The 60,948-nt window shown below is 45.7% G+C and overlaps 1 protein-coding gene and 1 pseudogene across 4 annotated transcripts; both read right to left on the bottom strand.

Annotated features, from left to right (window-relative positions):
- Nucleotides 1-575: 575 nt before the first annotated feature.
- Nucleotides 576-35,270, bottom strand: PRPSAP2 (phosphoribosyl pyrophosphate synthetase associated protein 2; the record flags this gene model as incomplete). Of its 3 annotated transcripts, XM_079725838.1 has the most annotated exons (10): nt 576-734; nt 4,776-4,922; nt 6,087-6,157; nt 8,007-8,155; nt 17,562-17,617; nt 25,631-25,746; nt 27,956-28,128; nt 31,583-31,649; nt 34,160-34,212; nt 35,122-35,270. In XM_079725838.1, 10 exons carry the CDS (start codon nt 35,238-35,240, stop codon nt 576-578), a joined length of 1,110 nt encoding a protein of 369 aa, XP_079581964.1. The 3 variants fall into 3 exon arrangements, with proteins under 3 accessions (XP_079581964.1, XP_079581963.1, XP_079581962.1); XM_079725837.1 differs by lacking the exon at nt 4,776-4,922 and having other exon boundaries at nt 35,122-35,240; XM_079725836.1 differs by lacking the exons at nt 31,583-31,649; nt 34,160-34,212 and having other exon boundaries at nt 35,122-35,240.
- Nucleotides 35,271-47,394: 12,124 nt separating this feature from the next.
- Nucleotides 47,395-48,259, bottom strand: LOC307067517 (nucleophosmin-like; annotated as a pseudogene). The gene is made up of 3 exons: nt 48,202-48,259; nt 47,691-47,908; nt 47,395-47,606 (listed from the first exon to the last, which is right to left on the bottom strand). The product of its transcript is annotated as a nucleophosmin-like (transcript).
- Nucleotides 48,260-60,948: the final 12,689 nt, after the last annotated feature.

Here is a 60,948-nt window from a genome sequence, read left to right as displayed (position 1 = left end):
GTATATCATTTTATTTTATTAACTTTTTAAAGCACCTGGGCTCCAGCAACTTTGGGAAAAGGTTGTTTGTGAGCTTAAAATCTTTTTTCCAAGTTATTTTTTCAACAGGTAAACTGAACACAACCAGGTCTTATTTTATTCAAGAGGAGAATATAGTTTTTCTTTTATAAAAATTGCCCCCATAGGGCTTCCCTGGTGGCGCAGTGGTTGAGAGTCCGCCTGCCGATGCAGGGGACATGGGTTTGTGCCCCGGTCCAGGAAGATCCCACATGTCGCAGAGTGGCTGGGCCCGTGGGCCATAGCCGCTGAGCCTGCGCGTCCGGAGCCTGTGCTCTGCAACGGGAGAGGCCACAGCAGTGAGAGGCCCGCCTACCGCAAAAAAAAAAAATTGCCCCCATAAACTCACAAACACCCAAATGGACTTAAAAAGTTGGTCTCTCTTGATAGGAATTAACAAAAGGAAGGAACAAGACACAGACGGTCCCTGTGAAATACATCAGTCAGGCATGCGCCTCACAGTGCTTATTCTTACTATTCCAGTTTGGCCCTCGAGAGTTTTAAGAGAGGAAAGCTGTTCAGTCATCTAAACCTATGTTTCTGAAAAGGTAGGACATGGACTCCCCATTGTGAATCCGACGGATGGCTTCTGAAAGGATCATGCTTATATCCACAGTTTTAATTTTGGGGCACTGGAGCTTCTGGATTTCATGTGGAATTGTATTGGTAACCACCACCTGCAAATCAAGAGAAAAACAAGAGATCATAAAACCAAGTAGCTTCCTGGCTTGACCTGAAAATCTGATATATTCTCACATCTCTGAAATGGGTCTACTGTGCCTTCAGCAATGTTTTCAGTCAGTGTGAATTCTACCTGTATCTTAGGTTAAGGTTTGAAAACCTTACACCCACTATGACAACTACAGGCAAAAAGACAGATAACAGCAAGTGCTGCCAAGGACATGGAGAAACTGGTCCCCTCATTCACTGCTGGTGGGAATGCAAACTGGTTCGGCTGCGCTGGAAAACAGTCTGGAGGTTCCTCAAAAGGTTAAACATAGAGTTACCGTGTGACCCAGCAATTCTCCTCCTAGGTAGACACCCAAGAGAAACGAAAACATCTCCATTTGAAAACATGTACATGAGTGCTCATGACAGCATTATTCATAACAGTCAGAGTGGAAACAACCCAAATTATGAACAGAGAGCAAAAAAATTACAGGCATGCAGCGAAATACTACATGGCAATAAAAAGGAATGAAGTACTGACACCTACAGCTACAACATGGATGAACTTTCAAAAAACATTATGCTAAGTGAAAGAAGCCAGAGATCAAAGGCCACATATTATATGATTCCATTTATATAACATGGCCAGATTAGATAAACCTATTGCAGAGATAGAAAACAGATTAGTGGTTGCCTATAGCTGAGTGGATTGAGAAGAAATGGGGAGTGACTGATAATGGGTATGGAGTTTCTTTGTGGGGGGATGAAAATGTTCTAAAGTGATTGTGGTAACGGTTGCACAATTCTGTGAATATACTAAAAACTACTGAAGTATACACTTTATTTTTTTATTATTTATTTATTTATTTATTTATTTATTTACTTACTTACTTATTTATTTTGTGGTGTGCGGGCCTCTAACTGTTGTGGCCTCTCCCATTGCGGAGCACAGGCTCCGGACGCGCAGGCTCAGCGGCCATGACTCACGGGCCTAGCCGCTCCGCGGCATGTGGGATCTTCCCAGCCCGGGGCACGAACCCGTGTCCCCTCCATCAGCAGGCGGACTCTCACCCACTGTGCCACCAGGGAAGCCCTGAAGTATACACTTTAAATGGGTGAATCATATGGCATGTGAATTACAGACATCCCCCACAGCCCCCATCCGAGGTTTCACTTTCCACAGTTTCAGTTACCCACGGTCAACCTCACTCTGAAAATACTAAATGGAAAATTGCAGAAATAAATAATTTATACGTTTAAAATTATGCGCTGTTCTGAGTAATGTGACGAACTCTCGGGCCGTCTCACTCTGTCTGGGATGTGAAGCGTCCCTCTGTCCAGCAGATCCTGCCCGTCAGTCACTCAGCAGCCATCTCGGGTATCAGGCCACAGTGCTTGTGTCCAAGTGATCCTTCTTTTACTTAATTTTACAAAAGTAGTGAGGCTGACAATTCAGATATACTAAAGAGAAGCTGTGAAGTGCTTCCTTTAAGTGAAAAGGCAAAAGTTCTCAACTTAAGGAAGGAAAACTGGGTGCTGAGATTGCTAATATCTATGGTAAGAATGAATCGTCCATCCATAAACTTGTGAAGAAGGAAACAGAAATTCATGCTAGTTTTGCTGTCACATATCAAATTGCAAAAGTTGTAGACACAGTGTATGCAAGTGCTTAGTTAAGATGAAAAAGGCATTAAATTTGCACAAGAAGGTATATTGCCATAATTGTTCTGTTTTATTATTAGGTATTACTGTTAATTTCTTATTGTGCTTAATTAATAAGTTAAACTTTATCATAGATATGTATGTACAGGAAAAAACAGACTACACATAGGGTTTAGTACTATGCATGCACGGTTTCAGGCATCCACTGGGGGGTCTTGGAAGGCATCCCCTGTGGATAAGGGGGGACTACTGTATATGTCAATAAAGCTGTTATTTTAAAAAGATTTGATGAAAATCAAAAAAGGGGAAACAAGCATTTTTCAACAGCTACAAATGGAAAAAATAAATACTCAGCCTTCTTAAAAAAACAGATGGGAATATTTTTAAGTTATTATTTATAATACATACTCCCTACTTCCAAAATAAGCCTCAAGACAGCTTATAATAAAAAATGTACATACACCATGAGATTGTTGAAACAGACGGACGATCGGGAATCATTCAGAACCAGCAGCAGGGCCATGAAAACCTAGCCCATCATAATTACTGTGTGACTCCTTTTCTGTTTGACCTTCCTGGTAACTAAGGCAAACATGGGAACATGAAGGGTCATGTAAGTCTCATGACCTGTAAAAGAACAGTTCCCAAAGGAAAAACACCTGGACCCACTGGTATCAAACACAGAATTTTCTGCCCCATCCACACGGCATCAGTGTGAAGGGCGACCCCAGGCAGGGCTGCACCGGCTCTGAGCACAATGCCTTGGGGCCGGTGCCCCCAGAAGGGACTGTACCACCTGGTCACCCTGGAGGGTCAGTTTTCTCACTAGATAACCACCCTCAGTTGGGAATGAATTTTCCAAATGTATTCTAACCACTTTTAAAAATAACAGCTTTTTGGTGATGTAATTCATACCATACAATTTGCCCATTTAAAGCATACAATTCAATGACTTTCAGGATACTCAGAGCTGTGATTAGTATCTCCCCCAAAAGAAACACTGTACCCCCTTCGGCCACTCCTCATTTCACCCTTCCTCAAACCTCCCTGGCAACCACCAATCTACTGACTTTATAGAGGCCTATTCTGGACGTTTCATTTAACTACTTTTAATTAAAAAAACAAAAAGAAAAACACTTCAAATCTTGATTTATCAAGCCCTCCTTACTGGCTCCTCTTCTGAAACACAGGGAAATCAGCCTCTCTCCACTTCTCCCACCTCCTACCCTGTTGATCCTGCTGTTACTTTCACATTGTTCATAGCTTTATCATCTACTGGGCAACTGTGCTTTGTCTACAGGTTTATATGGAACCCAGCTTATCCATCAGTTACCGACCCGACTCCCCGGTATGGGTATCAGTGACTGAGCCCCCGTGGCCCCTGCAGAGCCCCCCTGCTGGCCTAGGATGTGCGACCTCTGCGTCCGGGGCTTCATGCGTCCTCTCCAAAGTCCACTCTGTTCCGAGGGCCTGGCTGCAGCAGCCGCCCACACGCTCTTGCTAACCTGCCCACACACAGCACCCACGAGAACCCCGCCTAGTGCCATGCAGACAGACCAGTGAGCACTGCCGTGGGCCTGAAGTCTTCCCGCTTTATGTGTGTTTCGTGCAGCGGAGAAAGGAGGCCAGATCGAGCTAAGCCATGCAAGCCTGGCTTTCTCTCTGTGCTAAAGCATCCTGAACCCATCACAGATGAGTATCGGGCCAGGCTCAGGGAGACTGACTGCTGAAGAGGAAAAGTGTGGGCCTCAGAAAAGTAAAAGGAGTCCAACTAGTTTAAGATTCAATTCCCAGGAATATACAGGAGACAGCATTTTTGCTTCTTAAAAGATAATAAAAACGTGATTCACACAATCAACCCCCGCAGCTAGCTGGCCCCTGGAATGAGGGGTGGACAAAGGAGGGCGAGGAAACCTGGCTGGCCTCACTTCAGCCACTCTGGGAGCTGCAGGCAGTTTAGGAAGGTGGCCCCGTGTGCCTCCCTCTCCCGACGTCATGCACGGGCCTCTGTACCAGGAAGAGAGCTGGGCTTTAGCATCGGGTAAACTAGGGTCTGAACCCTACGAGCTTGGGCTTGTAGCTGCCTGACCTTAAGAAGTCACTGAACTTCTCTGGTGCACAATTTCTCACTCTCCCTGCAGGGCTGTGCCCGAGCTCAGGGACGGCATGTGCCCAGCATTAGGCAGTGCCGTCAGGGCCAGGGGCTCCACTTACAAGTCACTAAAACTATCACCCACTGCCACGGGCAGAACACAAAGGCTGCGGGCAGTGACACGCAAACAGAACCCACTCTGAACTACAGAGCTTTCCACCTGCTCCCGTGACCACAGGTTGGGATGGGCACGGGCACCAGGCAGCTGTGGCCACACTCAGCCCGGCTCTGTTACCTCATCGATGGCAGATTCCTCGATCAGTCGAGGGGCGTCGGAGGATAACAAGCCGTGAGTCGCCATCACGAAGATCTTATACGCACCCCTTTCCTTCAGGGTCTCTGCTGCAGCGAGGAAGCTGTCCACATCATCAATGATGTCGTCCTGGCATTACAGATTCAGCAAAAGACATGAACACTTTTGTAAAGGTGGGTCTAGACCACGGGGAAAAAGGCTGGACTAATTCTACTGTGACACACCTGCTGTCCACGTTGACGTGTCCAGACAGCGAGGTCACTGGGCTCCCACTGCATTCCCTCCAGGCCTCCCACAGTGCAGCACAGGCGCCCTGGGCCTATAGTTCTCTATCCCTACCATCTAGAGCTACACCCCACCAGGCAGGTGCTCCAGAAATACTCACCCTAGATTTTTTTAATGCATAGTAAAGCACCTGTTAGAAGATGCTTTTGACTCTAGGTGGTTCTTTCCTCTTTTCTTGCTACTTTTCCTTATTTTCTAAATTTTCTGCACTGGGTGGATGGGAAATGTGTTTTTTCCATATATTTTTATAATGGGAAAAATAATAATAATTATTATTTTAACAAAATACTCAGTCCAGTGGTTTCTAATCTCACAGACTCCCAGTATGAGTTAATAGAAAATATATACATTGGTCTCTTCTAAAGCCCTTTTACATGTTTTAGCGGTAAGAGCACTAGAGGAACCTCTTGATGAGATGACTCCGGGTGGGCTCTTGGATGGGGACTGGTCACCAGAAAGACCAGGGAAGCTTGGAATTTGCAGCACCCGCACAGCCAGCCCCAACTCCTCCACAGAGGGGAGGGGGCTGGAAATGGGGTTGATGATCCATCAGGCCTCCAGGAAGAAGCCCCCATAACATCCCAGTAGCAGGGGGTTCGGGGAGCGAACCAGGTGGGTGAACATTCCACACCGAGTGGGTAATGCACCCCAACTCCACGGGGACCCTCCCCGGCCTTGCCCCGTGCCTCTCTCTCTCCATCTGGCTGCTCATCTGTGTCCTCTGTCACATCCTTTAACGACCTGGTGAACCTAAGTGTCTCTATGAGTTCTGTGAGCTGCTCTAGCAAATGCTCCAGTCCAGGGGGGTCCTGGGAGCCTCGGATTTGTAGGCAAGCTGGACAGAAGCTGTGGGTCACCTGGCGAGTCTCAGGTTTTGGACCAAAGTAGACATTCAGCACCAGGCGCCCGTGAGACCTACCTGGCACCGTCCCCAGCATGACCGGCAAGCCAGTCAGCAAAGCACCAGCGGCAAGCGCGACAGAGGGACAGGAAGAGAGGCCTGCGTACCACAATGACGGCGGTCCTTCCTCCCACGTCACCGACCACTGTGATCGGGGGCTTCTCCTTGGGGATCAGCACTGCCCAGGACAAAACACGTACACACGTTTCTCGGTTAAGAGCCAAGCCGAGGCCTCAGCAAGTTACTGTCTCATGACAGAGGCCCAAGAGACCAGCAACAGAAGGGAGCTTCCCCCACCCGATAAAGGGCAACTATGGAAAAAGCACTGTTAACGTCATATGTGATGAAAGACCTTTCCCCTAAGATCAGGGACAAGACAAGGATGCCCACTTTCACCACTGCTATTCAACAGAGCACCGGATGTGCTAGCCGGGGCAGTCAGGCAAGAAAAAGAAATAAAAGGCATCCAGATCGGACAGGAAGACTTAGTACTGTTAAGATGGCAATGCTCCCCGAGTGATCTAGAGACTCAATGCACCCCGTCAAAACCCCAACCTCTTTTTTTGCAGAAATAAAGTGACCCTAAAGTGCAAAGAACCCCAAAGAGCAAAAGCAACGCGAGGGACTCACTGCCCTCAGGAGCGTTCTGCTGCCACCTTATCCCCATGTCTTCCCTCCAGGGAGCTTCGGTGGTCAGGGTGGCATCCTTCCTGGCCACCCACGGCCACACACAAAGCCCAGCCTTTGCCTCTGCCATCCTGTCCCCAGTTGAACCCATGCCTGAATGCCTTCAACGTCCACCTCAGCTAACCGGGATCCACAAGGCCCAGCTGCAATCTTGCTCCTTCATGGCCATCCCAGGACCGTATTTCCTTCTCTGAGGTTTTTTGCTTATAAATGAGCAAACTCCTAGGCAAGGTGAGAACCCGAAGGGGTCCAGAATACACCACAGTGGCATGAAAATTATTTTAAGCTGAAGGCATTTGAATTCCTGAAGTCCCTTATCTGCCTAAAAGCAGAGCTCCCCAAAAGAACTCAAAAGAATTCAGTTGTCCTAAACCACTCCCCCAGCAACAACAGCAGGAAGGCTGGCTCTCATCACCCAGACCAGAAGTCAGCACCACTCCTACACAGACACTGTCTCGCACCGTCCTTTCTCCCATCCATCCTCCCTGCGAGCCACTGGCCCTCCCAGCAGCACCCTTCCTCCACTCCCCTTCCCCTATGAAGACCATATACAAGCCCTGAACTCCAACCTCCTCTTAAAATCTATCTTTTCTCTTCTTGATCTGTCTTTTGTCAGTTTTACTTGCAGCCTCCTGAGCACTGAAGCTACAGAGGGTAGAGGAAAAGTCTTTTCTCCCCAGCAGACTCAAACAAAAGCAGTATTTTTTTTTAACTGAAAAGATGTTATTAAAGCTTGAGGGAAGTTTCTTAAAAACAAAAACAAATTCATGCATAACTCTACCACCCAGTCACAACCACGTTCATCCTTCATATTCCCTCCTGGCCCGGGCAAAAGACAGGCCTACACTCTTGTATGCTGCCTTATTCACATACATTCCATAAATTTTTCTCTTGTTTACAGAGTCTTAATTATTTCAAAGGGCCGCATAGTGAGTTGTGCTGATACGACATTCTTCACCAAGCCCAGCCCTCCGGTGAACCATTTAGACTTTTCCAATATTTTGCATTAGAAATAACACTACAGTGAATAACTTGTGCACCAAAAGCTTTCTGCTTGTGTTAAACTTTACTCTACTCTAGGACATGTTACTGAATGAACAAGTGAAATCCCTGATGTCCCACAGATGCGTCTAAACTGAGCATGTGCATAGGTCTTGGTATGACCAGACAGACGGCTTCTAAGAGGCCACCAGAAGTGCACTTGTCACAGCCAGGCCATGAAAGGTATCAGTTTTTGCCAATTTAAAAAACAAAAAGAGAAGTAACACTTCACATTCGAAAAAAAAATTAAGTCAGACTTAAAATCAAAGAGGAAAGCGACCTGGGGGCAGCTCACTTACTGGGGATCTCCAGGCTGGGGTGGATGGCGGCAGCGCTCCTGACCATGGGCGGGGAATGCCGCCCGTCCACCAGGTCGGACTCGGCGTCCTGCGCTTCTCCGTGAATCACTGCGATGCCCAGTCGCAGGCGCTCAGCAAAAGACTGTGCCCTGGAGGAGAGCAGGAGACCCGTTCACAATCACGCAAAGCTGGTTTCTGATAACATCTACGGAGAAACATCACAGGAACTTTAAAAAGGTAATTTCCAAAAGGGTTAATGAAAAAGGAGAATGAATAATCTTAGACTCTCAGAATCCAAGACAAAGTGTGGAGACCCCACATGACCACACATCCCCCTGGCAGCTGGGCCTGGTGTGCACTTGGCCAGCGAGTGAGCCCGTGTAAGTAATAAGTTAGTTCACCTCCTCTAAGCCTCCGTTTCCTCACTTGGAATTGTTAATTAATTCTACCTATCTACCTAGTTAACAGTGAGAACCAACCACATGATACAAAGTGCACTAACTACTCATCAGAGTATGAAGCATCAAGGTTTTGTTGTGTAACTGAGATACGAGACACTGTACACACTTTAAACCATATGATTTCATAAGCTCAGATGTATTTCTATATCCGTACAACTGTCAGCACAACCAAGTCACTGAAAGTATCTACCCCTGCCAAACATCACCTGTGCCCCTCTGCAATTTCTCCTTCCAGCATCAGCTACCAGTGAGTTGCTTTCTATCACCATAGTTTTACCTTTTCTAGAATGTCATAAGTGGAATCGGAGTCTGTAGTCCTTTTTTGTCTTACTTTGTTCACTCGGCATAACAGTTTGGAGATTCACCCACATCACACATTCATCAAGAGAGCATCCCTTACATTGCTGAGTAACAGTCCATGGTGTGGGTCTATCACTATTTGTCCATTTACTTGTGGGTGGACTTTTTTTTTTTTTAAGATTTATTGTTTACTTATTTATTTCATTTATTTTTTGGCTGCATCAGGTCTTAGTTGCAGAATGCGGGATCTTCACTGAGGCACGTGGGATCTTTCTTTGCAGGGCATGGGCTTCTCTCTAGTAGTGGCATGTGGGTTTTCTTTCTCTAGTTGTGGTGCGCGGGCTCCAGTAGTTCGCGGGACGTGGGCTCGCTCTCTCATTGAGCTCAGCAGTTGTAGTACATGGGCTTAGTTGCCCCACGGCATGTGGGATCTTAGTTCCCTGACCAGGGCTCGAATCTGTGTCCCCTGCACTGGCAGGCAGATTCTTAACCACTGCGTCACCAGGGAAGTCCCTGGATAGACTTTTGAGTTGTGTCCAGTCATGAGTTGTTACAAAACCGTGTGAACACTCATGTACAAATCCGTCTGGACTCATGTTTCCTTTTCCCTTGGTGTGACTGGATCACACGTTACCGTTTCCCAAAGTGGCTGTCACACGCCCACAAGCCATGTGTGAGCACTTGGCTCTTCCACGCCCTCTCCAGCACGGGCCGCTGTCAGACGTTTCAATGTACCCATCCCAGCGGTATGCAGTGGGTCGCTGTGGTTTCAGTTTGCATTGAACCCTCATGAAAAATGGCATTTATCTGCCACCTATATATATGCTTTGGTATAGGGTCTGTTTCTCTTTTGCCAATTTTTTAGTTGGGTTGTTAGTTCTCTTAGTAAGTCTGGAGAATTCTTTATATATTCTGAATTTAAGTCCTTCATCAGACATATGCTTCACAAATATTCTCTCCCAATCTGCGCTTTCTCCTGATATTCTCTTAATGATGTCTTCTGAAGAGCAGTTTTAATTTTCATGACATCCAATTTAACCATTTTTTCCTATCAGTTGGGCTTTTAGTGTCATATTTAAGAAATCTTTACCTAAACCAAGGTCACAAAGATTTTTTTTTCCTCTGTTTTCCTCTAGAAGTTTTATACTTTCAGGTTTTACATTTAGGTATATGATTCATTTGAAGTTGATTTTTAAAAATGATGTGAGATATGGCTCAAAATTCATTGTTTTGCACACAAACATCCGATTATTCCAACACTTTTCATTTGTTAAAAAGACTAGCCTTGGGCTTCCCTGGTGGCGCGGTGGTTGAGAGTCCGTCTGCCAATGCAGGGGACACGGGTTCGTGCCCCGGTCTGGGAAGATCCCACATGCCGCGGAGCGGCTGGGCCCGTGAGCCATGGCCGCTGAGCCTGTGCGTCCGGAGCCTGTGCTCCGCAACAGGAGAGGCCACAACAGCGAGAGGTCCGCGTACCGCGCAAAAAAAAAAAAAAAAAACATTAAAAAGACTAGCCTTTCCCCATTAAATTGCCTTTGCACATCTGCTGAAAATCAGTCTTCCAGATACCTGTGGGTCTATTTTTGGACTCTATTCTGTTCCACTGACCTATTTTTCTATTTTTATTCCAATACCACACAATCACGATTGCTTTAGCTTTATAACAGGTCTTGAATTCAGGTAGTGTTAGATCTCCAAACTTTGTTCTTTTTCAAAGTTTTTTTTTTCCCCCCAAGGGGGCATTATTCTAGTTTCGTTGCATGTCCATATGAATTTTGGAATCAGCTTGTCAAATTCTATAAAAAAATGCCTGCTGACATTTTGATTGGGATGGTGTCAATTCTACAGACCAATGTAGGGAGGAGATACGCTATCTTAACAATATTCAGTCCTTCAATCCACAAACACAGTATATTTCTCCATTCATTTAGGTCTTTAATTTCTCTCGGCAATGTTTTATATTTTTCAGTGTGCAAGTCTTGAACACCTCAGGTTTATCCCCAAGTGTTTCACTTAGTTTGATGCTATTTGGTTTTATTTTTCATTTCAGTTTCCAGTTGTTCATTGCTAGTATACAGAAAGACAACTGACTTTTGGACCGTGTCCTTATATCCTGCAACTCTGCTAAACTGACTTATTAGTACTAACAGCATCTTTACAGATTTCATCAGATTTTGCTACATAAATAATCATGCCACTTGCAAATTAGGATTGTTTTGCTTCTTCTTTTTCACACTGGATTCCTTTTCTTTTCTTTCTTTCTTTTTTTTAATTGCACTAGCCGGAAGCTCCAGTATACAATGTTGAGCAGAAGCAGGGAAAGCAGACATCCTCTTCTTGCTCCTGATCTTAGGGGAAAGCAATCAGTCTTTCACAGTAATTGTGCTGTTAGCTGTAGGTGTTTCATAGATACCATTTACCAGATGAGGAAGTTCCCTTCTATTCCTAGTTTGCTTCAAGTTATTATCAGGAAGAGAAACTGAATTTTATCAAATGCTTTTTGCACCTACGGAGATAATCATATGGTTTTTCTTTTTTAGTTTATTCCTAAATGGTCATGATGTATTATCCTTTTTATATATTGTTAGATAAAATTTGCTAAAATTTTGCTTAGAATTTTTTTTTCTTTTTTGTGGTACACGGGCCTCTCACTGCTGTGGCCTCTCCCGTTGCGGAGCACAGGCTCCGGACGCGCAGGCTCAGCAGCCATGGCTCACGGGCCCAGCTGCTACGCGGCATGTGGGATCCTCCCGGACCGGGGCACGAACCCGTGTCCCCTGCATCGGCAGGCGGACTCTCAACCACTGCGCCACCAGGGAAGCCCAGGAATTTTTATACCTAGGTTCATGAGGAATATTGATCTGTTTTTCTTTTCTTGTAATGTCTGTGTCTGGCTTTGCTATCAGGGTAATGAATGCCTCATAAAGTGAGCTGGGAAGTACTAGCTCTTCAACTTTCTGGAAGAGTTTATGTACAGTTAGCATTATTTCCCCCTTAAATGTTTGGTAGAATTCACCATTGAGGTCTTACTCCTTTTTCCGTCTTCAGCACCTAGTGCACAAAAAAATGTTTAAGTGCTTAAAGATCCAACAAGTTCTCCCAACCTTGGTTTTCAAACATCAAAAAATCAAAACAAGTTCCTTACAGCCCACAAGAGCAGCTAAAAAGAAACAAAAACAAGGGCTGTGGTCATAAATTAGGGATTTAACAGAACCCCATCATCAGGACTACCTGCACTAGACACAGCCAAGGCACTGCAATGCCACAGGGAGGCGCTTAAAGGCACGACTGTGCTCCCTGGCGGAACAGAATCTCCCCTGTGCCAGGTTTCCCGTCTGCACTCCACGACCAAGGAGAGTTTTGTCACAGTGTTTGCAATCAGTTCAAGAAATTTAAATGGATGCTACATCCATTGCAAATTACTTTCTTACAAAGTTACACTTTCCTCCCTCAGTAGAAGATGTCATTACGCAGCACATGCAGTTAAGTCTTCTGTGGTTTTGAAAAAATCTCAAATGCACATAAAGAAACGTCTACTGGTCTGGCCCTTCCTACAATCAATCTAATTTATATTTCCAAGGAAAAGACAACAGACTTCACAGGAGCAGAGCTGTACTGCATAACCTGATCCAGAAAAGTGTATCTTTGTGTGTGTGTGTGTGAATATTTTTACTTAAGGAAAAGAGGGAGAGTCTCAGGGGGAGAATTTTTTTTTTTTTTTTGGCAGTACGCGGGCCTCTCACCGCCGTGGCCTCTCCCGTTGCAGAGCACAGGCTCCGGACGCGCAGGCCCAGCGGCCATGGCTCACGGGCCCATCCGCTCCGCGGCATGTGGGATCCTCCTGGACCGGGGCACGAACCCGCGTCCCCCGCATCGGCAGGCGGACTCTCAACCACTGCGCCACCAGGGAAGCCCCAGGGGGAGAATATTTTTAATAAAAATTGTTAAAGATCCTAACAGTTAAGATGTAGTATTTGCATAACTTTAAATTCACCCTTAAAAAAATTCAAAACAGTTTTTAAAGATGTCCTCAGAAAAAGATATGTTCAGACAAAGACCATGGCAGAGCCTTCACTGGCTTCGGCCCCACGCTAACCTCACAGCACCACAGAGATTAAGTGCTCCTTCAAATCCAAGATTGGCTTCACAAACAAGATTACTGTCAAAAGTCCTGAGCTCTCAGTTATCCTCTAAGGAAGTCTTTTTCCATCGGGAATTCGTAGCGGTTTGCCAATTCCTAGAATAATGCTGTTTCAACACTACTAACCTACTATAACACTACTAACTATAAACCACAATACTTTCAAGATAAATAAAAGCATTACCTGCACAATGATGTTAGTTTCTGATACTTCATATAACAGTAACGTAACTTGGGTTCCCACCTGATTCCAAAAAAGGAATCAGGATGGTTCCGGTAGGTCATACTGCTTTAGACACTGACGGTCACAGAGGAATTCCAAAGCAACTCAGTCTCGCTTCTGGTTGTACAATGATGAGGGTAAATGTACATCATGGGTCAGAACAAAACACAGGATCTCAGACTTTTTTTTTTCTATTCACTCAATTATTCTAGGAAAACAATTCCAAACACTTGCTCATTAAAGCAAGTTCTGTTTCTTGTTAAAGCAACATTATGTTCTCAGATGACCTCTTTTATTCAAGACAACAGCTCACTGCCAAAGGGCTGCACAACCACAGGTCTGCCCTCAACTCCACCGACAACTGCAGAACTGCAGGGCACACAGTGCTGCTCAATCTGTGAAGTCTCTCCCACCTTCTTCGGCGCGCACAGCTCTGTAAGATAAGCAGTGCAGGCGTCACCCCCCCGCTCCGCCGACGAGGAAATGGAGGCCTGCAGGGAGCCTGGACCGTGGTTCTCAGCTCTCTCACAAAGACTGGGTAGGCACCAGCTGGAAGCCAGCGTCTCTTGACTCCTAGTTTAACTATCTTCCTGCTGCCTTAGGGTGTCTCTTAAATGAACTGTAACAGTTTTCTAAGGTGAGGCGCCAAATAAAAAACTTGCAGGAGGGGCTTCCATGGTGGCGCAGTGGTTGAGAGTCCGCCTGCCGATGCAGGGGATGCGGGTTCGTGCCCCGGTCTGGGAAGATCCCACATGCCGCGGAGCGGCTGGGTCCGTGCGCCATGGCCGCTGAGCCTGCGCATCCAGGAGCCTGTGCTCCGCAATGGGAGAGGCCACAGCAGTGAGAAGCCCGCGTAACGCAAAAAAAAAAAAAAAAAAAAAAATTGCAGGAGGAAGCCGGAAACAATCAGACCAAAACCGGCATGTTGCTGAGCTGGAAATGCCATCTCAAGCCCTAACTCTGGATGAGTATGCAAATCAGGACGTCAAAATGAGGGGAAATCACAGCACAGTGCTGTGGGAGATGCCATGGCAGGTGCTACCAACCAAGAGCGCTCAGCACACCTTCGATGTGGAGTGCAAAAGCCATAACTACACTATTTTATACCCTCATCCCCTTTGAGGCAACCATCTCCGTCCTAAAACATTTATTGAATGCAGTGTAACCTATGTGGACTCCATTACAGAAGGCGGGAAAAAGAGGCTGGATCCTTCATCCCAACCTACCTAACAACCTACTGGCCAAACAGCACACGGGGTGATCTGCGAGCCCCAGAGGGGAGGAGCGGGCTCTACTGCTCACCCCTTGGAAAACGGCTGGCACAGCACACACGTACCGAGCGAAGACGGACTGAATGGGCAAGCCAACCTCAAGCCTATTCAGCCCACGCCCAAATCCCAGAATCACTGGTGGGGAAGACATTCTAAGAAGTCATTAGCTGGGGCTTCCCTGGTGGCACAGTGGTTAAGAATCTGCCTGCCAATGCAGGGGACATGGGTTCGAGCCGTGGTCTGGGAAGATCCCGCATTCCACGGAGCGACTAAGCCTGTACACCACAACTACTGAGCCTGCACTCTAGAGCCTGCGAGCCACAACTACTGAGCCCGCGCGCCTAGAGACCACGCTCCGCCACAAGAAAAGCCACTGCAATGAGAAGCCCACGCACCGTAACAAAGAGTAGCCCCTGCTCGCCGCAACCAGAGAAAGTCCATGCACAGCAACAAAGACCCAACGCAGCCAAAAATAAAAATAAAAAATAAATTAAAAAAAAAAGAAGTCATTAGTTGTGCTGCTACCTTCCTGTAAACAACACAGCAGAATCACCTTGGATCCGTTTCCTCACCTCCCTGATGTGTCTCCTCACCTGTGAGAGGGAACACACAGTGGTGGGTCCTCCCGTCTGTCTTTCTGCCTCATTACCCCAGGCTCACAGCTGTGCCCAAACAAAAGCCAGACCAAGAGAGGGGCAGCCTCACAAGCCAGGAAACTTTAAGACAAAAACTGTGCTACTCCAGCCAAAACCCACAGGCTTTTGGGGGCAAAGAGCAGTTCAGTTTGGGGTATGTTAAGTTTAGTGGTCCCTCAAAAATGGAAACATAGAATTACTATATGACCCAGCAATTTCAATCCTAGATATATATCCACGAGAAATGAAAACATGCCAACACAGACACTTGTACACAAATGTTCACAGCACTGCTATTCCTAACAGCCAAAAGGTGGGAATAACCCAAATGCCCATCAACAGATGAACAGATAAACAAAGTGTAGTACATCCCTACAATGGAATAGTATTCAGCCATAAAAAGGAATGAATTACTGATATATGCTACAATATAGATGAACCTGAAAACATTATGCTCAGTGAAAGAAATCAGACACAAAAGGCCACATATTATATGATTCCATTTATATGAAATATCTAGAATAGGTAAATCTACAGAGACAGTAAGCAGATTAGCAGCCGCAGGGGATGGGGGAGAAGGGACCTGAGAGTGATCACTCAGTGAGTACGGGGTGGTCTTCTGGCATAAGAGCAAGTTCTGAAACTAGAGAGAAGTGGTGGTTGTACAGCACTGTGAATGCACTACATGCCAGTGAATTACACACTTTAAAAAAGTTAAATGTATGTTATGTGATTTTCAACTTAATTTAAAAAAGCATGTAAGGGAAAAAGAAATTACTAAATTAGCATTAATCCAGCCTTTGCACAAATCTCTGGAAAGGCTGTTTGAAATGTGCATGTTCCACATGAGTCCCGGTTTACCTGACTTAATCAAATGGATACTATGAGGCTCCATGACAGAGCTTCTTGAAGGAAGCCTGTGCGGGCACAGCCCTGGCTGACTGCGAGGTTGGTCCCACGAACATGGCAACTCCATGGCTTCATCACAAATGCCAACTTTATTTAATATACTAACTGCTAGTCCTACTTTGTAATGGAAAACCACTTATCTGTAACACCTGTGAAGTCAACAGCTTACAATGTGCAAGCTGTCCTTCATTCTTCCACATTAACAACAGTGGGTACAGGATGGAGGCACCTCTGCTCTCTCACGCCATGGGCTCAACAGTGATCCAGGGAGCAAAGGTATTCAATTGTGGGATTCAATTTTTTTTTAAGAAAAAGCCTTCAGGGCTTCCCTGGTGGCGCAGTGGTTGAGAGTCCGCCTGCCGATGCAGGGGACACGGGTTCGTGCTCCGGTCCGGGAAGATCCCACATGCCGCGGAGCGGCTGGGCCCGTGAGCCATGGCCGTTGAGCCTGCGCGTCCGGAGCCTGTGCTCCGCAATGGGAGAGGCCACAACAGTGAGAGGCCCGCATACCGCAAAAAAAAAAAAAGAAAAAGAAGAAAAAGCCTTCATTCCTACGTTTGATTTTGTTCTTTCCCTCCCCAGTGGAGCGGCTTCTCCAGGGAACATTAGTACAGGCAGACCTCGATTTACTGCACTTCGCAGACATTGCACTTGTTACAAGTTGAGGGTCTGGGGCAGCCCTCCGTCCAGCAAGTCTATCGGCGCCATTTTTTCCAACAGCATCTGCTCACTTCATGTCTCTGTGTCACGTTTTGGTAATTCTCAAAGTATTTCAAACTTTTTCATTATTAGTAAATTTTTTATGGTGATCTGTGATCACTGATCTTTGATGAAAAAAGACTGCAACTTGCTGAAGGCTCAGATGATGGTTAGCATTTTTTAGCAATAAAGTATTTTTAAATTAACGTATGTACAATGTTTTTAATACATAATGTTATTGCACACTTAGACTACAGTATAGTGTAAACATAACTTTTATATGCAGTGGGAAACCAAAAATCCATGTGACTCACTTTACTGTGATATTGGCTTTGGCAGAGGTGTGGAACCCAACACACTATCTCCAAGGCATGTCTGTGTGTGAAACCCTTTCAATTCAAACACAACTTTAGGTTCTGTACCCCTGACTCATCAGTTACTCCAGGTTACATGTAACTCTCAGCACTGCCCCATTTGCACACCTTGTAGTGTTTGTAAATTTTGTAAAATGTCACCTTTTAACACATACCAATCCAGCCTCTTGGCTGGATACAATAATAAATTACTGAGTTCTCTGAATAAAAGGCAGTAAACAACCTCAAAATACATTCACTGGTAATTTAAATGGCAGATATGAAGATGAACAACAAGCAGCCGCCTAAGCACTGGGCTCGGATTCCCCAGCCCTGGACAGCTTCTGTTAAGAAATATGATGGTAGTCACAGACTGGGACTGGAAAAAAGGGAGGAAAATAAATCATCACTTAATACATGAAGCCAGCAGACAATCTTTTAAACTATCAGTTCACAGGATAAAAAATAAGAGACACAGTGGGAACCGCTGAGATAGAATCCAGAGCACCTGGGATTTGACGGGGCTGGGACCCCGGGTGTGGCTCGGAGGAGCTCCCACCTACCTCTTAGCTGAGGCTGGAGACTTGGCCACGATCACTGCATTTCTGTAATCTGGGATCTGTGACAGAGGAGAGGCTGGGGATTATTGCCATGTCTCCACAGGGCTATTCACACCAATACCCGGTAACTGATAAAAATGAACATTACAACAGACTCAAAAATGTCATCCGGTCACTTCAAAGTTTTCCAAAAAGACAACAAGTTCAAAGTAAATTTCCTCTTTAGAAGATGAAGAAACGCCTACCTAGGAATAAAAAAAATTATTATCAAGGCATGACTCTCATAGACTTATTTTAAGAAAAAAGTAGGGTCAATCAGTAATTAGCTCATATCTATGTGACAGCAAAGATGTTTTTATGAAGTCAGCAGGAAGTACTCTCATGAATCCCAGTTACATGTAATTTCACAGGGCAAGGATGATATTCATCGAACCTGAATTCAAGGCACCTGTTGAATTCCAAATAAGTGCGGTCCAAACAAATAACCACTTAATGTGTCTCTGTCACAGCATAATGAAGAAACCAATTTGTTCAAGGAATCGCCCGCCTAGCACTGTTTCATAAAGATATTAAGAGCCCTTAAGAAAATAAGCAAAATATCAGTCTACTTTGTAGTTCTTTAAACATTTGAAGTGATCTGTACTAGGATAATTACAGTTGAAGATACACCCATTACCAACTTCTGAGAGTTTAGAAGATAGAACTACTTTTTTTTTTTTTTTTGCGGTACGCAGGCCTCTCACTGTTGTGGCCTCTCCCGTTGCGGAGCACAGGCTCCGGACGCGCAGGCTCAGTGGCCATGGCTCACGGGCCCAGCCGCTCCGCGGCATGTGGGATCTTCCCAGACCAGGGCACGAACCCGTGTCCCCTGCATCGGCAGGCGGACTCTCAACCACTGCGCCACCAGGGAAGCCTGACAGAACTACTTTTAAGCTGAGCAGTAGTTTGTTGTTTCTGATTTCATCTTGGCAATATTTTCAAATCATGTTCTTAAAATCTAATCATTTCATTAAATTATACTATTTCATTCAAATATATCCCCACTGATTTCTCACAATTACGCTAGATCAATGAATTTTAATATAAGCACTTAATAACATCTAGCACCTTGTACAATACCTAGCACATGGGAAGCACTAAATAATCAATATTTAGTAAATAAAAAAACTGATTAGTTTGAACAAGGCTCTATTATAGATATATCCACATGGATAAGAAATCTCTACATCTGATCCATCTATACACATAAAAAGCCTAACTTATCCAACATTATCAGGGAGTAAGGTAGCAAAAAATATTTTCATTTAGGCGTTTTCCTTATTTTTGCTGGAAGTCTTTCTAAACTGCTTTATGCACTTCTTTGCCTCATCAAACATCACCAAATAGCACCAAACCCAGCCAAGAGAAAAAATAACAAATGAAGAAACAGTTAAAAGAGCAAAGAAAAGGAAACTTTAAAAGAAAGGACTCTTTAATAAAAGCAGGTCTATTTTCTCCTCAGGAGTCAAAACAGGAAATCATACGCATAAAGAAAGAACAAGTTGTTATGAAAATGAACCAAAAAGAAATCTAGACAGTGGAAGTTATTATGGTCCAAATAAGAAACTCAGCTGGCTGAAGGGCAGGAGGGACGCAGCTGAAAAAAACAACGTGGGTGAGATTAAGCCATGGAATTTTCCCACCAGGCAGCATGTAAGAATGTAAAACTTGAAAAAAGAAAAAAAAAGTTAAACAATATACAGACTAGATCCAAGATTTTCAACTTCTAACAGTTCCCAAAGAAAGGAATGAAAAAATAGAAGGGATGAGATACTCAAACTATAGCAAACAAAATTCATAGAGAATGAAAGGGACCCACTGAACATCTAGTGAGGTGAATGGAAAAAAGATGCACCTGGACACATTGTGCTGAAATTTCAAAACCACAGCAAAAAGATAAAACACTGTTTTACATGGGGAATTCTGTCCAAGTGTAAATGAATACAGCCCCTTCAGACAATTGCAATTTTTGTAACATCTATTAAAATACGAAAAATGTAGATACTTTTCAATTAAGCAATTCCACTTCCTAATATAGCTCAGAAAAAGACTTGCGTAAGTACTCAGAAGGGCAGGTACAAGAATTTTCAATGCAACATGACTTAAATATATTTTGAAAATAAAATATTTCACTTAAAAGAGTGAAAAATTGGGCTTCCCTGGTGGCACAGTGGTTGAGAGTCCGCCTGCCGATGCAGGGGACACGGGTTCGTGCCCCGGTCCGGGAGGATCCCACATGCCGCGGAGCGGCTGGGCCCGTGAGCCATGGCTGCTGAGCCTGCGCGTCCGGAGCTTGTGCTCCGCAACGGGAGAGGCCACAACAGTGAGAGGCCCACGTACTGGGAAAAAAAAAAAAAAAAAAGAGTGAAAAATTAAAACAACCTAATATCCAAGCAAGAGGGAAATGGCTGAAAAAACTGTGGCTCATTTAAACTTGTGCTTTAAACATCTAAACAGGTAGCTATTTTAATTTAAATTAATTAAACTTAAATAAAATGAAGGATTCCATTCTCCAGTCACAGCAGGCACATTTCAAGGACTCAACAGGTACGTGTGGCTGCCATTCTGACAGCAGATAGAACATTTACACCACCAGAGAATGATGATCATGTACTATGTAGCAATCATGAAGAAAGAAGTAATCCTATATAGCTGAACATGGAAAGACCTCCAGACACCAGCACAGGAAAGGAAACAAAGTTACAGAACAACACAAACAATATATCAATGTGTTTTTTTGTGTTTTTTGTTTTTTTTCCAAAAAGCCCCCACAAATCAATTTCTGTAACTAGGTGTACAGAAATGGGAGGTAAATCAGAGGCAAAGGTCTGAGAGGATTCAGGACACTACGCAAGCTGGTAACCAGGGTGAGCCCTTCAGAGGGCCTGGGCCCAGGCTGGCGGTCCAGGGAAGCTGATTGTTTCATCACTTCTGTCAGAATTTCCCTAACTGCCACTGTAAACATAAGTTTTCATTTTTCACATTTTAGAAGATTATTCTTATTAAATCTTATCAAGTGGAGGGGAAAACACACCACATGTCATGCGAGTCTGACTTCCAAACCCTGCAGTAATTTCCCCAGAACCATTTAGGGAAAACATCACCAGGGCCACTGTGGGACCACAGAGAATCAAATTGCCTGACACCCACACTCCTTTGCTACACCCCTGCCTGTGCCCCTGGTTTTCCATTTCTTGCCAGATCTCATTTCTCTAACAGTGAGAGTGAACTGGTATAAAGACACTAAGAAGAACAAAGCGGGGAATAAAGCAACTCAAGAATCAGAAACAGGCCCACTTTATAAGTTCCTATTTTAAAAACTGATGGGATGGGATCTCTCAAAACACCACAAAAGTACACTTGGTAGCCTCCCCTCTTCATAATTTCCTTAAAAAACCCTGGTGCAGACCAATGATTACTAGTACTATCACTATAATACTTAGTCATTATTTTAAAAGCAAGCACTATACTTAATCAATACCCAAACCTCTTTTGGGTTATATTTTATTATGTCTACAACTTGGCTGTCTTATACTCAGTGCTGCCTTACAGCCGCTGCACCGTGTGCTTTCACCCCTTTGCGTGCATGAAGGTGGCCACGGTGTTCCTATGTCCTCCATTCACATGAATCACAGGCACTGTTGGTTCTCTCCGGGCTGGGCTTAACTGCCATTTAAAATGTCGCCAGAAAAAAAAAAACTAATAAAATAAAATAAAATGTCGCCAGAAAGAGCTCACTATCATTCAGTATTAAAATGACAAGTTACCACACACGCAGAAAGACACAGGAAGATGGCAGCACGATGTACATTTCATATTCATGAATCAAAGGGTCATCACTGGAGGAATGACCACAAGTCCATATTTTCTTGCAAGGCAACAATCAAATGCTCTCTGGGACCTACGAAAGGAAAACTCTCTGCCAGGAGGTGAAGCTGTGGAAGGACTAAATCTGAAAAGGATGCTTGACGCATGCACAGCAACACGGCCAAGGCTGGAGAACAGTTTCCAGGCAATGAGCATCCATTAGCTGAACGCCCACTTTTGGCAGAAAGTACTCAAATTCCCTTGACAACCCAAGAAAAACAGAGGGTGAGCTGTCAGATAGGATGACATCAGTGTCAAAGCTTGCAGATAGAGCCACTAGGTGACACGAAGGCAACGCATCACAGCAGGACTGGCAGTGATTCCTTCTTTCTTGATGACATGAATAACATAAACCTTAACTGACGGCAACTTAGATTCAGTAAAATGTGGTGAATCTACCACCTGCCTGAGAAACTCCAGCACATGAAAACAAAAGGCATAAAGCAAGTACATATACCATAAAAAAGTAAACAGTGAGCTCCCATATAGTATTTCATTCTCTATAGGCTGTTTTAATTTATCTCTATGAATGAAGAACAGAGAATTTAAAACTAAAACATTTGAGGTTACCACTGTTAGCTTACCATCAGAAACAAGGACCCCACTTCCCTAATCTGCTGAACCATGAGCAGTTTAAGAGGGTTCAGGTCCGACTTCTTTTCAACAATGAAACCTAAGACGGGATTCTTCAAGTGGCAGGCAGCCTTGCACTGAGGCAGACACCTACATGAAGGGCAATGACCTTGGCCTGACCTCTGGATCAGCGCCAAGGGTGCTGTGGCCTTGACTCACCAGGCCCACAGGGGCCTCTCAAGAGGCGCTCTTGCCATGTACGCATCTAGATGTCAGCACACAGCACTGCTGGTGTCTTGAGAGGAAACATCCCCCAGACCAAAAGATGACTAACCTATAAAAGTGCATACCGAGGGCTTCCCTGGTGGTACAGTGGTTAAGAATCTGCCTGCCAATGCAGGGGACACGGGTTCGAACCCTGGTCTGGGAAGATCCCACATGCTGCGGAGCAACTAAGCCCGTGTGCCACAACTACTGAGCCCATGCTCGAGAGCCGGCGAGCCGCAACTACTGAGCCTGTGTGCTGCAGCTACTGAAGCCCACGTGCCTAGAGCCCGTACTCTGCAACAAGGGAAGCCACCGCAATGAGAAGCCCACGCACCACAATGAAGAGTAGCCCCTGCTCGCCGCAACTAGAGAAAGCCCGTGCGCAGCAACGAAGACCCAATGCAGCCAAAAAAATAAATTGATAACATAAAAAAAAAAAAAGTGTACACTGACTGCTCTATTTCTTCCAAAACTAGAGGCATCATTGAGATGGCTCTTCCCGGGACCATGTTCTGTGAACCCCAGCCTTGCCCTCACGCTCCTTCCTCTGCCTGGACCCTCTTCCTCCTGTGAGGACAGGAGCTGCGCTCTCGCACCTTTTCTCTCTCAACTGAGAATCATATTCAGGTAAATTACATTAATATTGTTTTTTTTTTTTTTTTTTTTTTTTTTTTTGCGGTACGCGGGCCTCTCACTGTTGTGGCCTCTCCCGTTGCAGAGCACAGGCTCCGGACGCGCAAGCTCAGCGGCCGTGGCTCACGGGCCCAGCCGCTCCGCAGCATGTGGGATCTTCCCGAACCGGGGCAGGAACCCGTGTCCCCTGCATCGGCAGGCGGACTCTCAACCACTGCGCCACCAGGGAAGCCCCATATTGTTTTTTGAATGTATTAGAGTTTGTATGTTTCTTGTGCATAACTTTAAAAAAACAAGTAGAATATTTTCTAGTGTTCCCTTTCAAAAATACTTCAATCCATTTTCACTACTGAGGGCCTATGTTAGTTTCTGGAGGATGAGGAAGGCCTGTACTCTTTTTTTTTTTTTTTTTTTGTGGTACGTGGGCCTCTCAGTGTTGTGGCCTCTCCTGTTGTGGAGCACAGGCTCTGGACGCACGGGCTCAGCGGCCATGGCTCACGGGCCCAGCCGCTCCATGGCACGTGGGATCTTCCCGGACCAGGGCACGAACCTGTGTCCCCTGCATCGGCAGGAGGACTCTCAACCACTGCGCCACCAGGGAAGCCCCAGCCTGTACTCTTGACAGAAAGAAACTGCTCAGAAATCTACAAACTGCTTTCTTTTAAATACTGTTAAAAGAGTTCTCTGTAAAAGTTATTAAAGAGACAAATAATTCACGTGAGGAAAAGAATTCCTAAAAAAGCAAAATAGCTAAGTGCATTATAAGTTAACATTTAAAAAGGCTTCTTAAATAATGACTCACAAAAATGCTATTATATCCAAGAATAACAAATGTAACTATATTAAAATTACATATGTCCGATTTGTCCCAGGAACACGAGTGATTCAAAATGAGAAAAATCAATCACTGTAATACATCACATTAATAAAATGAAGGAAAAGAATCCACATGATCATCTCAAATGATGCAGAAGAAGCATCTGACAATCCAACACCTTTTCATGATAAAAACAAAAAACTAGGAATAGAATACAAGGGAACTTCCTCAACATAATAAAAGGCATTAATGAAGAACCTACAGCTCACATCAGACTTGACAGTGAAAAGCTGAAAGCTTTCCACCTAGGAGCAGGAACAAGACACAGATGCCCACATCCAACACTGCTACTCAACACTGTACTGGAAGCTCTAGCCACAGCTGTCAGACAAGAAAAATAGGTACCCAAGTTAGAACGGAAGAGGTCAAACTGTGTCCATTCACAGATGATACGATCTTACATGTAGAAAACCCTAGAGAATCCACATACAACACAAAACACTATTTGAGCTAATAAATGAGTTCAGCAAAGGTGCAGGATCAACACACAAAAGTCAGTTTCATTTCTATTCACCAGCAGTGAACAGTCCAAAAGGAACAACTCCATTTACAACAGAGCCAAAAAATAAAATACCTGGGAATAAATTTAACCAAGGAAATTGAGAGAAAGATGAAACAAGATTCAGGATAGTGGTTCCCTTGGGCGGAAGGAGGCAGGGGGATGGGACACAAAAGGACCACACGTGTGGACGTAAGTTATTATGATGATGCTAGTTTTCTTGCTGGGTGGTAGGATCACAGATGCTGATGACTACAGATGGATGATTGACAAAGATAGGCAGGTAGAGGACCAGGACCACCCATGGACCAATGATGACAGTGAGATATTTGTCACAATCACGACTAGGTGATTCTAGGTACCTGAGATCCAAAAAAAAGAAAAGCAATTTTAACAGCTTAGCAAAAGAAATAAATAGCAGATTAAGAATTTAAGAATTATGTATGACTGATTCACTTTGTTATAAAGCAGAAACTTATAAAATTAATTAATTAATTAATTAATTAATTTAAAAATAAAATAAAATAAAAAAAGAATTTAAGAATACACCGAATTCAGTGCTTTGTGACCACCTAGAGGGGTGGGATAGGGAGGGTGGAAGGGAGACGCAAGAGGGAGGAGATATGGGGATGTATGTACATGTATAGCTGATTCACTCTGTTGTAAGGCGGAAACTAGCACACCATTGTAAAGCGATTATACTACAATAAAGATGTTAAAAAAAAATGGTGTGTTGGGCTTCCCTGGTGGCGCAGTGGTTGAGAGTCCGCCTGCTGATGCAGGGGACACGGGTTCGTGCCCCAGTCCGGGAAGATCCCACATGCCGCGGAGCAGCTGGGCCCGTGAGCCATGGCCACTGAGCCTGCGCGTCCGGAGCCTGTGCTCCGCAATGGGAGAGGCCACAACAGTGAGAGGCCCGCATAATGCAAAATAAATAAAAAAAAAAAATAAAAAAAAAAATGGTGTGTTAGTTTCAGGTGTACGGCAGGGTGATTCAGTTATGCATATAAAGGTATCTATTCTTTTTCAAATTCTTTAATTGGGAGCTTGGGATTGACATATACACGTTACTGTATTTAAAATAGATAACCAACAAGGACCTACTGTATAGCACAGGGCACTCTGCTCAGTATTCTGTAATAAGCTAAATGGGAAAAGAATTTCAGACTGAAAAAAAAACACACTGAATTACATTTATAAAGTAAATAGTACTTTAAGCAGAATACTTCAAGTTTTAATCCTTCATGGACAGCCCAAGGAAATGGAAATGTATCTTTCAACCTTAAACAGAATGTTAAAAAGTTTGAGCTAGCTCACCTCTTCTTGAATATACTGTAATAAGAAGGGAGATGCTCTTAAATTATCAACAGGAATATTGAAGAAGCCCTGAATTTCCTTCTGGTGTAAATCCATAGTAATAAGATGAGTCAGACCTTTGAAAATAAAGCAGACACAAACACACAAATAGTTTCATAACCAGTTGCACTGTATGAATAAGTACTACATAAAACAAGATACCATATATAATAAATTACTATTAAAAATTGCTCATCAAAAACTCAACATCTTTATTTTTTTTTAGTACAATGAGATTATAAGATAAAAGAAAATATAAATATAGGTCTCTGCCCCCCGGTTCCCAGCACAGAGCTCCTAAAACCCTTGACATTCCCTCAGTGCTAAGAGCACCGGGGGCATCTCTTATTCTTATATCTGGTCTTTGACCCCACCTCCGACACAGATCTCCTGAAAGCCTTATGAATTCCTTAGTTATAAGAGTACCAGGAGTATCTTTTGTTCTAATGAGGCGACCCAGGATGGGCTCCGGGATGGGGGCCGGTCACCACGATTTTCAGGCTCCCCACCCCCACTCTCGAGATGGGGGACGGGCTGGAAATGGAGCTAATGAACGAGCACGCCCTTGTGAGGACACCTCCATAAAGTCCCAACAGTGCGGGCTTCGGGGAGCTTCCAGGTGGGTGAACACGGGCACAAGCCCCTCCCCATGCCCTGCCCCACGCACCTCTTCCACCCGGATGCCCACCAGGATCCTTTATCATGTCGTTTTATGATAAACCGGTGAATAGTGACAGAACAGTGTTCCCGAGTTCTGTGAGGAGTTCTAGTAAATTAATCGAACCCAAGAGGAGGTCGTGGGAACCTCTGACTTATAGCCAACTGGTCAGCACAGGTGACGACCTGGACTTGCAGTGAGCATCTGGGGGGTCAGGGGAGCAGGCGCGTGGGACTGAGCCCTTAACCCATGGGATCGGACGCCATCTCCAGGTACACAGTGTCAGAGTGAAACTGTACGGCACCCAGCTGGTGCCCTGGAGAATTGCAAGGTGTAGAGAAAACGCCTACACATGTGGTGACAGAGGTGAAGTGTTCCCTGCGAGGAGTAAAGGAAACTCAGAGGAGGTGGGGAACTGGGTTTCCCCCCTCAGAAGGGAAAGACTGGGTGGCTTTTCTTACACAGAGATGCATGGTTTTCACATCAATTTAAAGTCTTAAAACAGCCAAGGTCATAGTAATGAAGAAATGTCTCTGATAATTCTATGAGAGTGGATTTCATCTCTCCAAAGTTTTTTCAGTAGGCATGATAAAGCCATGTTAAGACAAATATCTGTCTTAATATATTAAGACAAACTGCACAGGCCTGTCTGTAATTCAAAACAATGAAGAATCTTCATCCCATTGGCTCCTTAAAGGATATTTGAAATGGAAATATATATAAATATATATAAATATATATATATATATATATATAAACATACATATAATTCAACTGGAAAAATTTTTTAAAGCAGAACTTGCCCAGATGAACAGGACAGCGAGCCTGGTGGCCCCCAGGAGCAAGCCTAGGAAGGAAGGGCAGGCCTGCTCCCTCCAGCCGAGATCTCAACTGGGTACGCTCTTCAGGTTGCTGGGGTTCAGGTTTATTCATTTTTTTGTTTTGGTTTTGCCTTCTTTGAAATGCTACAGTAGAAAATTTATTCTGCAGTAAGTGTCTGTATTAAAATGTAGTGATATGGGGACTTTTTATTCTTTTCTCTGTGCAAACGCTCTGTGATATGTGCCTTCTATAATCATACACACATACACAGGCACGCCCGTGCGCGTGGGCGCAGATGCGCGTGCACACACACACACACACACACACACACAGAGTAACAACTCTGAAGATTATTTAGAAACAAGGAGGAGACACTTAGGATGTTACCTAAAAATGCACAACACAAAATAATTTGTATGGTCTGCAAAGTATGCCAGTGTGTACTGGGAAAGGGAAGAGACGAAAATAAAAACAGTTGCTGTGTTATTAGAGTTGTTGATTCCAAATGCTTTCTTCCCCGTTAAAAACAACCTAAATATGATTGTAACTTGTCACTTCAATATTAATTTTTTAAACAAAGAATTTAGGAAAAAATAAGTTGTTCTCATCAGCTTTGTGTTTAGGGAGTTGGGAACAGGAGAGAACTCTGAGCACTGTTGTCTCATTACAAATTAGCCATCTTAAAGCTGTATCACTATTTCTACTGTTTAACATTCTAATTTAGTTAAGACAATGCTTTACAATTTCTCAGGTAAAAATAAAACTCCCAGACCCCCAATAAACCATCAAATATCTGCCTTTCTTACCAGCTTTGCACATCATGGAAGCTAGCAGTTTAGAAACAATGGAGCCTCTCTTTCTCATCTTGCACTGTTTGCTGTAAGGAAAGTAGGGGATCACGCCAATGATGCTTTTGGCGCTGGAGGTCTTACACGCGTACACCATGATGAGGAGCTCCATGATGGTGGTGTTCACATCCCTGGAACCCAAGGACAGAAACCAGCAAGGAGAAACGTCACATACACGATGACCTCTCTTGGTTCCAACTAAGCGTTAGCCATGTGTCACGCCCGCCTCGACCAAGGCAGACTCTAGACCCAAAAAAGAAACCACATCCCTCTCTTCTAGGGCCTCCATCAGTCGCCCCCATGCTGCCTCTCAGCCGATGACCCTACTTCCTTTTCCACTGAGAAGAGCACTGTCAGAAAAGAGCCCAGGGCCCCGACTGCAACATGTGCGTGCAGCTCCCAAGTCTGCCTGCCCTGAGCCATTAGCCAGAGACGAACTTTCCACACCAAAGTCACTCTAAAATCAGCCCTCCCGTGACGCAGGGATCCCATCCCCCCTGCCCACTGAAGCAGGGCTCCAGCAATCCCCCCGGCCACCCCATCAGTGTGTCACTCTCCCCTGCTCATACCCATGGGCCGTTTCTCCCATTAACAGCAGCTCAGGCCACTTTCCCCACTGCCCCATTTCTTGGCTCCCCTGTGCCGCACATCTCAAGACAGTCGTCCACACTTGCTTCCAACTCATCTCTCTCATCTTCTCCCACCCACGCTCCGATCCAGGTCACGGATGACCTCCACGAGGCCAAGGCCAACGCTGGGTTCTCACTCGGCCTCTCTCCGTCCTCGCCCTGACACACTCCATCACTCCCCCAGCGCTCCCCTCCCGCCCCGCTTCGTTTCCTCTGCTGGTTCCTCTCCTCCCCAGCTTCCTGCCCTGACACCTGATCATTTGTCCTCTTCTCCTCTCTCCTCCCTCCTCCCTCGCTCAGGCTTCTCATCCAATTTCAGAGCTTTGTAAATGCTTGAGACTCAAATTTATAGCTCCAGCCCAGGCTTCTCAAGTCCAGCCTAACAAATTCAGCTGCTTCTTGACAATTCCACTAGAAAGTCTGTTAAGACATCTCAAAACGTACTCCAAACTGAACTGCTCTTTGACCGGCAAGGCTGCCTCGTCATAAACCTCTGCCATCTCAGCTGATGGCAGCGCTGCTCCTGCAGTTTACTCAGGACAAAACCCCCAGAGGCGTCCTTACCTGCTCTCCTGTCCAGAGTGACAGCAACCCACCACTCCACTGCTGCCCTGGGGCCGAGCCTCGACCCCCGCCCAACAGTGACAGCCCACCCTCTGCACAGCATCCAGCTGGAGCTTAAAGCAAAGGCAGATCATGCGCTCTGCTCAGGAGCCAGCGATGTTTTCCCGCAGACACCAAGGCCCCACAACGGCTCCCGAGGCCCCTTCAGGGTCTGACCCCACCCCAGCTCTGCCCTCCACTCCTCCTCCATGCCCTCCCCTCATGCCAGTCCTCACGCCCACCTGAGGGCCTTCGCTTCAGGGCTGGCTCCCTGCCCCGGCCTGGAGTGCCCTCGTCGCCAGCCGGCACCTTCTTCCAGTTTTTGTCAGATGCCACCTCCCCAGCCTGCCCTCTCTCCATCCTTTACCACCGTCACGTCCGACTCCTTGCCATGCTGTTTTGGTTTTTACCCATAGCGCTCATCATCTTCTGACAAACTAGATAATCTACTTATTCATTATGTTACCTGCATGTCCTAGAATATAGGTTCCATGAGGACAAGGATCTGTGAACTATTTTAATCCTTCACGCATCTCACACACCTGTAACAGTGGCTGGCACATAACAGACATTTAATAAATGTTTGTGAATGAGCGACTGCATGAAAGAGTAAGGGAAACACGGAACAATTGGGTGAGTAGGTTCTCTGCTGATACCTAACAACAAGCCTGACATGGGAAGAGTTAAAGTAGCCTTTCAGAAAGCATTCTGTGTGAGGGGTAAGAGCAGGGGAACCAACAGCAGGTGTAAAGTTACACCAAGTTCCCAAACTATACTCCCAGGAACACCATTTTTCTGTGAACTGGTACAAGACCTTCCATCCCTAAATTCAAATAATAACTTGTCTGAATTACAGGAAAAGTTAAGTTAATGGACAGAATTTTCTTAATTTAAAATTTTTCTTATACTTTTAGTGCCTACCACCAGTCTACACTAAGACAAGGTACAAGGTGTATCTGACAACACCAAATCTCAGTGTTAACTGTTTCTTAAAGACCACAATATCTAAGTTTTCTGCAACCTGGACAAGACAAGCCTATGGCACAGTCTGGAGCACTCCAAAATGAGGCATGTAGAGAAAATTAAGGGAATGGTTTTGGCTAGAGGAATAAGAAACTGACAAGAGGCAGGGGCAGAATGAAAAGAGTATTGAAGGAATGAATGAATGAATGAATGGAAAGAAATGGAAGGTATACACGTACTGCAAACACCTGGGAGCCAGAAGGAAGTCAGCTGTTCTGTGCTCTGCACTTTCCCCTCCTTGATGAGGGCACGGGCATGGAGAGCGCTCTACCAGCTTGGCGTCTGGCCCGGGAAAGAGAGCAGCAGCAGGGGCAGCACGAACTCTCGCCCCACAGCCCAGCCCTGCTGAGGGTCCTAAGCGGAGGGAAGACACGAAGCCAGGGCCCCGCCGCAAAGGCCCCGCCGCAAAGGCCCCGCACACTTGCGCTCCAGGACGATGGGATGCAGTGACAGGTCCCCTTCGGCTCCTCCTGCCAGAAGAGTCAGGTGGCTTTGAGATTTCATCCCCATGAACCAAAGACCAGGACAGAGATGTTCAAAATTTAGGTGAAAGTTCATGTGTTCCAAGTCTAAATTCTCCCAAAATTTGGCTCTTCTTCACTTTCTTTGGTATTTATCTTACATGTAACCACAAATTTAGCTTGCAGCAATTTTTGGAATCTCTAGGCTAAAAACTGTTGCACTACACAAACCGATTTCTAGACATTATTAAAAATTGTACTGAGTTAAAAATTTCATCTATAGAGGCCTTGAGGGACACCTGTGGACAGAGTGGCATTTGATCAAAGAGCGGTGCAGACACCCTCACTGCACTGAATCTTCTATCCCCAGCGTACACATTTGTGACCTCAACAATTTCCAGAACAAGCAGCTATCAAATGTCACAGGAGACAGGAACGCACATGCCTTCAACACACCGTCTATCTTCTCAGCTCCTTTAATTTATGCAACAGGACAGTACATTTAAATTATCTGCAGGAAAAGCTTTAAGAACCCCAAGTAAGCAAATTCCTCTCCTCCCGCCTGTTTTCTTTTTTGGAACTAGAAGAGCTTCCCTACAAATTTTATGAAATTCTGGCTACTGAGAGCAAACATAATGGGCTCTCTTATCGTTAAGCGCCTCCACCCCAAAACTTGGTTATTCCCACCCTTGAGAACACTGAAAGAACACAAAAAAGTCAGCAGCTATGTCAGAAAAATTAGCAGAGTAAGATCATGGCAATTTTAAAACAATCGTCATTCTCCCTGTCTAGGCAACTCTTATTATTCTAAACATTCATGCCCAAACAGAGACCCAGAAAGCAACATTTCTGTTGGATAAATTACTCACTTTGAAACAGTTTGGATGATGAAAACATCTTTCCCCCTCACAGACTCTTGAATTTGTACTCTTGTTTCTGGCAGGAAAAGGGGAAAAGAGAAGAAGGGTGAACAAGGCACATAACTTTAAAAAACACACACAAAAAACCCTGCAGCATTCCCCAATGTTGTGAAATATGGAAACTGGAACTGTTTCAAAACTCACTAGGTTTTCAGTTCTATGAAGGATAACGAACACAGTTCGATTAATCACACCTTTTAAACATGTTAAATTCTATGACATGCTTAAGAAGGAATCACACGTGTCACTTAAAACAACTAAATATCCCCTCCTCACTTCCTGTACATAAACAGTGAGTGCTGGGGCTGCTCTGAGCCCCGTATCCTTACAGGAAATGATAGACTCATTCATTCAACCAGCAACAATTAAGAACCTATTAGGCACAAATGTTAGAATAACATTGTGAAAGTAAAGATAAATAAGGCCCAGTATCCCTACTCTCAAAAAACTTGTGATCAGCCACGAGGAAACAATTAGACAAATCCAGAGTGGGAAATTCCTCAAGACAAACTCTTCAAAAAGTCAGTGCTGTGGGGGAAAAAAAGAAAAGGTGAAGGGACTGCCCTAGTCTAGAAGAGAATAAAGAGATATAAAAAACACCTCACTTGAACCAAGAATCCTGGTTTAAAAAACAAACAAAAGGGACTTCCCTGGTGGCTCAGTGGTTAAGAATCCACCTGCCAATGCAGGGGACACGGGTTCGAGCCCTGGTCCGGGAAGATCCCACATGCCATGGAGCAACTAAGCCCGTGCGCCACAACTACTGAGCCTGTGCTCTAGAGCCCGCAAGCCACAACTACTGTGCCCACGTGCCACAACTACTGAGCCTGTGCTTCTAGAACCTGCAAGCCACAACTACTGAGTCCACGTGCCTAGAGCCTTGCTCCGCAACAAGAGAAGCCACCACAATGAGAAGCCCGCGCACCGCAACAAAGACCCAATGCAGCCAAAAATAAAAAAACAAATAAATAAATTTACAAAAACAAAAAACAGCTAGGACAACTAGGAAAATTAGACCGTACATTAGCTATTAGATGATAGAGAATTATCATTAATCTCTTTAATGTGACAATGGTAGAGTATCTACATGGGAAAAGGTCCTCCTTCGGAGACACATGGTCAAGTATTCAGGGGTTAAGTGTCAATGTCTGCAACTCAGGTCCAAATGGTCCCACAAACACACATTCATACAGCAAAGTGTTACCTGCTGAATCTGGGTGGTACTCATTCATATGGGTATTCATGGCACTACTCTTTCACATTTTTTATAGGTTTGAACATTTTCATTAGAAATGTTGGAAAAAATAGAGTACATGTTTACAAAAAAGTGTGGTACCATGGAAAGAAAATGAGCTTTAGAGACAGGGAGATTGAGCTTTGAATCCCGACTCTGTCCCCTCTGGAGCCTCGTTCCTAACGTCACCCCTGAACTCAGTTCCTCAGTACCTGGTAATGGTAAGGACTCTAGAGACGTTCGTTCCCTCCTTCCTTCCCCTCGTTCATGAACCCGGAGGGTGGACAGGCTCCTCCTGAGTCTTCCGCCACCAGCCTCCCTCAGCCCCCCTTCTACACTAGACCAAGGACTTCATTCAATTCCCTCTAGCAGCAAAATCTTCTCCAAACTCCCTGTATATTTCCCTCAATTATACTTTTTTCCCACTGAAGCCACAAGGGGGAACTTGGGAGATAGGGAAGAGGAGGCAGTAATGGAGAAATAAATAGGGGAAGAGCAAATTTGTGCCTTTTCATCTAAGTGTCTTGTAAGTTCTCTAATATTTAAGTATTAGACAAAATCCTGCAGTGGAAAAGGAGAGGGAACCAGTATTTACTGAGTGCCTACTATGTGCCAAAAACTGTGTTAGGCACACAAATTATCCCACTTAATCCTCAGAACAGCCCGAATTATTTGCAGTTTAGACACCTAAAATAACTTGCCAAGGAGAAGCTGTCTGACTCTCACACCTATGCAGGTCATCTGTCGCTCCTGCTAGAATAATTTCAAACATCTGCCATTTCTACAGAAAGTACAAAGGCTAAATAACACGTGATTTTCACAACTTGAGGTGTTTATACAACATCATAAATCAGTTAGCAAAAAGCACTTCCTGACATGACATCATGGAGTCTAGCCCAAGGCAGTGCAGGTTGGCGTAAAGAATACCCACTACCCGATACTGTGGCTACACAGGGCATACGCACCCCGCCTAAGGGGACGTATTCAACCAAGCGCTGAGCCAATGCTTCCTTCAGTTGAACAGCTTGTTCACGCACCCACGCAGCTGTTATTGGATGACGTCTAAGGACTAGACTTTAAGGCCCCAGATGTGACTGCCCCAGAATTCTCTATCGAGGTGGTATTAGCGGGAGCAGCTACACTGCGCTCGCCCCCCTTGCCTGCCTGTCTTCCTGCTGGCAGAACTAACTGGACACTGAGGCCGACTGTTTCAGCTATGGAGGATGAAGGACTGGGCCAGCACGGCATGTACCACAAAAAGGCCACCGTCACGAAAGCACAGGATCACTCACCTCTGTCAGGCTCCTGGTAAACTTGCACTTTGCCCATCTCCACCCCCAGCCGCCTAGAGAAGAGAAAGATGGAAAATGCTGAAAAAGTAATAGAACAGATGCAACATCTTTACTATCAAGGATGATTTAGAAATTGATAAAAATAAAACAAATTTTTAAAAATAGAGGTATTCCTATTACGAGATTGAAAGTGGACGTAGAATTGTTCGGTCACCTAACCCATCACATGCCAACCCAAGAAGGCCTCTCAACCCTGTCCTGGTTCTCCAGGGTCCTGGTTCTCCAGGGTCCTGGTTCTCCGACCTGGGCTCCCTGCCCTCCAGCCACATTCCTGCTGTTCCCTCTGCCTGGAGGGCGCTGCCCCAGACCTTCACTTGGTGTCTATTCAGGTTTCTCAATTCACATTCCATCCCCAGGGTTTAAAGGCACCTGAGCACTAAGGCAGAACAACCTGCCCTTGCCTCTCTGTTCTCCCCACGTTTACCACCATCTGAAGTGATCTTGTTTGTTTTGCTGACTTGCTTCTTGCCTGGCCCCTCTACTAAGGAAGGAAGGGTTCTGAATGGCTTGTTCACTGTTACTCCCCAGGATCTAGATCAAGGTCTGGTACACAGTAGGAGTTCAATATTTATTTAATAAATAACTAAAATTATACTGAACTGTAATCTATAAACTATCTCCATATAGTATATACCCTTCATTGTTCTTTATACCCAAGTAATTCTATACATATGTAGCACCTAACACAATCTCTGGCACTCAGGAGTCACTCAATAAATGTCTGCTGAATGAACGTGTAGGAGTGACAACAGTTTACAAGAAGGTGAGCCTTTAATACACAGATGATGAGCAGATTAACTATAAAATATCTGCTTTCAAATTTAACAATCAGTGCCAATCCGTTTATCAAATGTAAAACACCACATAATGAGTACAGATTTTAATACTATGATTATACTCACTCAGCGATTTTCTTTGAAAGTTCCATACATGATGAATTAGAATTTGCCGAAAACAACACCAGACCCCCTTTGGTTATGTTCATCTTGGCTTCTGATTCAGGTGGCGCCACACAAAACATCAAAACCTTCTTGGTTTTCCAATTCTCAGAGCCTGGAAAGATACAAAATATATTAAGAACTGTCATATGATATGAAATACACCTGAAATTTTTTTAATAGCAAGTGACTTAAGCTGAAGGAAATTAGTTTTTACCATGATGGAGTCTTTTATATTAAACGTGTATATAGACAAATAGAAAGTCTATTTGAGTTTTAGGGTTCCAAATTTATGGAAAGATGCTATCATATGACTCAATTATTTTCATGACCACTGGGAATAAATGATAAACTTACAAGAAAGGTGGAGCTGAAGAGCTCAGTGTTTTACTGTTTGCTGCTTAAAGTCAATTACGACAACCTCCTTTTAGTCTCTGACAACAAAATTCCTCCTGGATTAACACACAGAAAAATGGCAAAGCCATTAGCAAGGACAAGGACTGACTGATCCTTAAACAATGAATAAAAAACCCGTCCATGCCCAGCTTTCCCTGTAATGCCTGTTCACCATGAAACCTCCCCCTGGCCTTGCAGCTGCCCCAGGTCCTGTCTAAGTCTCAGCCTGTCATCTGCATTTTTCCTCAACTAGAACACAAGGTTGACCAGGTAACAATAACCTTGAAGGAAAGTGACTCAGCCACGCAACTGACCAGCAGCAGGGCACCGACAGACAGAGCCTGGCCTGCAGGTCATCAGAACCCCCCATGCTCTCCTCCTCCTCTGGGCACTCTCTGGGCTGAGCGTCCTTATGGAGAAAGGCAGGCACGGGTTAGATGCAGGAGCACAACCCACTAGGCCTTCGGAGACAGAGGCACCTTCCCAGCAAGCCCACTGCACTTCCCCAGTCATATGTTTACGTGCGTGGCTCTGGGAAGGCTGGTGGACAGGAGCAAAAGGCTGAAGCCAATTATCTTTTTTGTTATTCTTAAATTTTAATTACACAAGTAAGAAACAAATACATTCTCCTTATAAAAGAAACTGAAACATGAGAGTTTAGGCTAACGTCACTAGCTCCGATCCCAGGCTCCTTCTCACCCACGTCCTTGGACCTGACAGTTCTTATTATTAGTTTGAAAGAGACACCATCAGGCTGTTACACGTTCACACATGGGATCCCCATAAAAAATACATATAAAAATTCATTTCTAACATGAAAAGGGATCATCGTACAAATCTACCTATAATCTGCTTTTTAAAAAAGCAATATAGGGACTTCCCTGGTGGCGCAGTGGTTAAGAATCTGCCTGCCAATGTAGGGCACACGGGTTCGAGCCCTGGTCCGGGAAGATCCCACATGCCACGGAGCAACTAAGCCTGGGCGCCACAACTACTGAGCCTGCACTCTAGAGCCCGCGAGCCACAACTACTGAAGCCCACGCGCCTAGAGCCCGTGCTCCACAACAAGAGAAACTCCCGCACCACAGTGAGGAGTAGCCCCCGCTCGCCGCAACCAGAGAAAGCCCGCGTGCAGCGACGAAGACCCAACGCAGCCAGAAGTAAATAAATAAATTAATTTAAAAAAAAAAAGGCAATATATTTTCAGATCCCAGGTAGAAAGTATAGAGTCATCATGGCCTTTTTAACTGCCACCAGTGCTCCCTGGTGCAGGCACGCCACACTTAGCAGGTCACCAACCCAAAGAGGCCTCCTTATGCATGTGTGTGTGTCTCTCTCTGCAGTAACTGCCAGTGGGGGCCAGTGGGTCATAAGGTGGGTCACTCACGGTCCCCCACGCAGACTAGAGCACATTTCCTCTTCAGAGGCATCCCTCAATGGGAAACACAGGCCACCCCAATGCACTTGACCTAAAGCCTATGAATTACAAACAGAAATGTAAAAACAGCTGGCCAAAGCCCTAAGGAGAGCAAGAAGGACCACTGGTGTGTACCGTGGAAAGTGGCTTTGGAGCAGGGATTGGCCAAGTACAGCCCACGGGCCAAAACAGGTTATTTCTGTAAATAAAACTGTACTGGAACACAGCCATGCTCACTGTCTACAAGTTGTCTGTGGATGCAGTGGTAGAGGTAAGTATGGGCTGCAAAGCCTAAAACGTTACCTGGCCCTCTACAGAAAAAGTGTGCCGAGCCAGCTTCACAGCACAGCGTGGGGCAGGGTGACTGGCACAAAGGAAAGAAATAATATTTAACCATCAACACTCAGAATCGGAGGAGATCCTAGGTGTCTTCTAACACCACCTCTCAACTCTTCTATGCCTGTGTTTAGGAACAGAGTCTGGAAAAGGAAACCACAACAAAAATAAAACTCATTCTCCTGTAGTCATGAATACAGGCTTTGGAGTCAAAGCCAGGTTTGCATCTTAGCTCCTACTTCCCCTTAACTCACTGTGAGGCCTCGCGTAAATTAGTCACTCTCAGCTTCCGCCCCCTCATCCATGCAACTGCGAATAGGAATACTGACCGTACAGGGTCACTGTAGGATGAGTTCCTGTACAGCACTTAACACAGTGCCCCACATACAGGATACGCATGGTAAACGGAAGCCTCTGATGAGTCAACTTGTTAATATTTTGGTTACCTACCGAACGAGTACATAATATGCATGGAATGGCCACTTTTTTACATCCCCTAACCTTCAAATAAGAAGCTTCTTAAAGGACAACAGTGTTCTTGAGAGGACGTGGAACACTGAGAATCAAACTATCTGAGGGGAAGGAAGAGATCTTGGAAGTAACTCAGTCCATCTCTAGGACTCCCACCAAGGAGCCACTCCAGATACCTGAACAGCCCCGGGCCTGATGCCCACATCCTGAGGGTCCAGCCATTCCAAATTCTTCCTTAGAACACGCAGATTCCTCTCCCAGCAGCCTCCCCCTCCTGAGCCTTGTCCTTTCTTTGAAGATTTATGGGAAACCCCAAATTCCTTCTCCCCAGGGCAGCCCTCAACCTATCTCAAGATGGCTCTCTTGCCTCTGTGTATTCTCTTTTCCTGGAACCTTTCATTAATGGTCATGGTTTAAATGTCCTTCATCACTGACTATGGTCTCTAGGGTTTCAGTCTCCAGATACCAGGTTTCAATAATGGAAACCTAACCTAAGACCTCAAAATGGCACAGGCGGGCTTCCCTGGTGGCGCAGTGGTTGAGAGTCCGCCTGCCGATGCAGGGGACGCGGGTTCGTGCCCCGGCCCCAGAGGATCCCACATGCCGCGGAGCGCCTGGGCCCGTGGGCCATGGCCGCTGAGCCTGCGCGTCGGGAGCCTGTGCTCCGCAACGGGAGAGGCCACAGCAGTGAGAGGCCCGCGTACCGAAAAAAAAAAAAAAAAAAAAAGGCACAGGCTGGGAGTCCCTTTGGAAACAGTTATCAGTATAGTCATGTTCTGTGACTACCCATCTCACAAGTCGGTCAAACAATAAAACTAGTTGCTAGTTTTAGTTCTCAGGCCACTGCTAGTTTCAGTTCTCCTTTTCTTATTGGAAATTCAAGTTGTGCTCTTTACCAAGCTTTAAGAAAAGAGTATTAAAGATTATCTTCATAAACAAGATAATCACCAGGATGGGGCTGGCAGAAGGCTCATTACTACAAGGCTATAGTGTGAAATGGAGAGTAAAGAGAACATTCCCATTTTCCCCCCATAAACTACAGTTGCTTTTACATTTATCCTAAATTCACTCTAGAATGTGTGAGAATTATATACAACACATGAAACCACAGCCTTTTCAGAGAATCTCAGAACCTTACGAAAAGCAAATCATATTCCTCTTTGATTGAGACTGGGCAATCTGTTAAGTCTCATGAAGGAAACCAGTCTGAAAGACCACTCGCTTTGCGAGTGCTGGCAGTCATTTCAAAACGACTCATGCACATCTCAGATGAGTAAGGCTGGCATCAAAGTGTGTTGCTTTCCATCTAGTGCGTCTGCTGTGTAAATACCTCCCATCTAAATATGGCTGGAGTCACAGTGCCTCACCAGAATTTAAGGTCCAGGACAGCAGAGATTTTTTCCACTATTATTTTCTCTGCTGTACACCCAGGGCCTAGAATAGTACCTGGCAGAGGGAGAGGCTTAACAAATGTCTGTTGAATAAAGCCTGACCTCACTGAGTTGCAATGATTAACACATGGAGTTGAAAGAAGTCTGCAAACTATAAGGTGTCAGAAAGTATAAAGAATTATTATTTTTATTAGTGATGTACCTCACTCAAGGAAAATTTGCTTTTTGGGGGTCAGTATTGAAGAGAATTAGAAGGGTGAAGCCTAGATGTAATTAATCCTCCAGGACTCTGTGACCCCAGGCACCTGGCTATCTCTTCATCAGAATGTTTTCTTTCGGCTAAATACCATTTTCTGAGTGCTCTGAATTCTTATGACAACTCAATAAAGCAGGTACTACAAGTCCCCTTTGAGACACGGGATAAGTGACGCTTGAAGATGAAGACACCTCATCAAGGCTGCCCACCCGGAAGCAGCAGACACCAGCTCAGCTTCAGCCTGTCTCCCAACACCACGGAGAGTGACCCGACACCCCGCATTTCAGGGGGCAAGCCCGACAAACACCCAGATTTAGAAAAATGTGCGTAGTAAAAAAGCCTTGTTTGGAAAACAATTTATATCACGTGTCAAAGAAAGAACACATAACTCTGATTCAGTATTTCCCCTTTGGAGAATTTATCCTACGGAAAGAAAGAAAAAGCTCAATGACGGTCACTGAATGGTTTTTCTAAGAGGAGGAACACTGAACATATGCAGAAGTTACATAATGGGGTAATTAAGTAAAACTCTGAATGTACATTCAATACAATAAAAACGGTAAATATCCGGGACGGTACGAAAGTGCTTACGTTAAGTAAGAACAGAACTGCATCTCCTCCAACCCAACCTGGGAAATAACGGTACAGACAAGGTCGGGACAGGAATACGGACAAGAAGGGTAGGACTTCGTGGGGTTCAATAATGTGGGTGAATCACTTATATTTGTGCATAGAACAGTTTTAAACATTATAAATCACATTTTCTCACACCCCAAATCCCCATCCTGAATTTCCCATTCCTTGCAAAAGCTAAACACCCAAACCGCGTCAATATTAATAAAAGATGGGGAAAATCGGTATCATCACTGTGCAATACTGCTGGAAACCATTTAAACGCAGAAGAAAGCCTTAGAGCTACATCCTTGCCCTCACTCAAGCTCCGCGGGGCAACAGAATGGCCCGCGCCGCAAGGCCAGCCCAGCACCGCCAGGGATGTCAGTCTGCGCGTGAGGCTGGGCTTCCGCCCGCAGCCGCAGGTCCCGTACCCGCCGGACGGGCCGCGCGCCAGGCCCGCGGACCCCGACGAACCGGACCGGGCTGAGGGCTGCGCGCGGCCGGGTCCCCGTCGAGCCCCCCGCCCCTGCACCTGTGCCCCGCAGGGCCGGCCCGCCGGCCGCGCCACCACCATCGCCGGCTCCCGCCCGCCTACCTGGCCCCGACCCCAGCCCCGGCCCCGCCGCAGCCTCCGCTGCCGAATGAGGAAAGCGCCGGAGCACAGGCAGCCTCTCCAAGAGCAAAATGGCGACGCCAATCCGAGAACTGCGTCCGCAGCGACTGCGAGGCCTGTGGGCGGGGCCGCTCCAGGGGGCGGGGCCACGTGAGGCGGGGCCTCGGTAGGGACCATCCGCGTGAGGGGCGGGGCAGGGAAGGGGCCCATAGAGGGGAGGGGAGGGGCCTTCGAGTCTAGCCGGAATACTCCAGGCCGGACGAGGGGCGGGGCCATGGGCGAGGCGAGGCCATGGGTGGGGCGGGGCTGACTGGAGGGGTTGGACCAGGCTGGGAGAGGGGCGGGGAGAGGGGCGGGGAGGGGTGGGGCTGAGCCTCGAGAGCCCGAGTGCGGACTTTTTTTTTTTAAACAAATTTATTTATTTATTTTTGGCTGCGTTGGGTCTTCGTTGCTGCGCGCGGACTTTCTCTAGTTGCGGTGAGTGGGGGCTACTCTTCCTTGTGGTGCGCGGGCTTCTCATTGCGGTGGCTTCTATGTTGCGGAGCACGGGCTTTACGCATGCTGGCTCAATAGTTGTGGCTCTCCAGCTCTAGAGCGTAGGCCCAGTGGTTGTGGCGCACGGGCTTAGTTGCTCCGCGGCATGTGGGATCTTCCCAGACCAAGGCTTGAACCCGTGTTTCCTGCATTGGCAGGCGGACTCTCAACCAGTGAGCCACCAGGGAAGCCCGCGACTGTGGACTTTGATGTCTGGAATTACAAATGTCTGGGTTCAAGTCTTTACTGGCCTGTCACTTTGGGCAATGTCACTTCACCTCCCTGAGCCTCAATTTCCTCAGCCTGCGCGTCCGGAGCCTGTGCTCTGCAACTGGAGAGGCCACAGCAGTGAGAGGCCCGCGTACCGCAAAAAATAAAAAAATAAATAAAATAAATAAACAGCAGCTATAATGAATACTTTGGGTACAGTTGAGGAAACTTGAAAATAGACTGGATGTGAGGTGGCATTTTAGAATTTTAAATTTTCTTGCATGTGATAATGCCTCTTTCGCTATGTAGGATATCCTTATGTTTAAGAGACGCATGCCTAAGTACTTAGAGGTGAAACTCACGCGAGATCTCAGCAGTGGGTTTGGTTTAGGGCTGACAATCAAAGTCACACTATACAATGCTCACACAGCACCTAGCTGACTTAGAAAGGATGTGGAACAGGAAGCACAGCAGTACTTCATACAGCTCTCCATCTCCCTGATCCCTGCATATGGGGCAGGTTCTAGTCCCAGGGGATTTCAGCAGAGGAGCCACTGGTCCCATGGGGCTGGTCCCGTGGGCCGGTGAAGGTAAGAGGCCACTTGCATTCTCCAGCAGAGCTACAGCCCATACATTTCAAGTTGTGCCAGGACAGCTAAGGACAGCAAGCCAAGGGGTGGCCTTCGGTCAGTTTAAGAGCACACACAGGTCCTGCAGGAACCTCATCCAAGTGCAGACCACAAGTCAATTCTTGAGGCTGGAGGAGGGATTCACATTTAGCTGTGAAAGTTCTCCCTCTAGTCATGATGTCTGCGCCTTCTTTTAAGTGGCTGAACAAAAAAGTTAACGTAAATATGACAAAAGGCTGACACTTGTTGAATCTAGGTAATGAGTTAATCAAACTATTCTTCCAGTGCTTCAGTGCTTGAAAATTTTTATTACAGGAAATCAAAAGAAATAAAATTTAAAATGGAGGTGTTCACCTCCTGCTTTCATTTCCTGTGTGGTTTACTGGTGAGTTGATTCTGCCTGTTTAAAGCTCCCTGCTCTCAAGTCATCGCACAGATCTCCCCCTTTCGCACAGCGCCCCGCTCCCATCTCCTGACTACCATCGCTTCCTCCAATCCAAGTACTTATTCTTCTGGAAGCACATGCCATTAGACTTTCTGTTGCCTTCCTTCAGGCACAGAAAAAAAAAGAGAAACTTTTCCACATAACCAAGTAGTGCCGTGTCAGGCAGGCTTGGACCCAGGGATCAAAGCATGCGGCCAGGCCCCATTGCTCTGGTTCCATCACTTGGCTGCTGCACCTTGGGGTTGCGTCCCTTTGCAGAACCATGCTCTGCGCGCCAACTACCAGCTCCCGAGGCTGCTGCTTCCGTGCAGCAGCCTTTGCCCCAGCACGCTCAGTGATAGTCCCAAGGCTTGCTCTGACTGGCCACGCTTAGTCACATGCCCACCCCTGAACCAATCAGGGAACGTCGGCCCTGACTGGCCCCCCCCCCCAGTCATATGCTCCACACCTGGCCCTGAGGTGAGTCCGCGACCGCATCGGCCCGGCGAAGGCGAAGCCTCGGAGCCAGGTGACTCTGGGGCTGCGGTTCTGGCGTCTGTGAGAGACGAGACCGGTGCCTGGTTGGTGACCTGGTCCAGCCCACTTCAGAGGCCGTTAGCGTCCTTGCTGGTTCTGAGCGCTTTTTTGTCCTGTGAGTCCCGGACGTGAATTTTGGACGCGGAAAGGGCTTGGCTGATTGGCTGGACTTTTCTTCCCCTGAAAGTCCTGGTGAACCTGCTTCTCTGGAGCTCAGCCGCAGTGTCAGGAGCCGCGCCGCTGGGGCTGTAGTTCACAGAGCGGCCGTCAGGTGGCAATGGAGAGGCAAGAAGCCAGTCTCCAGCCTGTTCTTTGGGTTTTGCTTTTTAACTTTGTGGACTTTAAAAAAATGCACAACGTGAGAGTTGTGAGTTCAGTTTTATTTGGGGCAAAACGAGGATTGCAGCCCGGGAGACAGCACTTCAGAGAGCTCTGAGAAACTGCTCCAGAGAGGCAGCGGGGAAGGTCAGGATAGAGGTGATTTTGGTGAAGGGCGAGTACATGCAATCGAGCACATATTATTTTGCAGCAGGTTTCTGCTCGTCACGAGGAGCATTCGTCACCATGAAGGATTTTAGTGCTTTTCTAGATAAGAGGAAATACAAGAACTGGGCTTATAAAATCGGCTCCTGAAAATATTTAACTCTCTGAAGACCTGTTCTGCCAGTTTTTCCCAGAGCACAGAGGCCTCATTTCTGCTCTCCACCCTGAACTCCTTTCAGGGGGTGTTGAAAGTCAGCAGCTGCAGAGCACATGATTTAATCCTTGTAGAAGTAGATGGCAAGTGCCAATGGCAGTTGACAGGGCCCCCTTGCAGTCATAAATTTGACCATGCTTTGGGAGGCATTTCATGACCAATTCGTCCCACAGTGCTAGGAAGGCTCATTCCAAGGTCTGGCGAAGATTTCGCTGAGAGGTCATTCAATGTGCTGTTACTGGACTAGGTCTTATAAACAATAACTAAAGACTCTAGACCACCTGTCTTACTAATGTATTATGGTCCAGGAAAAATTCCCTCTTGTTGTATCTTCCCATATCTAGAGTTAACGCTAGTACAATCATTGATCTCACACATAACTATATATTTTTGTCGGTGGCTCAGTCACACATTTGGTAATGCAAGAAACAACAATCTTGTAAAACAGGTAAAATACAGGTAACATAGCTAGCAGTATTATTCAAGTCGTAAGTGAGAATTTAGCCAAGAACTTCCATTAGGTGCAGCCCAGTATATCCTTAGGTCATCTGACTTGGTCTGTTCTGTACCGATCCTTATCTTTCAGGGAAATGATATATTGGCACTGTCCATAAGACCCCCAGCCCAACCTCCTAGTGTTACTAGGCTGGTTATCCTTAGTATAATATAATTGTTCCCAAGATAAAAGGGGGCCTTAAAACTTAAATGACCGTAGCCTGGTGTTAACCACATAAATCCATCCCATAATTATAGGAGGTTTTATTCCTTGGCTGAAATTTTGCTGTTGCTCTGATTGAGCTTGAATAACTTTAGAGGAAAATTCATTTTTTTGGCCAGGGTCAGAGCAGGTATTATTAATTGGCTAGGTGAGGGGGTCCTATCTAGTAATACCAAGAGTAGCCTGAACAGGACTGAACTTTCTTTCTTGCAAAATAAATGTTCTAAGGGCCATCCAGTTAGAGCCTTGGAGTGGAGAAATCCACCAAGGTAATCCAGAAGGACTAGACACAGGTAATTGGCCACAAACCCAACAATTGGATTGATTTTTAAAACTAGCATAGGATCGTGTCCATGATAGAAAAACATCTGATTTATATGCAAGGGTCCTGGAAGACAAGAAAACATTATAAATGATCCCACGAATCAGGTCCAGCATCTTGGGTAATCTGTCTGCTTCTGATGTCGTCTTCTTATCATCCTGCTGTGAGTGTAGTTTCCTCTGTTTGAGCATCATTTTAAGGTGAGTTTGAGGTCAGCAGTCCTCTCTATAGACCAGTCCAGTGCAGGGGCCCTTGGTGAGTAGAAATTAATCCAAGAATCAATTCCCTTCAGTTTCACTGTGCATGAGCTAGTTAAAAGTACCTGATAAGGGTCCTTCCATCTAGGTTGGAGATAGTCCTTTAAACTATGTCTTCTCGGGCTTCCCTGGTGGCGCAGTGGTTGAGAGTCCGCCTGCCGATGCGGGGAACGCGGGTTCGTGCCCCGGTCCGGGAAGATCCCACATGCCACGGAGTGGCTGGGCCTGTGAGCCATGGCCGCTGGGCCTGCGCGTCCGGAGCCTGTGCTCCGCAACGGGAGAGGCCACAACAGTGAGAGGCCCGCGTACCACAAAAAAAAAACTGTGTCTTTTCCAGTATGCATAATCCCCTGGTTGCATGTCGTGGGGCATCTGATCTTCATCCAAAAGTAGATTACTGAGATAGGCTTCAGAAACAAACTGAGAGTGTCCTTTTAACAATTCAATTAAACTTTACATTAATATAACGTAACAACAAGGAACTATCTGGGAAGTGAGTCTTAGTAAATACAGACCTCCATTAACAAAACTGGAACTTAATATTCACTGAAACATAATCCTTTTCTCTCTAAAATTACCCTCATGTTTACCAAATATAACCAAATTAAGACTAGTTTGTTTGCAAAATAAGTCTGGTCTCAATAAACTTGGCCTGATAATTTATATAACTATCATTGATCATACAGGCTTTTAGCTTTGCTGAAACTTTTATGAGGAGTCTCATACTGAACTTTTTTTTTTTTTTTTTTTTTGCGGTACGCGGGCCTCTCACTGTTGTGGCCTCTTCCGCTGCGGAGCACAGGCTCCGGACGCGCAGGCTCAGCGGCCATGGCTCACAGGCCCAGCCGCTCCGCGGCATGTGGGATCTTCCCGGACCGGGGCACGATCCCGTGTCCCCTGCATCGGCAGGCGGACTCTCAACCACTGTGCCACCAGGGGAGCCCTACTCAAATTTTTAAAACTTAATTTATAAATTTATTTTTTATTTTTGGCTGCATTGGGTCTTCATTGTTGCGTGCCGGCTTTCTCTAGTCGCAGCGAGCGGGGGCTACTCTTCGTTGCGCTGCGCTGGCTTCTCATTGCGGTGGCTTCTCTTGTTGAGGAGCACGGACTCTAGGCGTGTGGGCTTCAGTAGTTGCGGTGCATGGGCTCAGTAGTTGTGGCACATGGGCTTAGCTGCTCCGCAGCAGGTGGGATCTTCCCGGACCCGGGCTCAAACCTGTGTCCCCTGCATTGGCAGGCGGATTCTTAACCACTGTGCCACCAGGGAAGCCCCTACTCAATTAAATTTATTTTAATCTTAGTCAATCCTGACCGTGCACATAACTCTTTTCTTGGGGTCCACTTTCCACAAACGTTTCCTTACTTTCTGTATCCATCATTTTATTTTCCCATTCAGAAACAGCCACCTGTAAGTCAGACCTACTTCCTCTTCCCTTAATAAAATGTAATTCCATTCTTCATCCCTTCTTTACTGGAAACACACACCCTACTTTCCTACTGTAGACTGAAATGTTTCCTTTATTATTTCTATTAGCTTTAATTACATGTTTAAATTAGAATCCTCAGCTCTTAAAACCTTAATTTCTTGTGAAAACTAAAAAGTAAGCAATTATGAACTGTCCTTTACATTGGCATTCTGTAGATTGGTGAACATAAATACCAGTGATATTTTCTAAAAAATATTTGCTTTCTTTAGAGAACGTGACACCAAACATATTCATTAATAGTCCTAAATACCTTTTGTTTCTCTGTAAAAGGAAGCCAATGTTCAGTAATTAATGTTTTGGTATATTATTTTATTTGGGAATGCTAGCTATTCAATAAGCTTCCGTCACTTAATTTAGCACAGCTCTAGAATTTCAAGTTACCAGAATCCGGAGAGACTATTTTATCTTATTTTATTTTTTAATTAAAATACTGAGTTTAGGCCGGCCAGGGCCCCGGCTGAGCTGCACTTAGCTCCGCAGGGGCGGGCAGGGGGATGCCCAGGGGCCCATGGGCCCCGGGCCTTGAAGCCTCCGGGGCCACATCCCTCTGAGCAGCGAGTGGAATCTGGGGCCGGGGGCCGAGCATGGACGGGCCTGGAGAGAAAAAAAAACAGAAAACAAAACCTGAGTTTATTTCACATGTATATTTTGGTCTCCCCACCATTTCTATTTGTCTGACCACCACTACTACTGTGTCCTATCATAACATTCCATACATACTTAAAACCAAGCAAAGGGTGGAGTTCCATCTTTAAAAACTAAACAGGCATTTTGGACAACACATTCTTGGCAATGGAACCGGGACATCTATCAGACACAGTAGGGAAAGTTCTCACTCTGCACTATAAAAAGGACAGCCAGATAGCAACTGTTACAGAAGTGAAATAAGATGGGAAATTTTTAAAAACTGTTTAAACTATTTTCTTAAAGAGACTTCCTCCACTGCCAGAGATCTTGAATAGCCTCCTGGTCAGTCATCCGGAAACAGTTCTTCACATAGTTGATGAATTTGGCTTCCACTTTGGGAAGGGAACCCCCCTTTTCTATACTTGCTTGCATTTTTGCTTTAATGTCTTCTAAGAGCTAGGTCCTTTCGGTGTTTTAGGAGTTTTTTCCTGTTTTTTGAAGGATTCTTGACCTTTTGATCTTGGTGTTGATGGTTTTGAGTCTTTTCCATTCTGGTTTGATTTTTGTTAACTTTTGGCTGGAGTATCTCATACAGATTTCTTTACTGGAGCTTTTTCTTCAGCTTCCTCATCATCAAAGTCATCATCATCATTGTCATCTTCATCATCATCTTCGTCTTCATCAGCAGCAAGTTTTACTTTTTTCTGTGGAAGTTTGCTACCACTTCCAGGGGCAGAACGCTTTCCAGATATACTTAGGAGTGTCACATCCTCCTCCTCTTTGTCTTCTGACTCTGCATCTTCCTCCACAGCTACTAAGTGCTGTCCACTAATATGCACAGGCCCTGAACCACACTTCAACCATCAGACCACAGGTGGTGTTATTTCAAAGCCCCCAAGGGAATCCGTTGGCTGCACAGAAATTTTCAAAGTTGCCAGTGGTACTTTGATTGGACTGCCTTCATAATTCATCACCTCTGCTTCGACAATGTGCAGTTCATCCTTTGCGCCAGCCCCTAAACTGACCGTTCTTAAAGATAACTGTGCCCATTTTCATCCTGATCCACCTTAAAGTGATAATCTTTGTCGGCCTTTAGTTCACAACAGAAAAGATAGTTCTGGGGCCTCAGGGGGCTCATGTCCACGTCCATCGAATCTTCCATGGGTTGGTGGCATGCACTTAGGTGGGAGAGAAGGCAGACGGAGAAAAAAGACTACTGCTCCAGGGAACAGGTGCACAGGTCGGAATCACACCAGGTGCAGAGACTATTTTAGATGGACATTCCTAAAGCATAATTATTCTTAATAGAGTTTATCTAAAAGCTCTTTTCTCATTTATATTTTCTTTCCTTAAAAGTTTTTTCACATCAAATTACTTTCCTTGCTGACAAATTTGTAACAGATATAACAAGATTTTATTTAGCGTATACTAAACTGAGGCACAATAAAGTATTATACTTAATGTTGATGACTCTAAAGACATGTCTATATTAATTAGATCAACAAACAAACATTAATACCAGGTATTAATTTAATACTATTTCCCAGTTCACGTGAACCTGAAATTCATTTAGCTTAATTTCTCTTGCATTTAGGATTGTTTGATTTGTAAGCACTTACTTTTCTTCAAGCCAATTAAATAGAGCTCATTTACAAATTAACCACAGCAATATTAACCAAAGACAAAGACACATACTAAGACATCATATATCCAGACAGACACAACAAGAAATCTAGCTGCATTTTCTAAACTTAGTCATGAATCAGATATTACAATATAAAACTCACTAGTTTATAAACAACACTTGGAATAAGAAAAAAATTTGAAGTTTTTTTTTTTTTGTCCTTTTTATCCCTCAGTCTCAGGAATTAGAGACGGTCTAGATAAGGTAAGTGATCCTGAGAGCTCTGGTCTCAAGGCACAGGGAGAGAAAATCAGGCTTTCCTAGTAGAACTCATTCCCTCAGGGTCAGAATTCTGAAGAGATTTTATTTCCTTCAAGCTAGCTTTCTCTACTGGTTGGGAATTAAACAGGGGTTGGTTAACCTTTGACTGGCATTGTGTACTTAATTGGCACAGTTGAAGGTTCATAATTTTCGTAGATACTCCCTTTTCTTTCTTTCCTTTTTTTTTTTTAATTGTCTTCAAAGGTTGGTCAGCCAGTGTATCAAAGGTGTTTGTATGTAACATGGACCAACCTAGATTGTGTTTTTGACTAGAGTAGATAAATCCTCATCTAAGCCTTCTAAAAAGGCAGAGTTAAGCAGAGGATCATCTTGGTGGTTAGAGAATGATTCAGGTGTCAAGCCAGAATGTTGCTTAAAAGTTTTTTTTTTTCCCCTCAAACCTTCCCTAATAGTCCAGAATTCATTCATCCGATCTTTGCTTGCACTGTTGAATCTCTGTCCAGTCTACGGTTTTTGGAAAAAGCTCTGGGATAAATTCGAGTAATTTCTGAGCTAATTCCTTGTATTCAGTGCAAGCCTCTGGACTATGTGATTCAAAATCCATTAAGGGGCGTTTCCATCCTGCCTTCCCTATCCATTCCCTTGCTTGGCTTTCAGAAACCAACAGCTGTATTAATTGATATAGATCTGGAAACCCGGGCTTGTAGGTCCGGATGGTTAATTCAAATTCCTTAGCAAATCCCAATGAATTCTGACTTGGATCGGGAAATTCCTTAGCCAAAACTCTAAGTTCTACTTGGGTTCAGGGTGTGTACGTAAGCACCAACGACGGTTCACCTCTCCCTGTAATGAGTTTCTCCTTAAAGGGAGCTGTAGGGCTTCCCTGGTGGTGCAGTGGTTAAGAATCCGCCTGCCAATGCAGGGGACATGGGTTTGAGCCCTGGTCCGGGAAGATCCCACATGCCACGGAGCAACTAAGCCCATGTGCCACGGCTACTGAGCCTGCACTCTAGAGCCCGCGAGCCACAACTACTGAAGCTTGTGTGCCTAGAGCCCACGCTCCGCAACAAGAGAAGCCACTGCAGTGAGACGCCCGTGTACCGCAACGAAGAGTAGCCCTCACTCGCTGCAACTAGAGAAAAGCCCGCGCACAGCATCAAAGACCCAATGCAGCCAAAAATAAATAAATAAATAAATTTATTTTTAAAAGGAGCTATAATCAATTCTGATTTTTTAGTCCTCCTTTGCTGGGGAGAGGGCAGCAGCAAGAGGCAGAAGAGTTGGGAGAGAAAAAGGAGATGGCATCTGGACCATTCAGATAGAAGAGGCCACGTGGGAGGAGCAGAGGGAGAGACGGAGTCAGAGACAGAGGGCCAGCAGCCTATTTAGAAGCTTCTAGACACCAATCAAAGTAAGCATTCCATGCAATCTGTTTGATCTTACGGCGGCTTTTTCTAATTCTGTGCACAAAACAGCAATTTTGGGATAGCAGAAGAACCCCAATTTGGCCATTTTATGTTAAGATCTCCTTTAGTATAATTTTCCCAGTTATGTAGGTACTTGCATGTATAAACCTGGCTGAGGTGTTAGCCAGAGGCTGGCTTTTTGATGCCCCTTGTTTCTGTGTTTGAGAGGCTCTATTTCCCATATTTAAAATTTTTATTTATCTATTTATTTATTTGGTTGCACTGGGTCTTAGTTGCAGCAAGCGGGCTCCTTAGTTGCCGCTCGCCTGCTCCTTAGTTGTGGCATGTGAACTCTTAGTTGTGGCATGCATGTGGGATCAAGTTCCCTGACCAGGGATGAAACCCGAGCCCCCTGCATTGGGAGCGCGGAGTCTTAACCACTGTGCCAGCAGGGAAGTTCCCTATTCCCCATTTTAAAGTAGAATTTGTTAGGGATAAAATTTACTAGTGAAACTGTGTGGCTGCCAGTGTGCTGCTTGTGAGCTTAACTCCTCTAGGCATCCCCCCAGAGTCGTTTCAGCCCTCCTACGTGTCTCAGTTTCTCCTTTTGGTGGTCTAAGACCACCACAGGTGCTCTCTGAATGGCCGATTCTTATCTGCGACCCCTGGATGAGCAAACGTTTTAATTAATGAGTGGGCTTCCCTATGAGACCACTGCACGGTACGAGGACTCTGCCTCCAAGCCGTGACCAGCCGGGAGGAGTCTTGTCCCTTTTCTTCGGAGCAGAGCTCTCATGTAATATCTTCACTTTTATCCCAACAAACTCTATTAAGGCGGCCAAATTGAGGAAAAGCGTCAGATCAGCCTCTTACCTAACCACTCGGCGCAGACCACTCTGTCTTCTACAACTGAGCAAACCCTGGTATCTTTCAACCAAGCCCCCCGCACCCCAGTATCTCTCAACGGGGTGGGTACTCCCCAGTATCTTTCAGCTAGGCCCACCGCCCCCCAAGTATCTTTCAACTGGGAGGGGTCAGGTACCTGCTATACACCCCCAAATAAAACTCAGGATCATCAACCAATACGGGAGATCTGAGAACCAGGAGAGACTCACCCAGATCCATCTGGACTCTCCAAGGTGGCAGATGGGCGCAGGGAGCCTCTGCTGGTACCAAGGCTCTGCTTCCTCATAGAGTTCCGGCTAAGGAGAGAGGTCCATTCTGGATCCCTTCGTGGTTGCCATAAAAACTGTCAACTAAAAAAATTCACAGGGCTTCCCTGGTGGTGCAGTGGTTGAGAGTCCGCCTGACGATGCAGGGGACACGGGTTCGTGCCCCGGTCCGGAAAGATCCCACATGCTGCGGAGCGGCAGGGCCCGTGAGCCATGGCCGCTGAGCCTGCGCGTCTGGAGCCTGTGCTCCGCAACGGGAGAGGCCACAGCAGTGAGAGGCCCGCGTACCACAAAAAAAAAAAAAAATTCACAACATAAGGGTTGCAAGTTAAGTTTTTTGGGGGGCAAAATGAGGACTGCAGCCCGGGAGACAGCATTTCAGATAGCTCTGAGAAACTGCTCCAAAGAGGGAGGGGGGAAGTTCAGGATATACGTGATTTGGGCAAAGGGGGGCGTACACTCAGTCGAGCACATATTATTTTGCAGCAGGTTTCTGCTAGTCATGAGGGGCAGTCGTCACCATGAAGGATTTTAGTGCTTTTCTAGATAAGAGGAGATACAAGAACTGGGCTCATAAAATCTGCTCCTGAAAATATTTAACTCTCTGAAGACCTGTTCTGCCAGTTTTTCCCAGAGCACAGAGGCCTCATTTCTGCTCTCCACCCTGAACTCCTTCCCAGGGGTGGGGGGGTGGGGGGGTGTTGAAAGTCAGCAGCTGCAGAGCACATGACTTAATCCTGGTAGAGGTAGGTGGCAAGTGCCAATTTGTTGTTGACACTTTATAGTGAATTATAAACTATACATGGAAAAGCATATCATGCAGTCGACAAATCCTCACAAACTGGACAAGGCTGCGAGGCCAGCGTCCAGCTCGGGAAGCAGACTGTGACCTCAGGAGCCCCCCTTGTTCCCAGCCACTCCTCCCCCACTCCCCGTCCTGACTCACAGTTTGTCATTTACACTTGTGCCACTTTACAGTTTCGGCTTCTTGTGAGCTTCCTCCACGTCGTCGTGTGTAGTCATATTTTTGCGTGAACAGAGCTAACTTCCCAGGTTTCTGTGGTTCCTGCGTTCATTTGTCCGCTTTACTCCTGATGGGCATCTGGGTGATTTCTGGTTTGGGCCTTTATGGATAAAGAATGCTGCTGGGAGCCTTTCACATATGTTTTGATAGACACATACATACACATTTTTGTTGGGTGTATACCTGTGAATGGGATTGTTGGGACACAGGTTGTACAGATTTTTTAGCATCAGCGGATACTGACTGCCATGCCCTTTCCAACGCAGTTTAGCTGATTTACACTCCCAACAGGCCCAGTTGCACTGGGTACTTTCTGTCTTTTCCATGTTAGCCATTCAAGTAGATTTTTTAAAAACAGCGTTACTAGGGTATTAATTTACATACTGTAAAATTCATCTGTTTTTATGTGTACAATTCAACGATTTTTAGTAAACTTACAGAGTTGTGCATCCACCACCATGAACCAATTGTAGAACATTTCCATCATTCCTGGACCCCTCATGCCGGGTTTAGTTTGGTTTTTAACCTCATTTTTTTCAACAGTCTTTGGGCGCTTATTTGATGCCAGGCACTTTGCTAAGCAACATGAATGATTGAAAAATCAGGAAGACCTTGTCCTTGTAGCCTAGAGAGAAACAGACGTGTAGCCCAATCACTGTGACCAGGGGAGGCACAGAGCAGCGTGGCATGTGTGGTGACCCAGAAAGAGTTGAGGGTTTGTGACGCTTTAACTGCAATTGTGTGTGTGTGTTGGGGGTGGTGGTGGTGGTGGTGAGGTGACAGCAAAGGAGCATCAGCTTGGCCACCACCTGGGAAAGTGTCCCTCCAAAGGAGAGCTCAGCTTTCCAGGCCTTGGGTGGGCACCTCCTCCGATAGGACTTTCCCGACCACGTTAGGAAGAGGGGTTAGGGGTCTCAGCCCTTTACCCCCAGAACCTCCTGGGCTTTGGTACAGGTCTGCCTCCCTCCTGGACTGAGAGCTCTGAGGCCAGGATCTTAGCTTTCTTCACAACTGTGTCTCAGGCTCAGAGCAGCATCTTAGCTTCCTGGGCTGCCGTAAACAGTGCTCCAACTGGGGGGCCTAATGCAACAGAAATTTATTCCCTCACAGTGAGGAAGGCTCAAAGTCAGAAGCCAAGGTGTTGGCAGGGTCCTTCTCCCTCTGAAGCCTCAAGGAAGGTCCTTTATTTTTTTATTTTTATTTATTTTTTTTGGCACAGGGATGTTTTGTGTATGTGCCTCTGTGTCTCTCTCTCCTCTTCTTCTAAGTACCCCAGTCATACTGGATTTAGGGCTCCCCTACCCCAACATGACTTAATCTTAACTAAGTACCTGCAAAGACACCGTTTCCAAATTACGTCACATTTTGAGGTTTCAGATGGACATGAATAGGGGGGCACTATTCAACCCAATCCAGTGCCCAGAAAGTTTGTTGGAAAATGCCTGCCATTCCCTGTGCTCTGAGCTGGCGCTCACCCTGGAGCCTGCTGCTGGCTTTGGTGTGACAGTCACTTTGGTGGTGGGGGGGGGTGTTCCAGGAAGTCTGTTAGATCATGTCTGCTGCATGCAGCGGTGTCCTGGGTGTTCAGTCTATTTTCTCCTAGAATCAGCTCCCCTGGGATGGCTCTGGACGCAGTGAGTCACTACACCCCAGCTTCCCTCACCTATTCATTTCAGACATTAAAAATAATAATAAATTTATTTATTTTTGGCTGTGTTGGGTCTTCGTTGCTGCGCACGGGCTTTCTCTGTTGCGGCGAGCGGGGGCTACTCTTCGTTGCGGTGCACGGGCTTCTCATTGCGGAGCACGGGCTCTAGGCACGCGGACTTCAGTAGTTGTGGCTCGCAGGCTCTAGAGCGCAGGCTTCAGTAGTTGTGGTGCATGGGCTTAGTTGCTCCGCAGCATGTGGGATCTTCCTGGACCAGGGCTTGAACCCATGTCTGCTGCATTGGCAGGCGGATTCTTAACCACTGCACCACGAGGGAAGTCCTTAAACATTTTTTTAATACACAGATAACGTGGTGATTTTTATAAACTTAAAATGTTTTTGTTTTCCTTTTTATTCAGACATTTCCTTATGTATCCACAAATAATGCATGGTGATATTTTTAAAACTTTTTAACCTTTTTTTGGTTTCACTTTTCACTTCAAACATTGAAAAAAAATACACAAATAAGGCACAGTGTTGTAAAATGAAGACAAGTGCAAGGAGATAGCACAAAGAGATAGCTAGTTGCCAACCCCAGGATCTGTTATTCCCATCTTAAAGCCCCTGATTTTCAGCTGGTCAGTTGGTCACCTGGAGTAGAGCCTACACTTCTCACTTCCTAGGTGGCGGGGGAGGCCGCATGAATAAGTTCTGGCCAATGGGATGAAACGCAAGTGTTACATGATGGTTTCTAGAAAGCTTTCTCAAATGACAGCTCCTGGGTGCCCTTTGCCTTTTCTTCTCTGTTGCTTAGAAATGGGATGTGGTGCTGGAGTGCCTTCTGGGATTATGAAGTCAGGGATGCACCCTAGGGATGAGCGAGCACCAAGCGAAGTCAGCCTGAACCATGGTTGTCTGTGGAGATACCATGGCCGCCCTGGGCTATTCACACTTGGCCTCTGATATGTAGGAGACACCAACCTCTGTCTTGTTCAAGCCATTTCTATGTGTTTCCTGTGGATCGCAGCACGCGGGGTGGCCTACAGCAACAGGCATTTATTATCTCACAGTTCTGGAGGCCAGAAGTTTGAAGTAAGCATCGCTGGGCCACGTCAGGTCAACAGAGCCTCTCTCCCTCCCTCCAGAGAGGCTTTAAGGCAGAATCTGCTCCTGGCCTCTGTCAGGTTCGGGGGCTGCCAGCCTTTCTTGGATTGTGGCTGCATCACTGCAATCTCTGCCTCAGTCTACACACTGCCTTATGTGTGTATGTGTGTTGAATCTCCCCCTGCCTCTCGCTTAGAAAGATATGTGACTACATTCAGGGTCCACCTGTGTGATCCAGGAAAACTTCCTCATCTCAAGATCCTTAACTTGACTATATCTGCCAAGACCCTTTTTCCAAGCAAGGGAATATTTGCAGGTTCCAGGGATGAAGACTTGATATCTCTGTGGGGGCATTGTCCAGTCTATTACACCACTGTTATCCATGTCCCTGTTACTTAGCCCTGAAGGGAGACCCCAGTGAATAGAAAAGAATACATGCAAAAGAATGCTCTGGGCAGCAATCTGTGTTGTAGCGATAAGGATGGACATGATCTCCATGATGAGGTGACTTTGGGGAACACACAAACAGATCATGGTCTGATATCATGGGGCCTTATACAGTAATGAAAAGGAATGAGCTGTGGCTACATTTATCAACCCGGTTAAATCCCCTGCAGGCTATGCTGAGCTCCATGCTGGGGGTTGAGGGCCAAGAGTTGAATTGGACCCAGTCCTCCCCAAAAGGAGCCCCCAGTCCAGTGATGGACCCAGACCCAGACCCAGTCATAACAGCACAGTGTATACACAATGGCAGTGTGTCCTGGGACCTGTGGTTGTGCTGGGAGCTCAGGGAAAGCTTCACTGAGGACGATACTGGAGGATAAGTAGGTTTGCACCAGACGGGCTTGGGGGAGGGGCATTCCAAGTGGGGAGAAGTCCAGGGGCAACAGGGTGGCTGTGTGAGAGCAGTGAGGGGAGCAGCTGCAGGCAGGGTGCTGCCAGGGTCGGGCAACAGAGCTCCCAACAAGAGAGGGGACTTCCTGGCCCAAGTGACTGAGTGTCACGAGTGGTGTGACCAGGCTCTGCCCACCCCTCCAAGTGTCAGCGGTCACCAGGGTGACAACCTTCCTCATTCAGTCCAGGGTGGAAAGACGTTTCCACAACCAGGGATGACAATCCTGAATTTTCCCTGTGTGCAGCTGTTTTCCCTTTGCCATGCGCTTCCCTCCCCCAGCGACCCAGTCATTCCCCACTGTTCTCTGCACGGCTCTGCATCTGAGTAGCTACACAGGTAAATACAGAAGCCACTATTGTTGCATTTTTGGTTGGTAACTCCTCTCCTTTTTCGTATCTGAAAAAGACAAGTACATCAAGCAATAGTTAGAAATCCATGAGGTTGGGCACGTAATGTGTAAAGATGAACGTTTTGACAATAGCAGCATGAAGTGGGGAGCGAATGCAGCTACTTAGGAGCAAAGTTTTAGTAAACCATCGAAATGAACATTAATCTGGAAAACATTATGTTAAGTGAAAGAAGACAGACATAAAAGGCAACGTATTTTATGATTTTATTTATCTGAAATGTCCAGAATAGGCACATCCATAGAGACAGAAAGTAGATTAGTGGCTGCCAGAGTCTGGGATTGTGGGGGTTTGGGGGAGAGAGGAATGGGAGTGACTAACTTCTTTTGGGAATGAGGAAAACTCTCTGAAATTGGATTGTGGTGAGGGTTGCACAACCTTGTGAATATACTGAAACCCACTGCACTTTATACTTTAAATTAGTGAGTTTTACAGTATGCAGATTATTTCTCACTTAAAAAAAAGAAACCAAAAACCAACCCTACCACCCTGTGTGTAGCAATAGGAATGTACTCGGGTGCAAGTAATGGACAAAAACAAACCCCCAGAGCAGCTGCACCCGGGTGTCTACTCCAAGTGCCCCTCCGAGTAGCAGCCAGGCTGCACGGAGCATGGTGTGTAAACGTGACTGGAGGTCAGGCTGCAGTGCAGATTCAGATTCTCGGTATAGCCCAGAGAACCAGAATTTCTCGTGCTCTCCCAGATGATGCTGGTGCTGCTGGTCTTAGGACCACACTTCCTGTAGGAAGGCAGTTCTGGTTATCTACTGCTGTGTAACAGTCCTTCACAAAACATAGAGGCATAAAACAATTGTTTACATGTCACGGTTCTGTGAATTGACTGGGCTCGGGTGGCTCCCATGGGGTCTCTCATGCAGTTGTAGTCAGATGGTGGCTGGGGCTGGAATGCCCCAAAGGCTGCTCACCTGGGCTCACCTGTCTGGTACCTGGGCTGGGATGGCTACAACCGCCAGGGGCTGGTCAGGCCTTGGCCTCTCTCTATGCAGCCTTCTCACATGACTACCTTTCCACATTCCTTAGAGTAGTCTGCTCTGTGACATTCGCAGCTAGCTTTCCCCGGAATGAGTGTTCCAAGACAGGAAGTGGAAGCTGCAAGGCCTGCTGGCCTGAGCCTAGAAATTGGATGTTTATCATCATTCTTTGGGGTTCTAATGGTCAAAGCAGTCACAGGGCCCGCTTGAATTCAGGAAAGATCACATAACCCCTCAGTGGGAGGGATTTTAAAGAGCTTCACCTCCATTTTTAATCCTCCAAAAAGGTTCTGCTAGGTTCCTCGGGAAGAGCTTGTAGGTGCACTGTTCCCTCCTGAGTTCTCGTACCTTCATGACAGTTTCATTGCCACCTGGTTTTGTTGTACATCTAGTCTGTGAGATTGGGTGTGCTATCCTGGCTGAACTGTTTGTATGTAGGAATTTGTGGATATTGAAATGCTATACCACCACTGACACCATCATCCAAGACTCTTCCCTCTGTGTTTCAATTTGAACCTGTATATTTTTTTCATTCCTGATACAGGTCATTACCCAGTGTGGGAGCCACAGGGCTCATAGAACATGTAGGAATATTCTGGCCAGGGAGCCCTCATCTGCCTTTGGCTGTGTGACCTCTAGAGACTTGAACTTTCTGAGTTTCTTCATTAGAAAATGAAAATACTTACTTTGAGGAGATGTATTAAGAGATGGCAGATTAAAAAAAGAGAAAGAGATAGCAGATAAAGGCATCTGGCACATGTTAGACAGCCAGTAAAGAGTAGACATGAGAAAAATAAAAAATGAGACAGTTGCCAACAGATTGAAGAGAAAAACAAAGACAGATTGGAGGTGTGGGCAGGATGCTAAGTCAAGCCAATCCTTCTAGAGCAATTGGTAATATTTTACAAGAGCTGGGCAACTATTCTTTCCTTTGGCCTGGAATTTCCCCATCTGGGAATAAATTCCAAGGAAATCATTCCCAAGGGGAAAATATGCAGTTTCTCTGCAGATGTTTTTAACAGCACTATTCACAATAGGAAGTAACTGGAAACAAAACAAGTGACTAATTTAAAAAGTCTTGAAAAAGCAGAAGAGAGAGCAAGACAGCAATAGAAAGTTGCTGTCTTGGGAGTTCAAGGGGTTAGTCCCTCCACTAAAGCAACCATTAAGCAAAAACTGACAGAACTAACTTATTTTGGAACTCTGGAATCCAACCAAGAGCTTACAGCAACCAGGGGAGTGTTTAATGAAGGAAAAAGAAATGTTAAGTTTCAGTAAGAGGGGATTGTGGTGTTTTTTCCTTCCCACCCACCATCCCCCATTGCCCTGACACAGGTGGCTGTGGAAATGGCAGCCCATGTCCCTGGTGTGACATGCTGAGCCAGGGGTCAATGTGGACTTTGTTTTCAAACACTGTGCCAATTTGGCAGTTCCCTAAGGTACTGGTGCTGAGGTTTTGCTTGGTTTTGCGCCCCCTCAGGTTGAATCCACTTTCAGGAAGTGACTGTCAAAAGCATTTAGGGCTTCCCTGGTGGCGCAGTGGTTGAGAGTCTGCCTGCCGGTGCAGGGGACACGGGTTCGTGCCCCGGTCCGGGAAGATCCCACGTGCCGCGGAGCGGCTGGGCCCATGAGCCACGGCCACTGAGCCTGCGCGTCCGGAGCCTGCGCGTCCGGAGCCTGTGCTCCACAGCAGGAGAGGCCACAACAGTGAGAGGCCCGCATACCGCAAAAAAAAAAAAAAAAAAAAAAGCATTTAAAGACATAGAATCCCCTTAGCCATCTGGGGCAAGGGTCAGTGGACAAGGATATCAGCAGATGTACTAAAAGGCCTGGGAAGAAGGAGGCTGAGGAGGAAGATACTGGGTGGAATAAGGGCTTTGAAGGACTGTAGCATATACCACGGTGTTTGGACTACAATGAACATGCCCAGGGCCAGATGCATACACAGAAGGGATCTCATAGGATCCTAGGCCTACAAGTCTAGCTGACCTGTAGGCTCTGCATAAGCAGGAGATGAAGCAGAGTGCTAGGTGGCCTGGCCAAGCATTGTAGGAGCACCCCACGTCAGATCCAATCTGCAAAGACTGGGAGAAGGGTTATTTGTTCTTCTTTTTGGCTCCGGGCTTTTATCAAAATTTCTGTCCACTGAGATAATAGAACAGAGAGTTCAGTGATGACACATGGCAAGAAATACAGTTTTTACAAAATAGTTTGGAAAAGTCACCAACAAACCCCACACAAAACAGAAAATGTCAGTTCTCCACAATCAATAGCAACAAACTCTGGGGAGAGGGAAGAATCTGATTTTCAGAGTTATCATGTTATAAAATTCAAAGTATCCAGTTTTCAACAACAACAAAAAATGATGAGGAATGCAAAGGAAGAAAAAAGTATGTCCCATTCACAGGAAAAAAAGAAATTAAGAGAAATTGTCCCTGAGAAAGCTCAGATATTCAACTTACTAGACAAATACTTTAAATCAATTGTCTTAAATATGCTTAAAAAGCTAAAGAAGTCCAGGAGAATGATGTATGAACAAATGGAGACTATTACTAAAAAGATATAAATTATGAAGAGGAACTATTCAGAAATACTGGAGATGAAGAGTACAGTAGTTGAAATAAAAAGTTTGCTGGGGTATCAGAACCAGATCTGAGCAGGAAGAGGAAAGCATCAGCAGACAAAGACAGAGCAAGTGAAACCATCCAGTCTGAGGAGCAGAGAGAAAAAATCATGAGGGAAAATATTCAGAGCCTGAGGGATGCGTGGGCCATCGCAAGATATACCAATATATGCATTATGAGAACCCCAGAAGAAAGAGAGAAAGAGAGACAGAGAGGAAGGGGCAAAAGAATATTGGAAGAAATTAAGGCCAAACACTTCCGAAATTTGGTGAAATCATAATCTGCATATTCAAAACCTCAATGAGCTAAAAGTATGACAAACCCAAAAAGATCCACAAAAGATGTATTATATTCAAATTCTCAAAAGCCACATACAAGGAGAAGGATTTGGGAAAGTTAGAGGGGTAGCAAGCACCAGAAACTTGTCTCCCCACCTAGACAAGAATTGCCCAGGCAAAATCTGTCTCTTGTAACTATTTTGGAACTCTGGAGTCTATTGGAGGCTTGTAACTTCCAAGTAAAGGCTTGGACAGAAAAGGGTGGTTAATCTCAGTCAATCTTAGCTCTTAGCAGCATATTAATTCCTCCTCCTACCCCTCAGTGCCATGGCAGGCAGCTGTTCACGTGTTCTTGGAGCAGCTTGTACAAGGTTGGCAGAAGCCGGGCAGAGGGGA

This window comes from Hyperoodon ampullatus (assembly GCF_949752795.1).
Source record: "Hyperoodon ampullatus genome assembly, chromosome: 19".
NCBI classification, from domain to species: Eukaryota; Metazoa; Chordata; class Mammalia; order Artiodactyla; family Ziphiidae; genus Hyperoodon; species Hyperoodon ampullatus.
Note: the sequence above shows the minus strand (reverse complement) of the source record. Positions and strands in the feature narration are given on the sequence as shown.